The sequence below is a fragment of the Mercurialis annua genome, linkage group LG8 (genome assembly GCF_937616625.2).
Source record: "Mercurialis annua linkage group LG8, ddMerAnnu1.2, whole genome shotgun sequence".
Classification (NCBI taxonomy): domain Eukaryota; kingdom Viridiplantae; phylum Streptophyta; class Magnoliopsida; order Malpighiales; family Euphorbiaceae; genus Mercurialis; species Mercurialis annua.
The window spans coordinates 28,303,186-28,375,274 of NC_065577.1; the positions used below are offsets into that span (position 1 = coordinate 28,303,186).

General features: G+C 34.7%; 2 protein-coding genes across 2 annotated transcripts; one reads left to right on the forward strand and one right to left on the reverse strand.

Annotated features, from left to right (window-relative positions):
- Positions 1-20,217: 20,217 nt before the first annotated feature.
- LOC126661820 (uncharacterized) lies at positions 20,218-21,727 on the reverse strand. The gene is made up of 3 exons (XM_050355692.2): positions 21,633-21,727; positions 20,321-21,090; positions 20,218-20,235 (listed from the first exon to the last, which is right to left on the reverse strand). Exons 2-3 carry the CDS (start codon positions 21,086-21,088, stop codon positions 20,218-20,220), a joined length of 786 nt encoding a protein of 261 aa, XP_050211649.1. The 5' UTR covers positions 21,089-21,090; positions 21,633-21,727.
- Positions 21,728-44,835: 23,108 nt separating this feature from the next.
- Positions 44,836-47,904, forward strand: LOC126659939 (probable terpene synthase 6). The gene is made up of 6 exons (XM_050353269.2): positions 44,836-45,194; positions 45,270-45,543; positions 45,624-45,999; positions 46,074-46,292; positions 46,358-46,496; positions 47,240-47,904. The coding sequence occupies exons 1-6, from the start codon at positions 44,940-44,942 to the stop codon at positions 47,789-47,791; spliced, it is 1,815 nt and encodes a 604-aa protein (XP_050209226.1). The 5' UTR covers positions 44,836-44,939; the 3' UTR covers positions 47,792-47,904.
- Positions 47,905-72,089: the final 24,185 nt, after the last annotated feature.

A 72,089-nucleotide genomic window follows, 5' to 3' on the forward strand; every position in this document is an offset into this window, starting at 1 on the left:
AATAAAAATAGGAATATGCATTGCTTTAATGATAGTAATGTATTTATAATTTTCTATTAAATAAGATAAATTAAAAATATATGTCAAACTTATATTTATTATCTTGTGAAAGGACAAAGCACTACTAAAACATTAATGCATATTTATTACTCCATTTAAACTTATTTTACATCAAAAATAAATTACAACAGGACATATTAATTATAATAAAAAATCAAAAATACTTTACTTTTCTATTATTTATATGTTTTGTATTTTATCAAATTTGAAGAATATACTAAAAAATATGTATTATTGCAAAATAAAAGGGCCAATTAGTATGTATAATATATCAAACTTAATTTAAGGGGTATGTAGTATATTTTTTTTAACTAACGGTTGAATAGCAAAAAATTTAATGGAAGGGTATTTTACTATAATATTACAAAACTGAAGGGTGTTTTAGTATAATTTTTAAACATCAGGGTCTAATAATATAATATATCAAATCTCAGAGGTTGAAAGTAATTACCTCTTAAGAAAATGACATATTAATTAGAAAAAAACCAAAGTTTTAAGATTTACTAACTTGGATGAATATAGACCATCTGACAAAAAATCAGGTACCTAAAGTTGAGTTTTTCCTATAAATCAAATATTACGAAAATTATATCCCTAGCCCTCTGCTTGGGATGCGGGGGGATTCCACACCAATCTCCAGTCTCAACAATGCCATTTTTCTCTTCCCTAGTAAAAATATAGTACTATATCTTTTACATAGTTAAGTATATCTTCTGCACTACTACCAATCTCTAATCTCAAGAGTCCCATTTCTCCGTATAATTTTTTTTTTTCTAATAAAACAATTCAAAATAATTATTACCGGATTGTATTTTAATTTGATTATGTAGCTGTGTTTTCAGAGTTGTATTTTGAAGTGTGCGTGAACTTATTGAGTAATGGATTTTTTTTTAATCAATTTTTATAGCTTTTTGCATAATAGTAGATCCCAAACTTTATTCATTACTCTTTGCAAGGTATAAACTTTATGGGATATTGAACGTTCACTTAATTATAAATTAAGATAAATATTCATGTAGCGAATTTTACTTTAATGATTGATTTAAAACAAAATAAAAAGTCATGTTTTTAAATGCCAATTTTTAAAGGTCGTAATTAAAATAATATTTCGTATAAAAATCGTGATTTGTTTTATGAAATTAACCCTTAGTTTTAAGTATAAACTTAAAAAGATTATCGAGCAATAAATTTTATTTCAAAAAAATATTAGACTATTAAATTATATTTTAAAAAGAGTACTAAACTATTAAATTTATTTTAAAAAGGATACTCGCTTTTAAGTGACATGACATTTAACGTTAACAAAATTATAACTGCTCTTTCTTTTAAGGGTTAATTACATATAAAATCATGATATTTGCATCAAATTTTAAAAAATAATATGACCTTTAAAACGTGTCAATCACAGCCACCATGCCACGTTAGTAAAAATGCCACAAAAAATTGCCGCTGTTATTTTGGAAAAAAAATAAAAAATAGTGTCTGTGATTGACACGTTTTCAAAATCAAGTTATTTGAAACTTGATGTGTCATGATGTTATGTGTATTAACCCTTCTTTTAATTTGATAATCTGGATATTATAAGCATACGTTGTTTTGTATACTTACAACTTACGAGAACAATGACAATAGAAGAAGAAGCTCACACAATCCATGTGTGACAGCTGTATTACAACCATATGACAAGTGTATTAAAAGAAAATATCCTCTACAACTAACTCTACAATATCAACTATAGAAGACCTTGAAGTGCATTTAGACTTACACTCTAAGGGGCCGTTTGGTTCGCCATAAAAAAGGGAATGGGATTGGGTATGAGAATGATTCCCATTAATTGTATTTATTTTGTCAAATTGTACTAGGAAATGGGAATGTGATTGCCCTTCAATGGGAATTACCCATTCCCCCTTACCCCATGGGAATGGACTTTTGAGAATGACAATTAAATTTTACAAAATATTTTAATAATAAATATATAATTATTAAAAAACTATTTTCAAATATATATTATAAAAAATATACTAAAATAATAAAAAAAAAATTAATATTTTTTTTAAAATAATTTTTAATTTTTTTAAAATAACTTTTTATAATTTTTATTTTTTTATTTTTTTTTAAATAATTTATTAATTTTTTAAATAATTTTTTTAATAATTTTTTTAATTTTTTCGAAAATATTTTTTTAAAATACTTTTTAATTTTTTTAAATTTTTTAATTTTTTTTTAAATAATTCATTTTTTATATATAAAAGAATATTTAAAAATAATAATAAAAAAATATTTTTAATAAATAATAAATATTTTTTTATTAAATTTTATTCATTCCCATTCCTATACTAGTTTTGAGCCAAACAAAAAATAAAAACAATCATTCCCATTCCCATTCCTTCTCATTCTGATTCACATTTCGATTCCGATTCCCAACCTTGAACCAAACGGCCCCTAAGAAACTTTAGAAATAGTTGTTTGGTAGGTTTCGTTATCTTCCCGTAAGCTGAAGCATATATATTATGTAATCTTAGATTGAAAATTGTTGATTGAAAAGCATGTGGAGAAAGAGCCTTGGTAAAACAATCAGCAATCTGATTGACGGATGAAACTGGAAAAGATAAACAATACCAGCTTTAATCTTTTTTCAAATTAGATGATAATCAATGTCATTATGCTTTGTACGCTCATGGGATAATGGGTTATGTGCAAGTTGAATTAATGATTAATTATAACAGAAAATAACAGCAAGAGATTGATGATTCTTATGGGGATTTGGAAACAGATACAAAAGCCATTGTAACTCACAAGTGAGAGAGGTTAGAGCTCTATATTCTGCCTAATAGGTAATAGCTAGACCTAGAGATGGTGATTTCTAATATCCTGTGTATTTCCGGCAAGTTTCGTCGAGATTTTGGATAGTTTTTTATTTCTTTCATGTTTGATTTTTATTGGTGTTATGTTTAAAATATGGTTTGAATTAATTTTTGAGTATTTGCATGCACTGTTGCATATGAGTTTTAATCAGATTTTTAAACTGTGGTATTTTCGAGTTTCGTTCAAGTTTTAAAACTGTTTTTGAAGGCTTAAACGATTGTCAAGAATTTATGATGATCGTCAACTTTTAAGTTTTTGGATGATCGTTTGCAGTTTTGGATGGTTGCCAACTATCAACTGTCAACAAAATATAAACTCAAAATTCGTTTTAAATCTTATTTCCATGCAAATTTTAAACTCAAACCGGAGTTTTTTCTCTCTAGAACCCACACCATTGAACATAAGCTTGAACCTTGGTGTTTTAAATATTTTGAATTGATCCTTGGGAGTTTTTATTCAAGAAATTGAAAGATTTTCATACATGCATCAAGCTTGATTCTTGAATTTCAAAAGGAATCTTTGATCCATTATTTTCTCAATTGATTATCTGTTTCTTAGCTCCAAGAGGTTAGTGGTGATATCTACTCTTGAATTTTTAACGTAGATGTTAGTTTTTATGCCTTTTTCATGGTTAAAATGGGTTGGTTGTTGATGATAATTTTTATGACCTATTTTATGATTTTAAATTTGGATCATTAACATGCAAGATGTTTGATTGATGTTTTAATTTTTGAAAGTTGTTATGGCTGAATTAAATTGTTGATTACATGATCATTAGAGCTTGCATGTGGTTAATTAGAGTTTATTAAGAAAATAATAACATCGCATATTTTGATATATTTGGGTATGTGAAAATTGCTAGACTTCTGTGTAGGGGCTGGTATTAGGGCTCTGTAAAAATCGAACCAAACCGAATCGAAAATACAATTACGGTTCGGTTTTTTTGGTGCTTATGGTTTTGTTCGGTTTGTAATTAGGTAAAAGTTTGGTGTTCGATTTTCGATTCGGTTTGAGCATTTTAAAAATCGAAAAAACCGAAAAACCCGAACAATTAAATAAAAATAAAAATAATATATAAATATATGTATTTTTATATTTTTTGGTTTTAATATTTTAATTATAGTTGATATATAAGTTAATAAATTTCATACAACATATAATTAAGCTAATAAATATAGGCTTAATTGCTCTAAAAATCACCAACTTTCGCGTGTTTTTAGTATTTGACACGAACTTTTGATTTTGGCATATAAATACACGAACTATCAATTTTTTGCATATGTAACACGGGTACCTTTTTGACATAAAACGGCATCGTTTCTGACCTTAAACGGCAATGTTTTATACCTAAAATGACACCGTATTTCACCTAAAATGGAAACTTGGTCATATATGCAAAAAATTGAAAGTTCGTGTATTTATATGCCAAAATTAAAAGTTCGTGTCAAATACCAAAAACACGCGAAAGTTGGTGATTTTTTATGCATTTAAGCCATAAATATATAATAATATTTATTAAACACCTATTATTTAATATTAGAATTTATTTTATGATAAAAATTAAAAAATGGAGAAAGTAAAAAATTTTGGTTTTCACCGAAGCGAACCGAATCAAACCGGACTTTTTGGTTCGGTTTGGTGTATAGCCAAACTTAAAATTCGGTCCGGTTAGATTTGAGATTTTTATCAAATTTTGGTGTTCTGTTTGTTCGGTTCGGTGACCGAACCGACTGAACTAACCGAATGCACAACCCTAGCTGGTATGCATGTATTTATGGTTTTGTTTTATTTTGGTGCGATTTGGTAAAATTATAAGTTTAGCTACCAAATTTTCATTTTTGGCAATTTGAGGGACCAATTTGTATTTTTTTAAATCGGTCGGTTTTGACCCTCTGGGGCTGTTTTTATAAATATTTGATGAATGTATGTTTGATTTGATTTTATAAGTTTCTTTGAGTCGGTTATGCCCTGTATCGGTTTTAAAGACATTTTTTGGTATTTTTGTTGATTTCCGGATTTTTTTTTGGGATTCGAAAAGCTATTGATTTTAATCGTTTGGATAAAATGTGATTTTTGGAAAAATATATATTTGTATTTATTATATGCATGGTGCTGAGGTGACACTCATTCATTAGTGTAAAATGTCCTCCACCTCATCGAATTACACTAATGGAACCGTGACATCTCAGCACCATGCATGGATTTGAGAAAAAGTAGTAGTTCGTGCATGAAAATTAAAAAATTTAATCTGCGTGATTAAAATGAGAAAACGTGTAAAGTTGGTGAATTTTTATAACATTAACCCTTAATTTTATAACAACTTTATCTCCTAGTTAAGGAGGGGTTACAAGTATTTAGTATTATAACGGTTTTTTCTTCTATTTAAAGAGGGGTACGGTTCTGCCTCCTATTTTAGGAGGGGTTATGATTAATTAATATTCTAAGGCTTAATCAATCAAAACCCCCCCACCTTTATTTCCTTTTGCAAAAATACCCTGATGTAGAAATTTTTCCAATTATACCCAAATTTGCCTTTTTATGTTTCAATTGTACCCCACAAGCATTAAATTGACTTTTTTCACTTATAAAAAGTTTGAAATAATCTTTTATTTTTTAAATTATTAATAATATTAAAATCTAATTTAAATATAGGATAAAAATGGAGGATTATTTTAAACTTTTTTTAAGTGAAAAGAGATCAATTTAATGCTTTAGGGTACAATTGAAACATAAAAGGGCAAATTAGGATAAAATTGGAGAAATTTCTACGTCGGGGTATATTTGTAAAAGAGGCTAAAGGTGAGAGGGTTTTAAGTGATTAGGCCATATCCTAACAGTTCTGTCTCCTATTTATGGAGGGAGTTCAGTTCGTTGAGAATATCAGCAGATGTTATCATCTGAAGAAAGAATTTTCTTCAAGCTTCAGAGGTTACTTGATTCCTAAGGTAGCTGATGTGGCTTATGATGATTGGCTCGGTTGTAATGTCACACAGATAGTGTGTTAGTTTGTGATTAAGCAATTGTGTAATGCCAGCTGTGCTTTGTCAGTTAGCTTAGGATTCTGTTGTAACCTATATAAGCAAGCCTAGCTTGTTTATTTTCAGCTAATTGATTTTTCTGCCATTTGCAAAGTTAAATATGGTATCAGAGCTATAAGCTCTCGGCAATTATTTTTTCTTTCTCTCATTTTCTCGAGAAACAAATAGCTCATACCCAGCTGATTTTTCTTGATCAATCAAGAAACAAATTACTTTTTTAGATTCCTCACATCACTGTGATCTCGTTTATTGTATTTTTCTTGAAGAAATGACAACAAACAATACACAAAACGCTTGGAGACAAGAAGAGAATCCTTCGAATTTGTATTACATTCATCCAAATGAGAATCCTGCACTTGTTTTAGTAACTCCTGCATTGAATGGAGAGAATTATCATTCCTGGTCAAGGTCTATGAGAAGAGCTTTGCTTGCCAAGAACAAGATGAAATTTGTAGATGGATCAATCACAGTACCTTCAAAAGATAATCCGCTGTACTTTGTTTGGGAGAGAGTAATAATCTGGTAATGTCCTGGATCCAGAATTCTGTTTCTCCTCCTATTAGCATAAGTATTGAATGGATTGATTCAGCATTGGAAGCATGGATAGATCTTGAATCCAGGTTTGCTCAAGGAGATTTTTATAGAGTCTCTGATTTACAAGAGGAACTTAATAATTTCAAACAGAATAGCTTGTCTGTAGTTGATTACTTTACTCATTTGAAAGAAATTTGGGATGAACTCAATAACCTAAGGCCATTTCCTATCTGCAACTGTAGTCCACAGTGTAGTTGTTGTGTCTTTGATAAACTTCAGAAGTATAAGGATAATGATGCTGCAATCCAGTTCTTAAAAGGTTTAAATGAAAACTTTGGTACTTTGAGATCACAAGTGATGATAATGGATCCTTTGCCTGGTGTTAACAAGGTTTTTGCCTTAGCTAGCCAACATGAAAGACAGATTATAGGAGGCAGCTCAATGATGAAGATAGCTGAACCTAATGTTCTTTACCAATGTAAACAAAAGTAGTCCAGGATTTCACAATGCAGAATCCTCTACTGCTCAAAATGATGCTTTTTTTTTTCTGGAAACAATTACCAGAAGAAGGTAACACAGGCAACTTTACTGGATATAGATAATATAACAGTCAATTGAAGTGCACCCATTGTGGCTATAATGGTCATCAATAGACTGGTGCTATAAAAAGCATGGTTACCCTCTGGGTATAAGCCAAAATCAAAGCAGAATGTTAGCTATGCTAATCAGATTGAATGCACTGGAAATGATTCCACTGAACTCAATTCATCATTCTCCTCACCTCAAGGAGTTTTTCACAATGTTTTTTCAGATTGTAATGACATATCAAAACAGGATCCACCTATGAAGTTTACTGCAGAACAATATGCTCAAATTATGCAACTTCTGCATAATTCTCAGAATGGTCAACCTTCTATAAACTCAGTCTCCACATCTTTCACTCCAGCATGCAATAACTCAGGTATGACATCACTTTCTCATTCTGAAAACTCAAAATTACAAAAGGATATATGGATTGTAGATAGTGGGGCCACTGACCACATCATTTGCTCTTTAGATTATTTTACAAACTATAAACCCATTTCAAATTGTTTTGTGCATATGCCTAACAGTCAAAAAGCTAGAGTTACTCACATTGGAACCATTCACTTATCACCAACTTTTACTTTACAAAAAGCCCTTTTTGTTCCCAGTTTTACCTTTAATCTCATATCTGCAAGTCAACTAACTGACTCAGAACAATGCTACATCCTACTACATTCTAATCAGTGTTTCATTCAGGATGTTCAAACCTCGAAAAGGATTGGTTTAGCTAAGAAGTTTCAAGGTCTCTACTATTTGATTCGACCAGAATTCAGCAGACCAAAAGTTGCTGCAAATTCTGCTTTCAATATCAGCCAATTTTCTCCATCAATTGACACATCTCAATTGTGGCATTTTAGATTAGGACATCTTTCAAATCCCGGATTAGCCATCTTACAAAATCTTGATTCCAAGATCACAAAACCAAAAATAGATCACTGTAACATTTGTCATCTTGCTAAGCAAAATAAACTTTCTTTTCCTGTTAGTACTTCAATTGTGCAAAACAAATTTGATCTAATACATGTTGATATTTGGGGACCTTTCAAAGTTACTTCTATTTATGGTCACAAGTACTTTTTGTCCAAAGTTGATGACAAGACCAGATATACCTGGATTTACATGCTTAAACTCAAATCAGATGTTCAAACTCACCTTCAGAGTTTCATTACACTTATAGAAACACAGTTTGATTCCAAAGTTAAAAGTATTAGAAGTGATAATGGATTGGAATTCAATATGTCACGACCCATTTTCATGAATCGCGACCGGCGCTAGGGTATGGGTAATGTAGTACCAAAACCCGTAGCTAGCCTTTCATTTAACATATAAACACATAAACCTGCAGAAAACCAATGCTCGGGGGCAACCGAGACTTCAGCCTAAATCTAGCAGTTATAATATTCAACAGTTAATATAACATGCTTATCCAATTCTGAGTCTAAAATAGATTTATCATATACCAATGTAAATAATATAACATGCCAAAGCATTATAGCCAGTCGAACCAATCCGATAAAATATATAATAATAATAAAGACGTCTAGTTACTACTGCGGTCTAAGAATTAAACAGTTTTACAGTTTATTAAAAATAAAAGGAACCTCCGAGGAAAAGTAAATGCGGAGATCACCAGACTTTCTCAGATCATAACCCTGGGGAAAATTGGGAAAACAACGGGGTCAGATATACTGAGATGAATTTATACGACTATCTACATTTATTAAGTGGAAAACCTTTAAAACCGTTTAAAACATTTAATAACGATATTACAAATAATAGTTGGAACCCTAATCCAGAATTCTAAATAATAAACATAATCCAACATGTCTGGTCCCGAGAGCTGAGCTACACCGAGTTACCACTGACCACACTTATACCAGAGTCCTGAGAGCTGAGCTACACCGAGTTACTCTACTTGGTCCCGAGAGCTATGCTCACACCGAGTTACCACATTACCATAATTACCTTTCCCAGATCATTACCGGTGCGCACGCAGTCCTAATGATGCCCATTAGGTAGCCTGTTCCAACTAGAAGCCATAATATAAAAACAGTTCAAAATATACGTACAGTATATATATTTAATATTAAAATAAAAATTTACTTAATAAAGCGGTAAATAGTAAGTACAAACTCACTGCTTTCTAATCCATGTGACTACCGGCAAGCAACTAATCCTGGTTCGCCTCTGGAGCACGAACAATAGACGGGTCTAGACAAATAAAATAATTATTAAAAACAGACCCTAACTCTAGAGAGTACTAGACACCATATAGGACTAGCACAAATTAACACGTCCGAATAAAACAAGTCAGAACACACAAAAATACCCATTAGGTAATAAAGCCCAATTAATATAAGTCTATTGAGTTCTCGCTTAAAATCCAATTTATAAATATTATTTAATAATCTTTAAATAATAATTAATTTTCCAAATAGTGGGTTAGCCGAGTTATCATTAACTACCAAGCTAACCTCACTTGTCGGGTGACCCAAGTCTAACCCGACTCAAAACGTTTATCAAATATAAACCCGAGTTTATATTTGTAAAATAATTCCATAAAATAATAAACCATTTTAAAAAAAGCGGAACTCAATAACTTCAATTTCAAGTAACCCAAGTTACACTCCAAAAATCTAACCATTTTAAGTTTATAAAAGTTTAGAGACTAAATTGCACTTTAGCCATTTAGGGACTAAACTGTACTTTTGCCAATTGGGGGACTAAATTGCACTTTAGCCAATTTGATATCCAAAATCAATTTAATTGCTTTTGTTTATAATTAAAACCAACTATAAAGTTATTAACCAAAAACCCACTTAATTAAGTTATAAAATAAGTTCAGGGGCTAAATAGTAATTTAGCCAATTTCATGCCAAAATAATATTCTTAAATAAATAGAATTACCCAAGTGATTATATTAGCTAAATTTATAAATAACTATCGTTTTAAATATTTAATTTATAAATTAAATAAAACCCAAGTTATTAATTAAACTTTAACATTAAGGATTTATTTGATTCAAACAAAACAATTAGATGATCAAAAGGGACATTTGACCACCATCTCCATTTCAAAAGAAACATACCCCGCCTAAGTCCCTTACTGCCATAACCAAAAACCAAACAAAAACTTATAAAGAGGACCTTCATCCAACGAGATTCAAACTAAAATATCATCGCTTTTGGGATGAAAACAATCACTCAAAAACAAGGCAAAAACCGTGGCATCAAGAACAGTGAAATCTCAATCAAAGAAAACGTTGAATACTCAATTCAAAGCTCAACCAAGACATCAATTTACGATAGAACAATCACAAACAGAAAGGTAAAATGATTTATAATTGACATACTAAGAGATTCATAATCATAGAATATCAAAATCATTGCCCACAAGAAGAGATTCAATCGGCAGTAACATTAAAATTTGAAACAGATAATACAAAGCTTTAAAACGGAAACCGTACGGCGATTGAAACAAGATCGATTACATACCGTTTAGCAAAACCGAGATAGGGAAACTGTCACGACCCAAATTATTGAGCCGCAACCGGCGCTAGGAAACGGGAGTGGTAGCTCCGGAACCCGTAGCAAGCCTAAAATCACTATTAATTTTTCGCAAATAATAAATGAATACATTAAATATTTAACATTAAACAACGGAAGCAACACATTTATATATATCATATAATCAAACATATACACTAACTGTTTCAAAACCTCGCGGGCTCTAGTTACCGTACCCTGTACGAACTGGCCTCGCGGTACTATATACATCAGGTAGTGTATCAAAACATCTCACCGGCACCAGGGGCGGTGAATCATATACCAAACACGTAGCCTACCAAAAAAGCATATAAAACAATGACAACAGTTAACATATACAATCAAAATGAGTTGCTGTCTAGGCTACTATTCTATCGACACAGGACCACTACTGCAGCATTCACAGAAGTCAGAAACTAACATATACAGCTGACTTCTGGACTTCCAAATTGGCTTCTAGCTAGGTCCACAAACTAAGCACCTGAAAGACATCAAAGGTGAGGGGTAAGTATTTGGGAAAATACTGAGTGAGTTGACATTTACTAACGGTATTGATATATAAAAATATAGCATCGCATTTCAAGAAAACAATAATATAAAACATATAAACATGTATTCGATCCATACGAAACTAATATCCTAGCATGCGACACATTTCTCGAATAATCATTATCATTCAACCCAATCGTAAATATCAATTGCGAGTCCAACTCGCTGGTGGCCTAGCCACTAGATACGGGGACTCCGGACTACACCGTAGCCGAGTACTCCCTCGTATCAAATCATATACCCAATCGTAAATATCAATTGCGAGTCCAACTCGCTGGTGGCCTAGCCACGTACAATTTCATAATCATTATCAGCTCCCAGCTGTGTCAAGTCATTCCTCAAATGCAAACATACTAGACTGACTCGATACTGGTGATCACACAGCCTATTGACACCCAATAGGTAGCTAGTTTCTTCGGATCGCATACTAGTTCTCGTATATAGAAATTAAATAAACATATAACATTTCAATCAATTGTATATATATTGCGATGTGTGTAAACAGTATATATATATATATATAATATCATTAACTATAATACACGAAAATAAAGTGCAACTCACAGTGACCGCAATCCAAGTAATGATGTGGTCGATCTGATAGTACGCTCTCGCTAGTCCACTTCTACTGACTCCGCTACTCGCTGACACGTCTGATAGATCGTTTAATAGTTAGACGTGAATCTCGTATAATACTTTTAAGTTTTAGTATTTAGTTTCGTTTTATGCTTATTTACGTATTCGATATCTCTAGTCGTAGAGATGACTTAGCGAATACCATTTCTCATAATCGAGAATCGCTTAACGTCCTTGACGTTTCTATTATTAGTAATTATCTAAAACGTCGAGCTAATCTCGAGATTAGTGATTCTCAAAGTCCAAAACCCGTCCTTTAGAGTCAAATTACTCAAAACGTCAAACACTTAGGTTAATTACAGTTTGCATACGCGTGGGGGCGAGTCAGGGTGCACGGGCGTGCCCTTCGGTGGGTACACGATCGTGCAACCAAGTGCACGTTCGTGCACCTCACTGTTGCACGTTCGTGTACTTCCAGTACACGTTCGTGCACCATGAAAAGTGCATGTTCGTGTACTTCAGGTACACGAGCGTGTACCTTGCTAGGTGCACGTTCGTGTACTTCTAGTACACGTTCGTGCACCACGTGCACAGCCCCGGAAATCAACTTTTCCGGGGTTTCGCCACAATCCCGACGTGCTAAACACTTCCCAAGTCAATACCCATATCTCGATTTCTTCAAAAACGCCATAATAACCTCAAAAACGTCAAATTTCAACCTAAACTCAATCCTAATCAAAACAGCCCGCTATATATCAATTTTCAACCAAATTTCTTGAAATTTACCTTGATTTGATGCTCGGACTTGATGGAGCTTCCAATTCTGAAGAGATCGCCGCTTGAATCTCTTGAATCGGACGTCGAACGGCGAAACGGCGGCGAAACGACGGTATCGATCGTTTTCTTCCTATTCTCTCGAACTCTCTCTCTGCTTCTAATTCATATTCTCATTTCTTATATAATTTGGCTAAAGTGCCACTTTGATCCTTGCTCTTTTTGTTTCTTATCATTTATCCTTTAAACTTTTCTTTCCTTCAATTTAGTCCATAGCTAAATCGATAAACTCTTTTATTACGACTTATACGTATTATTTATACCCGATAAATAATACAAAGCTTGATATTAACACTTTCCCGTCAAAATCCAATATTTCTATTCTCGACGCAAAGTGGCTAAATTACCACTTTGGTCCCTATACCTTATTTTAGACTTTTCTTAACATTTTTCCTTTTAATTCCAATTCTAGCTTTAGAATTGAAATATAACCTTAATTTCCGTTTAATTGTTTTCCTTAAAACCGACCTACTAAAATTCATTTATCGGAAAACTTTCCAATATCGTCACTTCTGCGACTCTAAACTGGACACGTGGTCCAATTAAACAATTAAATATTTTGGGTATTACATTCTTCCCCCTTATAAAAATTCGTCCTCGAATTTTCCTAAAACTTGTTGGGATCTTAAATTGTCCTTACAATTTCCTTGACGTCCTTTAATACGTTTTGATCGCAGCTTTTTTTTACTTAAACTACTATCTTTCTACGTATAGCTGTGATCTCATTAATCGATTTTATATTTTGCTCATTGTAGCTTCTTACTGCTGTTTAGTTGAGAATCTTCTCGTTGTCATCTTTGTTTCATCTGTCGTCTTTCCAGAATAATGTAGCTGTAGATGCATCCTTAACATCATAATCTTTGCGTCATTTCTACCTGGTTATAATTAATCATAACCTAATGCTTTCTCATCTCATTTCATTCTAAGTAGTTATAGGTTGCTACCAGTTTTCCTTGTACGTGAATAGTCACGACGTGTTAATTTCATTTTAATGATATACTTACCTTATGCATATTCCTACGAATATTCTCTTTTGTAATCATAACTTGCAGTTATGATCTTTACTGTCATCTGTAACTATCACTTTCCTTTCTTAGCTGGTTCTTGTCATATTTCACTCTTTTCTATCATTGTCTAACACCTCGTTCTTTATCATTCAATCTTCTTCAACTTGCTTCACGTCTAATACATTCACTATCTCTATTTCTCCTTCCTTTGCTCTTCTGAACCATTGTGTATTTCACGTCATTTGTTAACTATGATCCTTCATTCCTTTTTCCGTTACCTTAATCGTTCCACTTCACGTTACCCTTAATCGTGTAACTTATACAACCTTTTTCTTTGACCGATACTGTTAGTATCCTCATTTTCTTATCTTCTTCACCTTTCCTCTAATTATTCTTTTGAAGGTCATTTTGAATTTTTTATTGATTTTTTTGGTAAAATTGTCTTCCCTTTACGTCACAATTCCTTATTTATGATAACCCCATAAGAATTTCATATGTTTCTTTAACGTCTAACTGTTTCGAGAATCCTTCTCGTTAATTAACCTTCACTTAACTTCTTTCTTATTCTATCTCTCGTCTTCTTTTGAAGGGTTTTCCGATTGTTTTTAACATTTATATTCCATTTACTTTGCAATTCCCAAAGTCAGGGAATAATTTCAATTCACTGTCATCCCATACACTTTATGCTTCCTTAACACTTATATCTTGATTCTAATTGTCTTTAAATAACTTGTTATATTCGTTACGTCTTTCCTTCGTTCATAGTAGTTATATTGCTGCTGTTCTATTCTGACAATCCTTATGACGTATTTCTGAAACTTTCACTTCTCTAATAACCTTACTAAGTTCTGAGGGTATTTGAATTTTACCCTTACACTTTTCTTCACATCATCCATCATTCTTACATTTACTGACACGTATGTCTATACGTGTGCCTTTCTCCTTTCTGTTAACGTAACTTACAATTCTTAATGCTGATATTAGAAACTTTACTTAATATCAGTTATATAGTATCATTACCTCTTTTGATCTATCTAATTTAAACTCTCCTGTCTCACAAAATCATCTTCTTTGTCACTTGTATCCCTTTTTCTTTTTTACTTCTGTATCTTTAAACACTGATATTGATAACGCTATATCTCCTTTAAATATCACTTGATGTTCGTCATTCGTATTACCATCTTTTCGCCCTTCATACTTTTAATCTCTCCTCCTCAATTATGACTTTCGATTGCTACTTCGTTTATCTCAACATAAGAATAATCATACATCATCCTTATGTATTTGTTACGTTTCTTTCGCCTTGCACGACTCCCTGTCGTTCCACCCTTTACTCTTGCATAAAGATAATTATTGTATCCTTAAATATTGCCAGTGCATCGCAGCTTATCTGCGTATGCTTCCCGACGATCACTCCTTTAGCTTCATTAGCCTTGTGGCAATGGTTATTAACATGGCTCTATTCTGTTATTGGGGTTTATTTTACAAATCTTATTCTTATTTAATAATCTTTTATTTTTCGTCGCAGGGCTTTATATCCGAGTTTACTTACTGAACAAAACAAATTTAAAACTTCTTTTGGCTGCGCAGCTCTTTCTAAACCACTTTTCATAATTCGTTTGAAATCGTTAGTACAATTGTAGCTCAGAGTGATGACATCTCTCATCACCAAGGAGTTGCTCGAAATCGCATTTTCTTTGTCATTTACAGACTGTTCTTCTGTCACATCCCTTCTCTCTTCATATCTCCAACATCTCAATTAAATTCAAAATTTCTCTATTGCTGTAATCACCATATCCACTTCTACAACATTCTATTCTACGTCATATACAGACGCAGATACCGTTGTTTCACATCGACTTCCTGTAAGTACTCCATCTCCTTCTTCAAATTCTAAAACGTAATACAGGAATTACGTTTGCGATAATAATATGATGTGATGCTTATTGTATTATTGTTTTTGTGAGTTATGTTTATATGTTCTTTTATTAGGCGCGTGTTTAACTACAACGCTTCCTATAGGTTCTCGCTTTCTGAGGCTTTATCCTATAGGCATAACCTATTACTGACATTCTATTATGCAATGCAACAATTATATAAACACAATAATGCAAACACATAAACACAATTACTTAAAGCATGTAAATCACTAATACGTGGAGGTGCCTGATGCGAAACGTTAGGTTCCCTAATAACTACGCCTGTATGTCGGCCCCTAACTGTTCTACCGGAGTTTCTTCCACCTCTTTGCACAAAATAGGGGTTAGTTGTAATTCTGGAGGACGTACTGACGTAATCTGGGTGGTACTCACGTCTAAAGTAATAGGGTCGTACCGGATCGCCCGCCCATTCATGCTCTGTTTCAATCCTACGGGCCACTGTAGTAAGTGTACTAAAATGTTCGTCCACGTGCTCATACAGCTCATCAAACTGAGGTCCTAAACCCCAAACATACCTACGATTGATGGTCCTATTGTCTTCGTTCAGATCAGGGACTCCTTCAGCCATCCGTAGAAGATCAGTAGAGTACGCTCCTACAGTTAACATCCCTCTAGAAAAAGAACGCATCTGCCTCCTAATCTGGTTTAGGGCTATCTGCGCCTGACTGTTAGCTATATCTGCATCTTCCCTCAAATTGCGGTATCTCCGCACACTAGACCAGAAATAGTCACCTCTGTACTCTTCGACATCTAATTCATCTAACTGTTCTTCTTCTTCATACTCTTCCTCCTGAGGATTTTCCTCCTCTGCTTCCTCTTCTAATTCTTCTTCTGGGTCCTCCTCAGGATCCTCCTCAGGATCTTCTTCAGGATCCTCTTCCGGATCTTCCTCCGGTTCCTCTTCCTCTTCTTTGCTGTATTCTATCTCCGGCGAACGCATTCTAACTCGGTTTCCAGAAGAACTACCTATCTCTGACACAGACATAAAACCATTTTGGTATATCTCTGGCGATGCTCTAGTATTTGCGTGGAATCCGTTCTGATGGATCCCAGATGGTTCGCCTACTTCATTATGAAACCCGTTTTGAAATATAGGAGGCGCTTCCTCCCGTTCTTCCTCAGCATGCGACTGAGCTCCGTTTTGCCCAGACATGCTGAAAAGAAACAATTTCAAACGTAAGCGACCATCTGAGCCCATTTCACACGCAATCCCAATATCAATTTATAAATGTTGTAAACGTTTAACACTTAATCCAGCCATACGTAATTTGCGATCAAATAATTACTTAACAACCTCAGTGCAAGTAATAAACATTTTACCATCTCAATCGTTCGTAATTTGCAAACATATCATCACTTTTTATCTCTTAGCGTAAGCAAAAAATACTTAGTAGCCTTAGTCGTCCGTAGAAGCAAATACTATTCACTTACTAACTTAATAGTCCTGGTTCGCGTGCGTTATACTACATATTACCAGTGCATATATCACATAATTACATACAACTAAGGTCCGACTCATTGCTGCAGTAGTTCCTAGGTATACTTACTGACTAATACTTCCAGTCAAACAGACAATCAGACAATTCTAGCAGTGGTAACTGGACCAAAATGCTCTCAAACAAACACTGAAACAACTTGCGGTGGTAACTGGACCAACTGCTCTGATACCAACATTGTCACGACCCAAAATATTGAGCCGCAACCGGCGCTAGGGAACGGGAGTGGTAGCTCCGAAACCCGTAGCAAGCCTAAAATCACTATTAATTTTTCGCAAATAATAAATGAATACATTAAACATTTAACATTAAACAACGGAAGCAACACATTTATTTATATCATATAATCAAACATATACACTAACTGTTTCAAAACCTCGCGGGCTCTAGTTACCGTACCCTGTACGAACTGGCCTCGCGGTACTATATACATCAGTTAGTGTCTCAAAACATCTCACCGGCACCAGGGGCCGTGAATCATATACCAAACACGTAGCCTACCAAAAAAAGCATATAAAACAATGACAGCAGTTAACATATACAATCAAAATGAGCTGCTGTCTAGGCTACTATTCTGTCGACACAGGACCACTACTGCAGCATTCACAGAAGTCAGAAATTAACATATACAACTGACTTTTGGACTTCAAAATTGGCTTCTAGCTAGGTCCACAAACTAAGCACCTGAAAGACATCAAAGGTGAGGGGTGAGTATTTGGGAAAATACTGAGTGAGTTGACATTTACTAACGGTATTGATATATAAAAATATAGCATCGCATTTCAAGAAAATAATAATATAAAACATATACACTACTAGAAAACAGGGCATTAGCGACGGATAAATCCGTCGCTAATGCCCCACATTCCGTCGCTAACTGCTGTTAGCGACGGAATTGCGACGGACTATGTCCGTCGCAACATTTTTGGTCGCAAAACAAATTAGCGACCAAAATTGTATTCCGTGGCAGATTTAGCGACGGATAACCCGTCGCTAAATTCACCAGAAACCGTCGCGAAATGGTCTCAAGCTGAGACCGAATCGCGACGGATTAGCGACGGATATATCCGTCGCTAAACTGTCCAATTTGGAGACAGACTGGGCACGTTTGGCGACGGATATATCCGTCGCCAACTCCAGAAATCTAGCGACGGATAAATCCGTCGCCAAAGTAGCCAAGTTTGTCTCTGATTTGGCAAGTTGGCGACGGATTTATCCGTCGCCAATATTTAAAATCCGTCGCCAATTTATGTTTTTTCGGCAGATTTATGCCATTTTTCGCAGTTGTTTTCCCTGTCGTTTCAAATCCGGTAAATACAGTAATTAAAATTCATTTACGGATAACAATTAATAGAAAGTTGACACTGAATATATAGATAAATATCAAAATACACATAACGTCGTCTAAAAGAAAAAAAATACATAATTAGTTCTGAATCCTAATCTAACAGGACACTACAAATCTGTAGTGTCATCACGGTCTGGTGGGGGAGCGGGAAACTGTGGCTGATACTCTGGAGGAAGATTAGGCATCATCCTTGCTATCTCCTCTCGGATAAGCTGGGCCATTGCCGCTTGGTGCTCACGCCGTTGCTCTGCCAACTGTTGACGATAAGCTGCAAATTTTGCGGTTTCTTCATTCAAGTATCCGCTACTGATGCTTCCTTCTACCCTCCCTTTATTGGACACTTTTTTTTTCAGTTTTCTCAAATATCTGATTCCACATGCCACAGTTAGCAAACATTACATGTTAATACACAGTATTGAGAAAATTCAGTAACATTACCTTTCAAATGGGTACATCCAGCGATACTGAACCGGCCCTGCCATCATAGCTTCGTACGGTAGATGTACGGGTAGATGTTCCATGGAGTCAAAAAAGCTGGGCGGAAAAATACGTTCTAGCTTGCACAGTATCTTTGGGATTTCCAGCCTCATACGTTCAAGATCTTTCTCTGTTAGAGACGTGGAGGTTAACTCACGGAAAAAGATACTCAGCTCTGTTAAAGGCTCCCACACTTCCTTCGGTAATAACTCACGGAGAGCGATTGGCAGAAGTCTTTGCATAAAAATGTGGCAGTCATGACTTTTCATTCCATGCATCTTCAAACTGATTGTATCGACACATCTGGACAAGTTAGACGCATAGCCATCTGGAAACTTTATTAACTTAATCCACTCGAGTAAAGCCTTTTTTCCGTCCCTGTCCAAAGCATACATCGCCTTAGGAAATCTCCCAGTTATCGGATCTTTTGCTAACTCAGGCCGATCACATATGTCATTCAACTCTTCCCTAGATTTTGCATGGTCTTTCGTTTTCCCGGGAACATTTAGTACCGTGTTGAAAATGTTGTCGAATACGTTTTTCTCAATGTGCATGACATCGAGATTGTGACGAATGAGATTTGTTTTCCAATACGGCAAATCCCAAAAAATGCTTTTTTTATTCCAACCATAATCTGTCGACTTTGCAGCATTATTTTTCTCAGCCCCAATTTCATATGCCTTCATAAAACCCAGATTGTCCACCTCTGCCAGCAATTCTTCTCCGGTTTTCGGCTGTCTGAATTCTTGATTTACGGTTTTCCCTTTACGGAAATGAGTTGTGTTACGACGGTACGGGTGACCACGAGGCAAGAACTTTCTGTGGCAATCAAACCACGACTGTTTTCTACTCCCTTTAAGCGTAAAAGCAGCGGTATCTTCCATGCAGTGTGGGCAAGCCAATCTCCCAGATGTGCTCCAGCCAGACAACATGGAATACGCGGGAAAATCATTAATTGTCCACATTAGTGCCGCTTTCAATTGAAAATTCTGTCGCCTATGAACGTCGAATGTTTGGACTCCAAATTCCCACAGTTGGTTCAGCTCAGCTATTAACGGCTGCAGGAATATATCCATTTGGTGTTTAGGATTTCGAGGCCCAGGGACAATAACAGTTAAAAACATGAACTCATCTTTCATACACATCCCTGGGGGGAGATTGTAGGGTGTCAAAATGACTGGCCATGATGAATAATTCTGCCCGAAGGCCCCAAATGGTTGAAACCCATCAGTACACAGGCCTAGTCTGACGTTTCGAATTTCTCCTGCAAACTCTGTATGCAATTCACTGAAATGTTTCCACGCCGGAGAGTCTGACGGGTGACACATTTTTCCATCAACCATCTCGTGTTCTGCATGCCACGTCATATGCTTGGCGGTGGCTATAGAAGCGTACAACCTCTGCAGTCTCGGAGTTATAGGAAAATAAAACATTTTCCTGTAAGGGACGTTAACTCGTCGTCTCACAGAATTTCCTTTAGGGGGCGGTTTCCAACGTTCGTGATCGCAAATTTTGCATCGTGTTAACTCCGCGTCTGGCCCCCAATAAATCATGCAGTTGCGAAAACAGCAATCGATAACTTCAACCGGCAATCCAAGACCTCTAACTATCTTTTTGATTTTAGCAAAGTTCTTTGGCATCTTGTTGTTCTCTGGGAGCAGCTCTTGTATAAATTCGGTCACATCATCTACTAAAGCTACTGACCCACTATGTCGACATTTGATGTCTAACATTTTAGCAGCTGCAGACAAGGGAGAGTGTTTGCTATTACCAGGGCATACAGGTTCTTCGGCCGCCCGCATCATATCATAAAAATGTTTCGCTTCATTATTCGGTTCCTCCTCCGTGAACACTACTTCTGGACCGGCAGCATCGATAACCATTCTCTGAACGGAGCTGAACTCGTCACCCCCCTCATATTCCATGTCAACGTCATACTCCGGTAGCTCTGCAACGGGACGGGGATTTAAAACATTTCCCTCACCATGAAAAACCCAGACTTGATAATCTTTGACAAACCCTTTCTGCAAAATGTGAAGCTTGACTGTTTCGACATCCCGATAACTCGTATTTTTACATCCTGTCCTAGGACAAGGACATTTAATCTCAGCCCCACTCATACACGCAGGATGACGTAAGGCGAAATTCACAAACTCTTGTACGCGCTCGTCAAAACCTGGGTACAACAACCCGCCCTGGAGCCGCCTATACATCCAACTTCGGTCTGATTCCATTTCTGTAGCACGGATAATTAGGAGGGGTTTTCGCTCGAAAATAGCAAAGTCAATGTAATTGACTGCTTTAAAGGTATGGACCTATCCCATTCGCAAAACTGGCGCCCCTTAACTCGGCCACGATATATGCCTAGCAACGGCGAAAATATTCGGCAGCCTTCCGGCGTCGTTCTCCTTCAGTGCGATATTTAGCATATGTGGTGTAACGCTAATTATATATTCCGCGAGGAATAAGCGTTACATAACATATACTATACATCCACCCGGAGAACAAACGCTGGAAAACAACCGAATATTTTTCTACCGCTACTAGACATATATATTTTTCGTGATCGAGTTACGGGAGGACCAGTTTTGCGAACTGTACAAACTGTACAATCCCGTGTCGTTCAATCGCTTGAACACACGGGACGGGAACTCTACGGCTAGGTTTACGATTTTATTCGGTGGGAATAAAATCGAGGTCATTTTAGGTTTAAACAGCTTATAAATTAACTAATTAATTATAAATGAAAATAAAAATAAAAATAATAACGGTACTTACTTGTTGTAGAGCAGAACCGCAACAGATATAAAAGAACAATAAAGAATGTCGAGCCGCTGCAACACACTAACGGATATCACACCTATCACGCAATAAATATATTAAATTTCTAGAAAAAATTGGGCAGCACGTCCCCTAAAAATGAGCATCACCCATTTTTCAGGGAAGTCCTGCAAGCAAATTACAATCCACAAACCGCAATCTACATCAAACAACTAATTGTCCTAAATAACAATTAATTAAATTACCGAAAATTAAAAATAATTATGTGACCTAATTAAACAATTATTTAACCTAATTAAACAAAAGAAATCAAATTAAACATTTGAATAACAAGTTAATCTAAACCAATATAAAAAAGCTTTGCTAAATATTATTATTAACTAGAAAAATTATATTTAAACTTAAACACATTAAATTAATTACAATAATTAATTCACCTAAATTACATTTGCAAAGTTATGGGTTTAATTAACCTAACAAATTGTAATTAACAATTTTAATCTAATTTAACCTAACAAATTATAAAATCCTATCTAACCTAACAAATAACCCTAAACCTAATATAACATAATTAATAATTAACATTTAATTAAATAACTAATTAATTAAAAAAAAATTAAACTTACAATATATAGCAGCAGCGGCGGCAGCGTGGGCAACGGCGGCAGTGGGGGAAGCAGCGGCGGCAGCGGGGGAAGCAGCGGCGGCAGCGGTGGCAGCGGTGGCTGCGGAAATGAGCTTTTTTAATTAATTTAATTAATTAAAAACAAATAAAAACCAAGGAATAATAAAAAAACAGCTTACCTTAGGCAGTGGCGGTGGCGGCAGCGCGGTGGTGCCGGCAGTACTGGAGGAAGGAGAGGCGGTGGTTGACGGGGAGGAGAAATGGAAGGAGAGGAAGAGAAGCGGACGGCGGGAGCAACGAACGGACGGCGGCAGCAACGAACGGACGGCGGGAGCAACGAACGGACGGCGGCAGCAATGGGAGAAAACGGACGGCGGCAGTAATGGGAGAAAAAGTGGTTAGCAGAAATGGGGAAGAGGAAGAGAAGTGTTTTAATTAGGTCGAAGATTAGCGACGGACATAATCCGTCGCTAATCTCTGACCCAATTGAAACGCGCCGTTTCAATTGGGGGGCAAAATTGGCGACGGATGTAAACATCCGTCGCCAAATTTGCCCCCCAATATAGGCGCCAAACGTTCCCGCCATGCTCCCGCCACTTTAGCGACGGATTGGCGACGCACGTGGCCGTCGCTAACGTGGCGGGAGCATTCCCGCCAGTCGTTTTGCCATATTTGCGACGGATTCAACGTCTGTCGCTGAATCCGTCGCTAATACAGCTAATTAGCGACGGAAATTGAATCCGTCGCTAATTTCCGTCGCTAATTAGCTGTTTTTTAGTAGTGATAAACATGTATTCGATCAATACGAAACTAATATCCTAGCATGCGACACATTTTTTGAATAATCATTATCATTCAACCCAATCGTAAATATCAATTGCGAGTCCAACTCGCTGGTGGCCTAGCCACTAGATAGTGGGACTCCTGACTACACCGTAGCCGAGTACTCCCTCGTATCAAATCATATACCCAATCGTAAATATCAATTGCGAGTCCAACTCGCTGGTGGCCTAGCCACGTACAATTTCATAATCATTATCAGCTCCCAGTTGTGTCAAGTCATTCCTCAAATGCAAAGACTGACTCGATACTGGTGATCATACAGCCTATTGACACCCAATAGGTAGCTAGTTTCTTCGGATCGCATACTAGTTCTCGTATATAGAAATTAAATAAACATATAACATTTCAATCAATTGTATATATATTGCGATGCGTGTAAACAGTATATATATATATATATATATATATATATATATATATATATATATATATATATATATATATATATATATATATATATAATATCATTAACTATAATACACGAAAATAAAGTGCAACTCACAGTGACCGCAATCCAAGTAATGATGTGGTCGATCTGATAGTACGCTCTCGCTAGTCCACTTCTACTGACTCCACTACTCGCTGACACGTATGATAGATCGTTTAATAGTTAGACGTGAATCTCGTATAATAATTTTAAGTTTTAGGATTTAGTTTTGTTTTATGCTTATTTACGTATTCGATATCTCTAGTCGTAGAGATGACTTAGCGAATACCATTTCTCATAATCGAGAATCGCTTAACGTCCTTGACGTTTCTATTATTAGTAATTATCTAAAACGTCGAGCTAATCTCGAGATTAGTGATTCTCAAAGTCCAAAACCCGTCCTTTAGAGTCAAATTACTCAAAACGTCAAACACTTAGGTTAATTAAAGTTTGCATACGCGTGGGGGCGAGTCAGGGTGCACGGGCGTGCCCTTCGGTGGGTACACGATCGTGCAACCAAGTGCACGTTCGTGCACTTCACAAGTGCACGTTCGTGTACTTCCAGTACACGTTCGTGCACCATGAAAAGTGCACGTTCGTGCACCATGAAAAGTGCACGTTCGTGTACTTCAGGTACACGATCGTGTACCTTGCTAGGTGCACGTTCGTGTACTTCTAGTACACGTTCGTGCACCCGTGGTGCACGGTCGTGCACCACGTGCACAGCCCTGGAAATCAACTTTTCCGGGGTTTCGCCACAATCCCAACGTGCTAAACACTTCCCTAGTCAATACCCATATCTCGGTTTCTTTAAAAACGCCATAATAACCTCAAAAACGTCAAATTTCAACCTAAACTCAATCCTAATCAAAACAGCCCGCTATATATCAATTTTCAACCAAATTTCTTGAAATTTACCTTGATTTGATGCTCGGACTTGATGGCGCTTCCAATTCTGAAGAGATCGCCGCTTGAATCGCTTGAATCGGACGTCGAACGTCGAAACGGCGGCGAAACGACTGTATCGATCGTTTTCTTCCAATTCTCTCGAACTCTCTCTCTGCTTCTAATTCATATTCTCATTTCTTATATAATTTGGCTAAAGTGCCACTTTGATCCTTGCTCTTTTTGTTTCTTATCATTTATCCTTTAAACTTTTCTTTCCTTCGATTTAGTCCATAGCTAAATCGATAAACTCTTTTATTACGACTTATACGTATTATTTATACCCGATAAATAATACAAAGCTTGATATTAACACTTTCCCGTCAAAGTCCAATATTTCTATTTTCGACGCAAAGTGGCTAAATTACCACTTTGGTCCCTATACCTTATTTTAGACTTTTCTTGACATTTTTCCTTTTAATTCCAATTCTACCTTTAGAATTGAAATATAACCTTAATTTCCGTTTAATTGTTTTCCTTAAAACCGACCTACTAAAATTCATTTATCGGAAAACTTTCCAATATCGTCACTTCTGCGACTCTAAACTGGACATGTGGTCCAATTAAACAATTAAATATTTTGGGGTATTATAGAAACGTAGGTACGTGAGTCTATAACGTCTGAGATCAAACGGTTTTGATTTCGACCTAGAAACGAATGAGAACGACTCAAAATACGTAATGCCGTTCAAAAGCAAAATCTGAAATTATGAAAAAAAAAGCTTACCGATGATTTTCAGACAACTTCGGAAGGGATTTCGGATAGCGATTTCTCAGCGAAAGAGAAAGGGAATAACGGCTACGGATAGTCTGCTGTGTGGAGAATAGATTAGGGTTGAAAGTTTTGGATTTAACTAGTTCGGAATAGGTTAGAACAAAGGACAAACATACCCCCTCGCAAAGAAGGAAGGTCTCGAACGAGAACAGCCCTTCAGGCATGTTTCTCGTTCGAGAATCATCAGATTCTCGAACGAGAATAGATCAAAAGCTGCATTTTTTTTTCTTTTTTTAAAATATTTAAAAAAAAAATGATTGAACCACAAATCAAATCATTCACGAACCAACACGAACCCGACCATTAACTTCAATTTACTTCGAAACGATCGGAAAGATTTGTCGGAAAACGCTGGAAATTTACGGGGTATTACATTCTCCCCAACTAATTAAAAATTCGTCCTCAAATTTAACACGATAAGTAATTCACATCAGAACAACACGTAACACGAGTAATAAACATAAAAATCACAGAAATTAAGATATCGTACCTCACGGAAAAAGAAAAGGATAGCGATTCCGCATATCCGACTCGGTCTTCCAAGTACACTCCGCTACAAAATGATTGCGCCAGAGAACTTTGACCATCAAAATCTCCTTGTTCCGTAATTTACGCACTTGCGTATCAACAATCTCAACTGGCTGTTCCTCATAGGACAGCTCCTGGTCAATCTCAACACTCTGAGGCACAAGCACGTGCGAAGGATCAGAAATGCACTTTCTAAACATAGAAACGTGAAACACAGGATGTACTAATGACATGTCTGGCGGCAGAACCAGACGATAAGCCATAGCTCCAATCCTCTCTGAAATCTCATAAGGACCAATATACCTCGGTGCCAACTTTCCATTGACACCAAAATGAACCACGCCTTTCATAGGCGAAACCTGAAGAAACACGAAATCACCAACATGAAACTCAATGTCTTTTCTCTTCGGATCAGCATAACTCTTATGCCGACTAAAAGCAGTCTCTAACCTCTGTTTGATCAACGGTACCTTCTCTGAGGTAATCTGAATAATCTCCGCTCCCGAGAGTTTACGCTCCCCGACCTCCTCCCAACAGATAGGAGATCTACACTTGCGCCCGTACAAAGCCTCATACGGCGCCATCTCGATACTCGCGTGGTAACTGTTGTTATTAGAAAACTCAATCAACGGCAAATGAGTATCCCAGCTACCCCGAAAATCGAGAACACACATCCTGAGCATATCCTCCAACGTCTGAATAGTTCTCTCAGACTGACCGTCAGTCTGAGGATGAAAAGCTGTACTGAAATCCAATAGAGAACCCAAGGATTCCTGTAACACTTTCCAGAACCTCGAAGTAAATACAGAACCTCTGTCTGAAACAATAGAAACCGGTACACCATGCAAACTGACAATCCTGTCGATGTACAATTGAGCCAACCTCAAAGCAGTATACGAAACCTCGATCGGAAGGAAATGAGCTGACTTGGTCATACGGTCAACTATCACCCAGATGGAATCGTACCCCTGTCGAGTACGTGGTAAACCGGCCACAAAATCCATAGCAATCCGCTCCCACTTCCACTCTGGAATAGGTAGTGGCTGTAGATAGCCAACAGGTCTCTGATGCTCCAGCTTCACCTGCTGGCAAGTCAGACACTTAGAAACATACTCAGCGACATCCTTCTTCATCCCGCTCCACCAGTAGGTACCCTTAAGATCATGGTACATCTTAGTAGAACCCGGATGAACACTATAAGCAGACTTGTGCGCTTCTTCCAGGATCTGGTCTCTCAAACCATCTGAATCCAGAACACACAATCTCGAACCATGTCTCAGAACACCATCCATAAAAGTAAACTCAGAATTTCCTTCCTGCTGAACCTCCTCAATAATCCGTTTCAACTGTGGATCCTCAGCTTGTAAAGCTTTGATCCGATCAATCAAAACGGGTTGCACTTGTAAATGTGCTAACAAACTACCAGTCTGAGTAACCTGAAAGCAATAGCCTGAAGCTATCAAACTGTGCCACTCTCTAACCATGGGTTTACGCCCAACCTCTGAAATATGAGCCAAACTGCCCGAAGACTTGCGACTCAACGCATCGGCTACCACATTAGCCTTACCACGATGGTACTGAATAGTACATTCGTAGTCTTTCAGCAATTCTAACCACCTCCTCTGTCTCAAGTTCAACTCCCTCTGATCAAAGATATACTTCAAACTCCTATGATCAGTGAAAATCTCACAAGTAGCACCATACAAATAATGTCTCCAAATTTTCAGCGCAAAAACCACAGCTGCCAACTCTAAGTCATGAGTAGGGTAATTCACCTCATGCTTCTTCAACTGTCTGGAAGCATAGGCAATCACCTGTCCATGTTGCATCAGAACGCAACCCAAACCGATCCGAGACGCATCACAATACACTGTGAAACCGTCAATGCCAGAAGGCAATGCCAAAACCGGAGCTGTAGTCAAAATCTCCTTGAGCTTCTCGAAGCTCGCCTCGCACTTGTCAGTCCACTCAAACTTAACACCCTTCTGTGTCAGTTTAGTCAACGGTGCAGATATTCTGGAGAAATCTTACACGAACCGACGATAGTAGCCAGCTAAACCCAGAAAACTTCTGATCTCAGTAACTGACCTTGGCCTCTGACAATCCATAACCGCCTCAATCTTCTTCGGATCAACCTTGATCCAATCTTTCGACACCACGTGTCCTAGAAAGGTAACCTGATCCAACCAGAACTCACATTTTGAGAACATAGCATACAACTGATGCTCACGCAACGTCTGTAGTATAGTCCTCAAATGATAAGCATGCTCCTCCTCACTCCGAGAATAGATCAAAATGTCATCAATGAAGACGATAACAAATTGATCCAAAAACGGCTTGAACACTCTGTTCATCATATCCATAAACGCTGCTGGTGCGTTTGTCAGACCAAAAGACATAACCATAAACTCAAAATGTCCATAACGAGTCCAAAAAGCAGTCTTAGGCACATCTACATCACGGATCCGTAGCTGATGATACCCAGACCTCAAATCAATCTTGGAAAAACACTTTGCACCCTGCAACTGGTCAAACAAATCATCGATGCGAGGAAGAGGATATCTGTTCTTGACAGTAACCTTGTTCAACTGTCTGTAGTCGATACACAGTCGAAAGGAACCGTCTTTCTTCTTCACAAACAGAACTGGAGCACCCCACGGAGAAGTACTCGGTCTGATGAACCCGCTATCCAACAACTCTTGTAACTGGTCCTTCAACTCCTTCAGCTCTGCAGGAGCCATCTGATACGGCGGTATCGAAATCGGAGCTGTACCAGGAACCACATCAATGCAAAACTCAATATCACGATCAGGTGGTAATCCAGGCAATTCCTCTGGAAATACATCAGTGAACTCATTCACTATCGGAACACTATGCATATCACCACTACTAGTCTCCAAATCACGAACCACAACAAGGAAACCCTGGCAACCCTTTCCTAACATCCGCTTTGCCTTGATGGCGGAAATCAGATTCTTAGGTGTCTCCGCCTTTTCTCCCTGAAAGGAAAAAGGTAGATCACCTGGAATCCTGAACTCGACTGACTTCCCTCGACAGTCAATAGAAGCATAATGGCGCGACAGCCAATCCATCCCCAAGATGACATCAAAAGAAAGAACGTCAAGCACAATCAAATCAGCACATAATTCTCTACCCTGAATAACCGCTGGACAAGAAGGATAAACGACGTCCACTACTACACCTTCAGACATAGGTGTAGACACAGCTAGAGGTTCACTCAAAACAGATGGTGCAATACCCAATTTCCCAGCAAAGCAAGTAGACACAAACGAATGGGTTGCACCCGCATCAAATAACACCAAAGCATCAGTAAAAAAGATCGGAATGGTGCCTTGCACCACGGCATTTGATGCACGCGCATCCTGAGGAGTAAGTGCGAACACTCTGGCCTGACCCTGCGGCTGCTGCTGCGAACTCTGCCCAGTACCATAACCGTTGGAACCTCTATCACCGTTACCACGGCCACCAAAACCTCTGCCACCAGAACCACGGCCCTGCTGGCCACCAAAAGATGCTGCAGGTTGAGAGTACCCTACAGACTGTGTAAACGCAGGTCTCTGCTGTTGATAAGATGACTGCGCCGCACTGGAGTTAGACATCTGCTGTCCAGATGTCGGACACTCCCTGGAAAAATGACCCGGCTGGCCACAAGAGAAACAACCTCCAGGAGCTAACTGACACTGACCATAGTGTCTGCAATTCTGGCAGAACGGAATGTTCGATCCACCACTGTACCCGCGTCCTGAACCACGGTTACTCCCACTGCTACTGGAGCTGTACGGAGCACTCCTAGCACTATGCCTCCCTTTGTTGTGAGTACGTCGACTCCCCTTATTAGCCTGAGAAGAGCCACTGTAGTAGTTCCCACTACCATGCTGCACTGGGGCCAGTTGCCCCCCACTAGGAACATCACTCTTTCCCTTCTAATTCTGGAAAGGGTCAGAGATCGTCCCAAACTGAATCAATGAATTCTCCATCCGTCGAGCACTATCCACTAACCGAGCAAACTCCATGTCTGTCCCTATCAGCAAAGGGAGAAACTCCGAGCCTAAACCCCTAACATAGCGGTCGTTCACTCGCCCTTAATCACCCTGTAGATCTGTAGCAAACCGCCCCAAACAGACAAACTCTGTAGTGTAGTCTGTCACTGATCTATCCCTCTTCTTCAAATTCAGCAGATTTTCTCTGAAATTCTCAATAACAGAGAAGGGTAGATAATAACCTCTGAACTTGAGCACAAAATCAGCCCAAGACAATGTAGCCATAACTGGCCTGATGTTATCGCGATACCAGTCCTTAGCTGCACCCTTCAGCGACATCTCCACAAGCATCACTGATTGACGATCAGTAGCTTGAATCCTCTGACTGTTGTACTCAAATTTCTCCAAAAAGTCAAGAGCATCCCCAGTACTATCAAAAGAAGTCGGATTCAACTTCATGTAGGTCTTCACCATCTCTCTGTCTGTCGGAATGTGACCGACACCAGCAAGTCCACCAATACCAGCTACAGCACCAGCCTGAGGTTGCTGTTGCTGCGCTATCTGACCCAATACAGTACACTGATTCTGCAGAAGAGCCTGGTTGTTCTGCATCTCGACGATCCCAACCAAGAAAGTAGTGAAGTCGAACGCCTGCATGTTCGGTGCCTGTTGCACCCCTGGTGCCTGCTGTACATTCGGTGCTTGCTGCACATTCGGTGCCTGAACACGTGCTGCACCACGTCCTCTAGCTCCACCTCTACCAGCACCAGCTCCTCTACCTCTACCTCTGCCAGCATCTCTACCTCTACCACGTCCAGCATTGGCCGGAACTGGTGGTACGTTCTGATCGACTTCCATAGAAATCGCATCATCAGCCTCAACTTCTTGCTCTGCCACAGCACGAGCACGAGTACGAACAACATTGTCCATATCCTAAGGATTGAACAAAAACAATTTAAATAACAGATATTTCATACCCAAGTATTAACAAAACAAGCAACATATAGGATTTCCCAAGAAATCAACAGCAATAAGATATTCACCCAAGTGAAATAAAATTAACATTTAAAAGCATCAAATCAACATAAAATGACTGACTCGACGCAATCCTATTGGTGTAGGCAGAATGTTTTAAAATCAAAAGATGACGTTTTTAAAGACATGACAGAAACCTATATCCGCAGTAGTTCCTAAGACACAACATTACTTGACAGAGTAAACACATAGCAAGCAATTGGCCTTGGTTTGAAACCAAAGCTCTGATACCAAGTTTGTCACGACCCATTTTCATGAATCGCGACCGGCGCTAGGGTATGGGTAATGTAGTACCAAAACCCGGAGCTTTCCTTTCATTTAACATATAAACACATAAACCTGCAGAAAACCAATGCTCGGGGGCAACCGAGACTTCAGCCTAAATCTAAGTTATAATATTTAACAGTTAATATAACATGCTTATCCAATTCCGAGTCTAATATAGATTTATCATATACCAATGTAAATAATATAACATGCCAAAGCGTTATAGCCAGTTGAACCAATCCGACAAAATATATAATAATAATAAAGACGTCTAGTTACTACTGCGGTCTAAGAATGAAAAAGTTTTACAGTTTATTAAAAATAAAAGGAATCTCCGAGGAAAAGTAAATGCGGAGATCACCAGACTTTCTCAGATCATAACCCTGGGGAAAATTGGGAAAACAACGGGGTCAGATATATTGAGATGAGTTTATACCACTATCTACATTTATTAAGTGGAAAACCTTTAAAACCGTTTAAAACATTTAATAACGATATTACGAATAATAGTTGGAACCCTAATCCAGAATTCTAAATAATAAACATAATCCAACAGGTCTGGTCCCGAGAGCTGAGCTACACCGAGTTACCACTGACCACACTTATACCAGAGTCCCGAGAGCTGAGCTACACCGAGTTACTCTACTTGGTCCCGAGAGCTATGCTCACACCAAGTTACCACATTACCATAATTACCTTTCCCAGATCATTACCGGTGCGCACGCAATCCTAATGATGCCCATTAGGTAGCATGTTCCAACTAGAAGCCATAATATAAAACAGTTCGAAATATACGTACAGTATATATATTTAATATTAAAATAACAATTTACTTAATAAAGCAGTAAATAGTAAGTACAAACTCACTGCTTTCTAATCCACGTGACTACCGGCAAGCAACTAATCCTGGTTCGCATCTGGAGCACGAACAATAGACGGGTCTAGACAAATAAAATAATTATTAAAAACAGACCCTAACTCTAGAGAGTACTAGACACCACATAGGACTAGCACAAATTAACACGTCGGAATAAAACAAGCCAGAACACACAAAAATACCCATTAGGTAATAAAGCCCAATTAATATAAGTCTATTGAGTTCTCGCTTAAAATCCAATTTATAAATATTATTTAATAATCTTTAAATAATAATTAATTTTCCAAATAGTGGGTTAGCCGAGTTATCATTAACTACCTAGCTAACCTCACTTGTCGGGTGACCCAAGTCTAACCCGACTCAAAAAGTTTATCAAATATAAACCCGAGTTTATATTTGTAAAATAATTCCATAAAATAATAAACCATTTTAAAAAAAACGGAACTCAATAACTTCAATTTCAAGTAACCCAAGTTACACCCCAAAAATCTAACTATTTTAAGTTTAGAAAAGTTTAGGGACTAAATTGCACTTTAGCCATTTAGGGACTAAACTGTACTTTTGCCAATTAGGGACTAATGCACTTTAGCCAATTTGATATCCAAAATCAATTTAATTGCTTTTGTTTATAATTAAAACCAACTATAAAGTTATTAACCAAAAACCCACTTAATTAAGTTATAAAATAAGTTCAGGGGCTAAATTATAATTTAGCCAATTTCATGCCAAAATAATATTTTTAAATAAATAGAATTACCCGAGTGACTATATTAGCTAAATTTATAAATAACTATCGTTTTAAATATTTAATTTATAAATTAAATAAAACCCAAGTTATTAGTTAAAGTTTAATATTAAGGATTTATTTTATTCAAACAAAACAATTAGATGATCAAAAGGGACATTTGACCACCATCTCCATTTCAAAAGAAACATACCCCGCCTAAGTCCCTTGCTGCCATAACCAAAAACCAAACAAAAACTTATAAAACAGGACCTTCATCCAACGAGATTCAAACTAAAATATCATCGATCTTGGGATGAAAACAATCACTCAAAAACAAGGCAAAAACCGTAGCATCAAGAACAGTGAACTCTCAATCAAAGACAACGTTGAATACTCAATTCAAAGCTCGACCGAGACATCAATTTACGATAGAACAATCACAAACAGAAAGGTAAAATGATTTATAACTGACATACTAAGAGATTCATAATCATAGAATATCAAAATCATTGCCCACAAGAAGAGATTCAATCGGCAGTAACATTAAAATTTGAAACAGATAATACAAAGCTTTAAAACGGAAACTGTACGGCGATTGAAATGAGATCAATTACGTACCGTTTAGCAAAACCGAGATAGGGAAACGTAGGTACGTGAGTCTAGAACGTCTGAGATCAAACGGTTTTAATTTCGACCTAGAAACGAATGAGAACGACTCAAAATACGTAATGCCGTTCAAAAGCAAAATCTGAAATTATGAAAAAAGCTTACCGATGATTTTCAGTCAACTTCGGAAGGGATTTCAGATAGCGATTTCTCAGCGAAAGAGAAAGGGAAAGACGGCTACGGATAGTCTGATGTGTGGAGAATAGATTAGGTTGAAAGTTTTGGATTTAACTAGGTCGGAATAGGTTAGAACAAAGGACAAACATGCCCCCTCGCAAAGAAGGAAGGTCTCGAACGAGAACAGCCCTTCAGGCCTGTTTCTCGTTCGAGACTGGCCTGGTCTCGAACGAGACCAGGCCCAAAACATGATTCTCGTTTGAAAATCATCAGATTCTCGAACGAGAATAGATCAAAAGCTGTATTTTTTTTCTTTTTTTAAAATATTAAAAAAACAAATGGTTGAACCACAAATCAAATCATTCACGAACCAACACGAACCTGACCATTAACTTCAATTTACTTCGAAACGATCAGAAAGATTTGTCGGAAAATGCTGAAAATTTACGGGGTATTACACAATATGCCTGTTTTTTTTACAGAAACAAAGGTATAATACATCAAACCACTTGTGTGTATACCCCCTAACAAAACAACATTGTTGAGAGAAAACATCAACACCTCCTGAATGTTGCTAGAGCCTTAAGATTTCAGGCCTCTTTACCCTTACATATCTGGTCTGATTGCATTCTTCATGCAGCTTACTTAATAAACAGAACTCCCTCACCCATAATTGATAATTTTACCCCTTTTCAACTTCTCTATAATAAAATCCCTCTTTTTAGTAATCTCAAAACTTTTGGCTGTCTTGCATATGCATCAACCATAGATCACATGAGAACAAAATTTGATGCTAGAGCATCTCAATGCATTTTTTTAAGATTTCCACCTTATACTAGAGGTTATAGGCTATATGATTTAACAACAAAAACCATTTTTCTTTCAAGAAATGTGATCTTTTATGAAACTATTTTTCCATTTTCAAAATCATCTAAAGCAACTAATTTGGAAAGTGTTACTACTATCTATGCTCCTAATCCTACTGTGACTGAATATTTTGATATTGAATTTGATGTTATACCTGACTCATTGCCTGTTACCACAAATGAACCACAACTACATATTTCACCTACTTTGCCTAATTCTCCTACTTCATCCAACATTCAACCTCCTGATCAACCAATAATTGAAACTAGAAAATCTTCTAGAATCAAACATGCTCCCAGTTTTCTTCAAGACAATCATTGTGCCTTGAAGACAAAACCTACTTTCAAACCCCCCAACACATCTACACCGCATTCTATTGATTCTGTTCTTTCTTACAATCATATTTTTGCTTCCCACAAAGCTTTCACTTTACAAATATCCACTTTTTCTGAACCAAAAAGTTACTCAGAGGCTGTCAAGCATTCTAGCTGGCAACAGGCTATGAATGCAGAACTCACTGCATTATAGAACAACAATACTTGGGATCTTTGTTCTCTACCTCCTAATAAGAAAGCAATAGGATGTAAGTGGGTATATAAAGTGAAGCACAATCCAGATGGATCCATTGAGAGGTACAAGGCTAGATTGGTAGATAAGGGTTATAACCAACAAGCTGGCATTGATTATTTAGACACATTCTCACCTGTGGCTAAAATGACTACTGTCAGACTTTTACTTGCTGTTGCAGCTTCCAAACAGTGGTATCTTCATCAACTGGACATTAATAGTGCCTTCCTTCATGGTGATCTTCATGAAGAAATTCATATGCAACCTCCTCCAGGCTTACAAGACTCTACTGATCAAGTTTGTCTTCTTAAAAAGTCTCTCTATGGTCTGAAACAGGCAAGTAGGGAATGGAACTGTAAACTCACATTTGCTCTCTCTCAACAAGGATACAACCAAGCAGCAGGTGACACCAGTCTCTTTATCAAGACTAAATCTGGCTCTTTCACAGCTCTCCTTGTGTATGTAGATGATGTAATTCTTGATGGTAATGACATGTCTAAAATTACAGCAGTTAAGAAATTTCTCCATGATTGTTTCAAGATAAAAGACTTGGGAATTTTGAAGTTTTTTCTTGGTCTTGAAGTAGCTCATTCCAAGAAAGGCATTAATCTCTCTCAAAGAAAGTACACTCTTGATCTCCTACAAGATACTGGTTTTCTGGGTTGCAAACCAGTTTCAACACCAATGCTTTCTACACACAAATTGTCTCATGATACTGGTGACCCTCTTCCTGATGCTTCTGTTTACAGGAGATTAATAGGTAAGCTAATCTATTTGTGTACCACCAGACCAGACATTTCCTTTACTGTTCAACAGCTTTCACAATACATGGACAAGCCAACTACAGTTCACTTGCAGTCTGTTCATCATCTTTTGAGATACTTGAAATCTGCTCCTGGTCAAGGGATTTTCTTTGCTGCAGACAATTCATTGCTTCTTAAAGCCTTCTCTGATTCTGATTGGGCAGCCTGCTCTGACACTAGAAGGTCAGTCACTGGTTTCTGTATGTTCCTTGGATCTTCTTTGATTTCATGGAAATCCAAAAGGCAAACAACTGTTTCCAGAAGTTCATCTGAAGCAGAATATAGGGCCTTAACTTCTGCAACATGTGAAGTTCAATGATTGTTATATCTTCTTCATGATCTTGGTATTCCACATTCTTCTCCTGTTTCACTCTACTGTGATAATCAGTCAGCTCTTCATATTGCCAAGAATCCAGTCTTTCATGAACGAAGCAAACACATAGAAATTGACTGTCATTTGGTTCGTATCAAGCTTCAAGAGAGAGTTATTCATCTTCTCCTTGTTAGTTCTTCTTATCAGCTAGCAGATTATTTCACAAAGGCTTTGGCTCCATCTTTATTCAAGCATTCCATTTCCAAGCTGCACTTACAAGACTTGTACAGTCCAGCTTGAGAGGGGCTATCAGCAGATGTTATCATCAGAAGAAAGTATTTTCTTCAAGCTTCAGAGGTTACTTGATTCCTAAGGTAGCTGATGTGGCTTATGATGATTGGCTCGGTTGTAATGTCACACAGATAGTGTGTTAGTTTGTGATTAAGCAATTGTGTAATGCCAGCTGTGCTTTGGCAGTTAGCTTAGGATTCTGTTGTAACCTATATAAGCAAGCCTAGCTTGTTTATTTTCAGCTAATTGATTTTTCTGCCATTTGCAAAGTTTAATAGAGAATAATACTACGGTTTTATCGTAGCTTGATTTATCCTGGGAAGCAGTTTCACTTCACAAACCGGTTACTGCAAACTTGTTTTATGAAGAGCTTGTGTATGTTTCTCGTTTCAAATTAATTTCAGATTATTCTTTTATTTGATTAGAATAGTTTTACTTATATTTGCATATTATTAATGTCTAACAAATAAATTTTAAATCTAAATAATTTTTTTTTGCCTAAATTATCTATAGAATAAGAATAGTAATTAACTATTCCAAAAATAATTGTCTAAGACTCCATTCAAAACGCAGTAATTATTTAATTTTGAATATTTTCGACACTGCAATCTTCACAAAATATAGAAACAAAATCTTTCATCCATAAAAAACCATTCACGTTATATAAAGGCTAATCCTCTAAAAATCCCCTCACCTTTCAACCCCCTTTCGTTTGCACCCTCACCTTTTAAAATCTCCAATTTTATCCTAATTACCACTTTTCACTTTCAATTGCACCCTCGAAATATTAAATTAACTTTTTTTCACTCAAAAAATTTCAAATCAATATCTTTTATTTTTACTCATTTTCTAAATAGTACTAAATGTCAAAATTTCAACAATAAAAGCATCTTCTCTAAAAAATATTTCAAAAATTACTAAATTTCACATTCACTTTTATTTAATTTTACCGTTTTAATTCCATAAAATTAATTAAATTAGATACCATTTATAATATTTGTTGAAATATAAAGTATTAATTTGAATTTTTTGCAGTAAAAATAGGTCAATTTAATATTTAAGGGTGTAACTGAAAGTGAAAGGTGAAAATTAGGGTAAAATTGGGGATTTTGAAAGGTGAGGGTGCAAATGAAAGGAAATTGAAAGGTGAAGGGTTTTTCAGGGGATTAGCCTTATATAAATGAATTGCGACAACCCCCAACTATTACTAGATATGCTAATATATAGTATCATTATGTTTGATCTGTTGCAACACTACAATAGATTTTTGATTTATTATGTAATAGTTTTATTAATTTTTTATTAATAATTTAATTCATTTTTTTTGCAGTGTAACTGTTTCGTTGTCTTTATTTAGTGTAATTGATTTTGAGGGTACTCAAACTACTATTTATATTTTGATGATCAAGTTTTAGTTTGTTTTCAATTATGAAACCTTAATTTGTTTAATACACTAGAAAGGTTTTTCAATAAAAATGAATGCATAGCAACTATATTTTATTTTTATTTTAAAATTTTAGTGTATGATTAATTTGATCTAATTTCACAATTAAATTATGCATATTTAATAAAGTTTTAAGGAAAAACTGGCAAACTCCAACTGCCTCCGGTTGCCAAATATACATTTTAGCCGAAAAATCTTTTTTGGAATAAAATTAAAGTTCAATCACCATAAAAAATAGAGAAAATAACAAAAAAAACCACAATATGAGCTTTTATTTCACACTCTACCATTTCTTTTTAAAAGTTTACATCAATGCCATAATTATCACTTTTCTTTCATTAGTATCATTCTCATAGAATAGGGACACGTATTATTAATGATTTCCTTTTCCTTCTCTACAATCTCTTACATTTGTCCTTTTTACCCTCACTTTCCTCTTTCTTCTTCTTACTGCACAACCCAAATTTCCACCATTAAAATCCTTTCTATCACTGCATTAAAGCGAATTTCATGATGGAAATGGCTAGAGTCGGCATTCAAATTAGAGTTAAAGCTTTAGCCGTCGCCTCCGCCGCCGCAACAAGAGGCGGAAAGAAAAAGTTATTATTGAATGCACAAGATGAAAACGATGAGTTTTAATTAGTAGTGCGCCAAAAAATTCAGTTTCAGCATTATAGGAGTTACTAAGTCAATTTTAAAATAAATAATGTAGAAAGTTATTTGATTACTTTTGTAGAACAAGAAGCTGAGAAACAGATCTAGCCTTTTTCTTTTTATCATTCATATATCCAGAAATTTTTAGATGTTTAGTGGGTTTGTTTTCATTGCCTATGAAACCATGTAGGAAATTTTTTGATTAATTCATATAACTAGAAGTTTTTTGACTTCTGTGTTCGATTTTTGAAAATGAGGGAAAGATTGTGCGGTTTTTAAAATTGGAAGAAAAAGATAGAGAAAATTAGTGATTGTTAGAAGAAGAGTTGAGGAAAAAGGTGGGCTTATTACGGTAATTAGAATTGGTATTTTAGTAGTAATTGAACTGTCAACTGTCACTGCAAGTTTAATTGAATTTTTTAATGAAAGTCCATTTATTACCTCTCAAGTACATTGATACATAGTTGATACGTACGTGATACATCTCTGATACATTATTTGATATATTATTCGATTGCTCAAAATATTTTTCTTATTTTTACATATTTTTTTATTTTATTACGTATTTGTTTTACATATATTTGATACATTTCCGATACATATTTGATTCATTTTTTATACATATTTGATTCATTTTCGATACATATTTGATTATTTTTTATACATATTTGATTCATTTTTGATACATATTTGATTATTTTTGATACATATTTGATTCATTTTTGATACATATTTGATTCATTTTTGATACAACCGATTAATTCGATAGGTTCATTTATATATTTATACTTTTTCCGATACATATTTTATACATGATAGATACATTTTTAAAATGTACTTTATAGATACATCATGGTATATATTTATACATGATAGATACATCTCTAATACATAATTATACATGATAAATAAATTATTTATACATCACACTCGTATTCGGTATATGTATCAATAATGTATCCGATAAATAATTTATAAAATTATCTTTACTTAAGTTGTATCATTTTGTGTTTTTGTATATTTTATATTTTATATTTTTAAATTTTTAAAATAAAAATTAAATTTTAAATAAATATATAAATAAATAAATTATTTTATTAAAAATAAAAAAAAAAAGAAAATTGTCATATCCAATTCAGTTTGTAAACTGAATGAGGAAATTAGACCCACCACCACCAAAAGCCTATTTATTCTCACAAACACGATGCGGCTTATCCTATTGCAAAATTATTGTAAAAAATTAGTGTGTTTTATATTTACACTTTTATTTTTGAATTTTACGACATCTTCTCAGATCTCTATTCTTGTTTCTCCAATTCAAGATCTAAAGTCTCGCCTAAAATAAATTGATCACACAACAACAACGAGATTACTGCTTCATCATCATTGAAATCAACTAAGATTACATTTCTTCGGATCTTGTGGTTTTATGAGCAGAGATTGCAGCTTCCCGCGAAGAGTCACGCCGTCGAGAGATGGAAATCAAACTATTTGGGACTGTTTGTCATCTTCCATTTTCACACAAGTCATAATCTCAAAACAACAACAGAAAGAAAAAATGGCAAAAAAAAAAGAGAAGGCTGACGAATCTTTCACTACAACCGCCGCCGAAACCATGTCAGGAAAAGCTACATTGATTCCACCAAATGTTCTCTTTTTAGATCACGGCAGCTTGAAGAATGTGATGAGAGTTTTTTTAGTACAAAACTCATTAATTTATTTTAATTGATGTTGTGGTGATGTTGTTAGGAAGGTGTTTGATGAAATGTCACAGAGAGATTTAATATTATGAAATTCAATTATTAATGCATGTTCATCTTAAAATTCAAGTAAAAGATGCAGGATATAAATATAAGAAATGACAACAGTTGGTGCTTTCGCTATTTTGATGCAGAGGAGTAAGTTAGATGATATATATTTGACAGGGACAATATCAAAATCACTTTTCTGTACATAAAAGTACTCCTAATGCATAATGGTCAAGAAATATGTAGGATGATATAAAGATGAAGTATGTTTCGAAAGAAAGGCGTTGCTAGTCACGTTTTGCAAGATATTGTAGCGGAAACAGATTTTGCAGGCTTTGTTTATTGCTGCAGCTGTCGTTAGTGAGCCACAGATTGGATGTTGTTGTTTGACGGTTGAGCCAAGTATTTTGGTGATGAAGGAAGTTTTTTGATTTGTAATTTTTATGACAAGGTTTCCCATTGGTTAACCAATGGTTAACTAATGGTTAACCAATAATTTTAGATTTTAATAAAGACGGTTTAGGTTTTGTTTGACAGTTGTTGTTGTGGTGGTGAAGGCGAAGGGGTTTATAATAAAATTTTGTAATTTTTTTTTGTTGGTTAACCAATGGTTTACTAATGGTACACCAATAGTTTTGTTTGTAATACACTGTTAGTAAACGTTAAGTTAACCATTGGAAACTTGTAATAATTTTTATTATGATTACATGGTTAATGAATTATTGATAAACTTGAATTGTGTATTTAAAACATAATGTTCTTTTAAAAAAATTAATAAATTTATTTTTAGTACACCGTTAGTTAACCATGAGTAAATCGTCGATAAATTTATAGTTAAATTTCCATCTTTTAATAAACTTTACAGTGTTAGTATTTGTAACCTACTAACAAACAATTACCAAAGGTACACCATTTTTTTAAACGAGTTACCATCTATTTTAAAGAGCATTTTATGTATTTTTTTTCACTTGTGTATCTGTAATGGTTTTGTTGTTGGTTAACTAATGTTTTACTAATGGTGCGCCAATTTTTTTAGTAAATTAATTAATAATTCAATTTAACATTTTATAATTTAAAATAAAAAATATTAATTCGATTTTTAAATAAACCGATAGTAGACCATTAGTAAATTGTTAGTGAAATTACAGGAAACAGATGTTTAGTAAACCGTTAGTAAACTGTTAATCAACTGAAATGACTATCCATGATGTTATTCAACCCGATAAATTATAATTTTAGATTTTGCTAGTCTAAATTTTAATTGAGAATTACATGTTTATGGCTTGCTAGAGCTTTATGATATAGAGCTCTTCTATAGGATCCCATAATTTTTTATTTTTAAATGCTTAAAAATGGGTAGCTTCCTAATAGTTATTCTTTTATTTCTGTTTTATACTATTATTGCACATTTACTATTAAGCTAACAAAAGTTTCCAAAATGTTTACTAATAGGTTTCCTAATGCTTACCGATAATAAAAGAATTTAAATCGAGATATTATTGTTTTACGTTTGTTAATAGATTACTAAAAGTTTACTAAATGGTTACCAAATACTTTTACTGTTTTGGATTATTACCTTTTGTAATTTATTTGTTTTGGTTTATCTATTTTTTAAGTAAACCGACAGTAAATTAAAGTAAATTTGTTTTTCAGAAAACTGATAGTAAACTAATAGAAAAATTGTTTTTTCTAATAAATCAATAATTGTGTTATATGTACAATAGAAACATTGTATAACAAGAAATTCACATGCTTTGGCTTCACCAATAATAATAGTAATTAAACAAAGGAAAAGCTTATTCTAATGAAGTCTTTACAGTATACTTTAATATTCTGTCTTCTAAGGTACAATCCACTTGCTCCCAGTGGCCTTGCACACTACATTTGCAACCTGACCACATAAAATGTTAGAAAATCGCATTATACAGGAGTCACATTGTTTCTGAATATTTATCCTTCATCAGATTCTCAAAGAAACAATTATTTATACAAACTTTTTTTGAATGAATAGCAAACCTTAGGTTTAATTTAGGCCAATCAAAGTGAGCAGATTCATTAAAAAGAGCAGAAATGAGAAAATCAAGAAGAAAAGGACAAAACAAAATTGTAAAGAATCTGAACATAATTGTAGAAGAACAAGCAAAAATATAGTTTACTAAAATAGAATTGACAAAAACCATGCAAAATTTCAGACACCACCAGCACTAAAACAGAATTGACGAAATCTAGAATTATAGAAAAAAATCGGAATACACAATATCAGAGAAAAATAGAGGAAATCTAAGCAGAACAACAGAAAATAAAAAAATAAAATATCAAAGCAAAATCAACAAAAACCAAGCAAAATTAATCGTCATCGCTACAATTAGATATCCACAAAATTTACCGCCATCATCCACCTTGTAAAATCGCAGAATCGGAATTATGTTTAAGAAAACCATAGAAATTGAAATATAAAGTGAAAGTGAATCAGATATCATGATGTAGAAATTGAAACAAAAAGTGAAAGGGAATAAGAAAATGACGATGTAAGAAATTGATTTTGAGCAGTGGCGATATAAACAATGGCAGGTAAAGCAGAGGCAAGTGAGATTAGCATTTGCCTGGGTAAAATGCATAAACCGTTTTTTTTATAAATTAGAAGTTCATTTTTGCAATTTAAAACAGTCAAATCGTAAATTTCAATTAATCTTAGTCAAAGGATACTCTTGAGAATATTTAGGTGTTTTATAGGTATTTGTCTAAAAATCCCAAACTGAATTGGATATGGAATTGGACCCAATTCCTTACTGAATTGGGTCCAATTCAGTAACTGACCCGCGCATCATGCGCGGGTCAGTTTTATCTGGTGCACCAGCTTTTGCTGGTGCACCAGATGACGCGTCAGCTGGCCTGACGCGTGCGTCAGGCCAGCTGGCACACTGACATTAGTTGTCAGAATGGTACTTTTTGAAATTTTTTTTACGAAAGTGGCATAGATGTTATTTTTCATGCTGATATGATAATGTGTGAAAATAGAAGCTATTTTTTGGCAATTTTGTTGTTTTCTCTAAAAAATATGAAAAAAAAGCAATAGTTTAGATTCCAACAGAACCAATTAGACATCGTTATTATAATTTTGAAGCTGCTCATTATGTGGTAGTGTAAGAATACGTCCAAATATATTTCACAAGCATGGCAATATTTTTCTTAAACAAGTGCGTTCTAAACTGAAAAGTAGTAATTCCTTTCTTCGTTATTATATGTCTTTTTTGTATTTTTTATACCAAAATATTTGTACATATTAAATTTCAGTAATAAATTTTTAAAAATTTCTATTACTACCTTTTATTTTAGTTAGTGAAATAGAGATGACATTTATTAACATATTGATTTTTATTTGGCCAAATTATTTTTAGACTCAAAAATTCACATCTTCTATCAAGTACAACCAATGTTTTTCATTTTTAAAATTATGTACAATTTGATTTATTCTTTTTTGTAATTGTGACCAAAATTTAGAGTTTTATTTTTTGAATTCAAATTTCTGCATCTTTTATCAGTTATGAACAGATTTTAATTTTTTTATCCAACTTGTAAAAAGATTTAATTAATAGAAACATTTGATCGCAATTGGAAAAAAAATACATAAGTTTGAATTCAAAAATAAAATTTAAACTTTTAGTTATAATTACAAAAAAAAACTCTCAAATTGAACATAATTGTAAAAATTGGAAGGTTTTATCGTAATTGACAATACACAAAAGTTTGGATTTAAAAAATAGTTAGATATTTTTATTATATTTAAGTAAGACTATTTTATCATTTTTTTTGAATTCATCGGATCTCAATAAATTGAATATGAAACAGTTACATTTGTAAGAAACTCGGGATAATTTGAGAACTAAACCCGATGACCTGACATGGAACAGGCAACATGCTGCCTGATTCGCAGACCTTACTTACGAAAATAAAAATAAATTACTAACTGTTTCGCGAATTAAGTGCAGTTTACAATCACTCTTCGTTCAAACTTATCCAAACACCCGCAATCTCACAGAATCCGACTCAACTACTCCTTCTAAAAAAGAGACAACAACTCCTTCTAAAAAGGAGACAACAAACCTTTCACAGAGAAAGGACAACAAACCGTTCATAAAAAAAGGACAAAGTAAAACATTCATAAAAAAGACAAACAATAAAAAATAAATAAAACTAATATAGCTCATAGACGAATCCATTTTGTTACTGAGAGATCGTCAATCTATCGCCGCTTCTTGATAATTGAATTCCACTTCGTGATAAATTTTACTCCGTCAGAAAAATGAAAAAGAATTAGCTATTTATTATATTATATGAAATTAAAATAATATAAACAAAAGGGGAGGCTACCGTCAATAAGAAAATTAAGCCATTGACGGCTACTAAAGAAAAAAAAAAGCTCTAGGCAGTTAGGGTTTGTTAGAGAGAAAAGAGAAGAGAAGGTGGCTAGAAATTAATGAATTTTCTTAGATTACAAAAGTTTAGCTATGACTATTTTATCATTTAAATGAACATTTGATGGTTTTCTTAATATGTACGTTTTGTTCAAAACAAAAGACATTTAAAAAAGAAGAGGGACTATATAACAATCGTTATAAAGTAGAAGAAATATTTTGTCATCTCATGCAAATTGAATTTAAATAAAAATAAATCTAGATTAAAGAAATTTGGTTTTCCTATAAATAACGCAGCAGTGTTGTTAGTGAGTTCAAGTTCTGATCTAATAGCAACTAGTCAAAGAAGTGCATTTTTGTTTCCAGAGAATGGCATTGCAAGCTTTTTGCTTCACAAACTTTAGTAACAAAATGTTCCCTCCATCAAAAACTATTCAATCTACAAAATTGGGTGTTTTGAGTTCACCATTTTTCGTCACGAAAACGAAATCATCCTCGTCTTCGATGACTAAGAAATCACCAATAAAGGCAGGGCAATTATCCGACGAACAAGATCGTCCACAAGTTAGCTATCCTCCTACCATTTGGGGTGACAGCTTTAGCTCCTTCTCTTTTAAGCAACCGGTAATCTCTGTTTTAGCAAGTTTCAGTTTCGATACGTAGGAAGAATTTTATTAATTACTCGTTGCATTTATATAGGAGTTCGAATCGTATACCAAGCAGACAGAAGTGCTAAAATCGGAAGTGAAGAGCAAGCTAACCTCTTCCGCAGATGATGCTTTGACAAAACTTAATTTCATCAACTTGTTAATCCGTCTGGGCTTGTCATATCATTTTGAGGATGATATAGAGCAGCAGCTAGATGAGCATTTTGATGCTCTCGTTGCTCAAGTTTCGGATGAAAAATGTGATTTGTACACTGTTTCACTTGTATTTCGAGTTCTCAGACAAAACGGTTATAGAATCACTTCTGGTAATAACTTTTAAATTTTTTCTTTAAACTCATTATATACAAAGATTGAAATTTGTTTGGGTTATGATGGATTTCAACAGACGTGTTTAACAAGTTTAAGGACAGCCATGGTAAGTTCAAGCAAAGCCTGGCGACGGACGTGAAGGGCATACTGAGTTTGTATGAAGCTGCGTTTGTGAGCATAACCGGAGAAGATATTCTAGATGAAGCTATCGCTTTCACAAAGCCCATTTTGGAATTCTACAGCTCCACCGTTAACGTTAATGGCTTCGAAAAACATATAAGCAATGCACTGAAACATCCATTCCATAGGGGCATGCCCAGAGTTGAAGCAAGACATTTTATCTCTCTGTATGAAATGGATGAGTCTAGAGATGAAATCTTACTTAATTTTGCTAAGTTGGATTTCAATAGACTACAACTGGTGCATCAACATGAACTCAGCCACGTTTCGAAGTAAAATATTAATGCTGTTGAAACTTTTGTTTTATATTTTATCAAAACACAAAAATAATTGTGATACTTTGCAGATGGTGGAGTGATTTGGACTTGGTGTCAAAATATCCGTTTGCAAGAGACAGAATTGTGGAGCTCTATTTCTGGATGATAGGAGTATCTGCTGAACCTCAATATGGTGATTCCAGAATACTTGTTACGCAGCTTCTGATGCTGCTATCGGTGGTGGATGATATATACGAAGCATATGGTACACTCGATGAACTCCAGCGTTTTACAGAAGCAATGGAGAGGTGAGATATGACTATTTGATACTCTTAAAAAAATTTCATAATCATTTTTTATTAATATGTGTTAGGTGGGGTACTAGTGGCCTTGATCTTTTACCTGAGTACATGAAACCTCTTTACAAAGCTTTAATAAATTTCGAGGAAGAACTTGAGAATGATATGAGAAGAGATGGAAAAACAATCACAGTCAGTTATGTAAAGAATGAGGTAACCTTCCTTTCTCTACATATTCTGTTTCTGTTGTCTAACCATAGGGGAGATTCAAGGGTTAAATTTCTTTGCCCTTACCAATTATGACATTTTTACAAAATAGTTTCGAATTATAAAAAGTTACAAAATTGTATGAGTCATGTTTTTTTATAAAACGGTTACCAAATTATAAAAAATTACAAAACAGTTACTGAATTTTAGTATTTTATAAAACGGTTACCAAATTATAACTTTTTTATCGAAATACTCCCTCCGTCCCAATAGAGTTGTCCACTTTGCCTTTATCACAAAGTTTAAGAAAAGTAATTATTGTTTGTGGGTTTTGTAAAATTTTACTTACTTTTCTTGTCATACCCTTATTTAATATAGGGCCCACTTGCTATTTACTTTCAATTTACTCATTAGTGAATTTTAAATAGGGGTAATATAGAAAAATTAAGTGTAAAAGTTAGTTACTTTTTGAAAGTGGACAAGTATTTTGGGACAAAAAAATTTCTCAAAATGGACAACTCTATTGGGACGGAGAGAGTATATTTTTTTAATAAAATGGTTATCGAACTATAATTTTTTTACATTCTTTATCTCATTAAGCATTTAATAAAAAGATTATAATTCGGTAACAGCAAAAGTATTAAATCCAGAGATTCTACATGAAAGCATATTTCTATTATAAAAATTTAAGCATATATGTTTTATATAAACAAAGTAGGGTAAAATTTAATTCGATGCTAAATTATTAGATGATTCAAATAACGAAAGCCTACTTGACGGAAATCCGATGGTTTCATGATGGCTATACACCGTCACCGAATGAGCACATGGAGACAACATATTATACGGCCGCTATTCCTTTTATAATTATAGTCTGGTACGGAGGAATGGCACAAGTTAAAGAAAATAAAGAGTTCGAATGGTTATTAAAAAGTCCCAAGATTCTGAAAGCCGGAGGAACAATTGCTCGTCTCATGGATGATTTAATAACTCATAAGGATGAACAAGAGAGACCATCGGGGCATAGTCCTTCCTCCGTTGAATGCTATATGTACCATACCGGAGTTTCCGAGGAGAAAGCCACCCAAGAGATTCAACAGATGATTGAAGTGTTATGGAAGGAAATGAACGAGGAATGTTTCAGGCCTACTCCTATACCAATGTCCTTACTAATGCCTATTGTTAACATTATACGAGTAGTTGAAGTTTGTTATCGACACTATGATAGCTACACAAATCCAGAGTACGTCAAGAATTACATCGAGGAAATGTTCATCCATCCGATACAAATTCAGCCATAGTTTACTTTTATGTTTTTAAACCAAGTCGATTTTCTTCTCTTGGAATGTTTGACTATATTATCTTGTTCGGTTTTGTTTTGTTGAATTGTTAATTTAAATTATGTTCGTTTTAATTTGATATCAAAAGAACTACATTTAACTAAGCAGGCAACTTCTTTTATTAATTTAATTATGTAATTGAGGTATAACTATGTGAAATAAAGAATGTTTTTTTGATAAATAATAGCTAGATTAGCTCATCCACGAAACAAAGGAAGGCAGAGAGGAATGGAAAAATCGAAACAAATTATGAATGTTTTAAAAAAATAATTTAAGGTACGAAATACATCATTCCTAGAGAAAGGAAAACTTTGGTGCTGAGATTTATAAAAATAAATTGTCGTACATATATTCAATTGTAAACAAAGGTTTCGAACTTCACCGAATTACTGTTTATTTCTCGCTTTCCACAAATGCCAAGACCAAAAGAACCAAAGAAATTTCCATAAATCCTGATATTTTCTCTCTGCAATACCACTCCACTGATAATAGAAAGTATCAATTGAGAGATGAATAACGCAATTGATATTACTCAAATGAAGAATGTGAGTCCACGTCTTCCAAACAAAACTATAAGTCTAAATTTAAATTAAATTAAATAATATAATCTTGAACTCCAAATTAATTTTGACAAGTGGATCGACTACAAATTTTCATGTGGCAATTACTCATTTAAAATTAATTTATTATTTTATTAAAAAATCTAATAATTGATATTTTTAAGTTATAAAATATGAAAAGTTAAAACTTGCAATAATTAACTTTGTTTCATAACTTATAAATATTAATAGTATAGAAAAACTCTTAAGATTTTATAACTTATAAACATGAAAAAAGAAACTCTTCAAATTTCATCGCCATCAAATTTATAAAATTCTATAAGTCTAAATTTAAATTAAATTAAATTAAATAATCTTGAACTCCAAATTAATTTTGACAAGTGGATCGACTACGAATTTCCATGTGGCAATTACTCATTTAAAATTAATTTATTATTTTATTAAAAAATCTAATAATTTATATTTTTAAGCTATAAAATATGAAAAGTTAAAACTTGCAATAATTAACTTTGTTTCATAACTTATAAATATTAATAGTATAGAAAAACTCTTAAGATTTTATAACTTATAAACATGAAAAAAGAAACTCTTCAAATTTCATCGCCATCAAATTTATAAAATTCTATAAGTCTAAATTTAAATTAAATTAAATTAAATTTTTTTATTTTTAATATATAATAATATAAAAAATATTTTATTTCTCATAATTTAAAAATACATCCTATTGATTATTACATATCTTAAAATAATATTATAAGAAATAAAAAATTAAATTATGAGAACTAAAATACTTTTATTTCATTATATGCTAAAAATATGAATAATTTTAAAACTAAATTTAGTTAATTAAAATTTAAAGTTATAGAATTTTATAAATGTGATGGCTATAAAATTTGAAGAGTTTCTATTTATGTTTATAAGTTATAAAATATTAAAAAAAATTAAATATTACTACCATTTATAGGTTATGAAACCAAATGTATTACTTTTTTTAACTTTTCATATTTTTAAAAATAAGTTTTGTATAACATCTAACTTTTAATATTTTTCAATTAATTACAACTTCTTTGTCATAAAATATATAAGTGTATATATATATAAATCCATGCACACATATTTAATTATAAACAAACATATTTTTTTAGAGTTTTTTATATCTATTTCTTTCTATTTTTTCATACTTGATATTGTCTCATGCAACTTTTTTCCGCAATAAAAGAGTTTTTAATCATTCATAATGAAGTACGCTTATAGTAAGTATCGTCTATCTTTTTGAAATTGTTTAGTTTATGTGTATGGTTGTTGTTGTTGCTGTATTTTAATTTATTTTAGTGACATGTGACCTAACTTGCTAAACAATTCAAAGAAACGAGGATTGAATGCCATTGGAATATATATATTTTAGACATGAACCATACAATCGTAATTATATGATTTCAATGATAATGTTGATCTTATGAGGTTCATCAAAACAATTTAACATAAAAGATTTTATGTTTTGCATTGAATTGATTTAAGGTTGACAATTATTTTCCATCAAATGTCTTTTTTATTTATTTATATGACATATCTCTTTTTTTTTTAATTATATTTAAAAAAACAGTACGTTAATAAAAAAATTGATTATGAATTTTAAATTTTTAATTATAATATCATTATTTATGTGTTATGAAATATGAAATATTTTTAAAATCAAATAAAAGTAATTAAAGTTTAATCTTATTAAATTTTTTTATTGTTTGGTTATGAAATTTAATGAATTTTAGTTAAAATTTAATGAAATTTCCTTAAAGTTTATGAATAGTTCTAATTTACGTTTAAAAGGTATGAAATATGACGAATTTTTATTAATGTACTAAATATATGAAATTTGAAGAATTTTTATTATATTTAAAAGTTATGAAATTTATCATGTTTATAAATTATGATATAGAGAATATTTTTTAAAACTATTAAAATCACCCGCGCAACGCGCGGGCATCGACCTAGTGTAGTAAAATATGAGAGTCGTCTTCTTCACTATTGCACAAAGGACAATTCGAATCGAAAATGACTCTTCTATTCAACAACACAACATTTGAAGGCAATCTATCACGAACAAGCAACCATGCAAAAATTGGCTATAAAGTGGCAATTTGAACTTCCAAATTTTGTTGATGAAGGCAAAATAAATTCTACACAAAACTAGAATTGATGCTTCCAGCATATGTTCCACCCACAGACTTGAAGTAAGTGCTGGCTACTACTTCCAACAGTAATTATCCGAGATTTGGGTGGGGGGGAAGATTGTTGCTTACTCGAGCTGCTGCTAAAGCCTCAAAAAAATCAGCTTGTTCTCCAATCTGGAGACGACGAAACCAGTTGAAGGAGGTGAGAAAACCGAGATGATTGTCTATAAAGTTAAAAATAGATCATCTTTATCACGACCCGATTTTTTGAATCGCGACCGGTGATAGGGAAAGGGAGTTGTATCTCTGAAACCCGTAGCAAACCTAAAATTCCTAAAACCTTTTCGCAAACAATCAAACATATAATGACCATTCAAACAGAATCAAGTATATATATATATATATATATATACACACTAGTTCGATCGATACAAAACATAAGGGCGTATCACTTCCGTACCACGTACATACTAACCCGACGATATACAAACATATATTAGTGCATCTAGGTCACATTACGGGAAACTAACAAAACGACGTCCGACGTAGCCTACAAAAACATATACACATATAAAAGCAAGTATAAATAACTATCACAATATATTATTGTCTCAAGCCAAGACTCTGTGAAAATAACTTACTGCTGCAGCACTACGGAAGTCAGGAACTATACATGCAAAAAGTCGACTTCCGGATCAAAAAGGTGGACACTAGTCAAGTCCAAACTCTAAGCACCTGGAAATGTTTAACAACAACGGGGTCAGACTATGATGAGTGAGATTATACATTACTAAAGGTATTATAAAAATAACATCGCAATTTAAATAAAGCATTTATACTAACATATAATATGAGCCAAGTATTTGATCCGATCGAAACCCTAATCCTTCAAATGATCCTGAACTAGCTAGGTATTTTCTGGTAGTAACGAGCGATTTTGATTTCTCAAATGCTTTTGGTAAGATCCCGAGATAATTCGACTAATTTTAAGCTATACCAAGAGATACAATCCTGGGATAGTTCGACCGAGTTAAACTAGTATCATTAATTAGATCTAAACGATTGAGGTGCAAGTTCCGAGATAGTTCAACCGATTTTAACCTCTTGTCTAACGCAAAGGAGTTAGTCTATTTCTATTTGCGGAGACTTACCCGACACTAGTGATCACACAGCCTATTGACACCCAATAGGTAGCTTGTTTCCTCATATCGTACACCGGTTTTCATACACAAAAACAATCAACAAACAATTGTAATACCTCGAAATTTGGATGTTTCAAAAGTAAGCGGTGCGTCTCATTTTGAATCGTCAAAATGACAAAAATAAGGAAATTAGCGGTAGAGTTAAATAAAAGAGGATCCGAGTAGATCAATATTGAAATTTTAAAAAGAAAATTTCAATGTTGAAATTCCATAAAGGAAATGGAAATGGATTTTAAAAGAGTTTATGGAAAAATGGACAAACGTGAATTTAAGCCTAAACTAGAAAATAATGATTTAATTCCCGAAAAATATAATTTAAAAAAATTGTATATGGGAATTAATATTTAAGAATGTAATATTGATTAACTGGATATCGATATTCATTAAGAAAAATTTGATGGAAAAACAAGCATTTTAGCTCAAATTGGAATTTGAGCGTTTTTAGCAAAACAAATCGCTAAAATAAATTATCAGAAATAAAATTTTGAGAAATTAGGGTGATATTATTTATTTGGATAATAAATAATATAAAATTTATCGAGGCGTAAAAATCGGGTATTTAATCGATGAAATTGGACATTTTATAAGCTAGAAATCGAATTGGTTTAAGTCGATTTTTGTAAGGACTAAGGTTGACTTTTTGCCAAGATTATAAATACAAGGGAATTAAATTTTAAGTCAGCCAACTCCTTAATACCAGCAGCCCTAAAAAAGTCAGAGAAAGAAAGAATCATCTTCTTCCTTAGAACCTTACATGCAAATCAAACTTCCCAAGCTCATAACTTCTTCGTTTCTCAACGACATTGGACGATTCTTGCGGCCATGGAACGAGGGGAACGAGAGCTACACATCAAGCCCATAAAATCAAGGTAAAAATCGCTGTTTCTCGGTTAGGGTTTATGAACTCAGTTTCAGTTTTAAATGAAAAAGATGAGGTTGATGATTCTAATGCTTGAAAATGAAGTTTATGGATTATAACTGATTGATTAAGATAATTTATATGGTTTGTGTGTGAGGTATGAGGGCGTTTCTTGTGTGTGTGCCATAGGGTTTAAATATAGAGGTGGCCGGAGGAGGCCATGGCGGCCGGACCTACTGGATCCAGCAGTCCAGTAGGCGCACCACCGTGCTGAATGCACAGTGGTGCCGAGCTGTAACAGCTCTGGTACAGCCCCTCCCCTTACCAAAACAGGGGAGGGAACGTCAATGGTAGGGGTGTAAATGAATCGAGCCGAGCCGAGCTTTGAGGTGTTCATGTTCGGCTCGTTTAGCGAAAAAGGTGTTCATATTCGGTTCATGTTCAATCGAGCTTTGAACAAAGTGTTCATGTTCGGTTCATTTAGATTTTATAGTGTTCATGTTCGGTTCATGTTCAGCTCGTGTTCGTTCGTTTAGCTGCTAAACGAACAAGTTCGCGAACGAGCTCACGAACAAGCTCGATAAGTACTAAACGAGCTCGTTCACGAACAAGCTCGCGAGCGAGCTCGATAAGTACAAAACGAGCTCGTTCGCGAACCCGCTTGTTTAGTGAATAAACAAACGAACACAAGCTATTAAACGAACAAACACAAATATGAGCGAATAAATTAAAAACAATCTAATCGAGCTCGTTGACGAATATGAGCTAAATAAATTAGAAACATAATTAAATAAATTAATTTAAATATTAATTATTTCGCGAACACCTAATAGAGTTTCTAAACGAGCTTGATCGTGAACTATATACGAGCTCTTAATCGAGCTCGTTCACGAGCTGGTTCACGAACATTTATTCGAGCTGGTCGTGAATGCAAACGAGCCGAACACCACTATGTTCATGTTCGGCTCGTTTATATTAACGAACATAAAATCAAGCTCGAGCTCGGTTCGTTTAAAATACGAACAAACATGAACCGAGCTCTTATCGAGCCGAGCACCGAGCTGCTCGCGAACGGCTCGGTTTGTTTACACCCCTAGTCAATGGGAAGGGGGCCAAGCCGCCCCTTCCCTGAGGTCCATTAACGCTCAGTTTTGCGTAAAACATTAAGTTATGCAAACTAGTATCTAATTTGACGTAAAATGAATTATAAAAACAAACTCGGAGTTAAGGCATTATCGATTTGAAAATTGTTTTATATGAAGTGTATGGGTTGTTTTTAAGTGTTAAAAAACGCTAAGGAAATGCGTTTAAGATTAAGCGTTTTAGGTTTGAAAATGTAAACTAAAAAGTCGGCGAAAAATGCTATAAGTCGAGTTTGAATGTTTAAATTGATTTTTGGTTATATTATAACCATCAAAGATATAAAAAGGACTTTGATATCAAGATTGAAAGTTTAACGTATTTAAGTTATTAAATACGTTATTAACTTCAAAAATACAAATATTGTATTTGAGAAGTGAAAACAGACATTTAAAGAATATCGAGTAAAGTCATAAGTCAAGGTTAAGAAGTTGATCTAAGCTAATAATTTAGGTTTATAGTTATTTGTTATATGTTTATAGTCTAAACGTATTCATATTGTATTTTATGACAGGCGCATCGATGGACTTTGAAAGTGACATGTTTGGCTTAGTGGGGTTCGGCCACTATTTTGATATCGTAATTTGGATAGCGACTTCGCTGAGTATACTTTACTCTCGCGTATTATTACACTATAATTATATTATTAAATATTTTATTTATAAGTTATAAAAACACATAAAAACACATCGCATTATATAATAATTTATTGTGATTTAAAACTGTATAGACTAAATGGTGTTAGTGATATGCACTAGGTCAATCATGTTTGACCATGTATTGACTTTATCGTTTTGTTATTTATTGATTGGTTGTTTTTATCATTTTATATTATGATTAAAATACTTGAATGGTTAATTCTTCTAAGGTCATCAAGTATGTCACTTTATAGTAGAACCCTTACCTTTAGTAAAGAATTATATTCCATCTATCCCTAGTCTTCATAGGACATTGAGACTAGTATGATGTTGGCTGATAATTATGTTTTACTAATCATGTATATGAGATATTAAGTCAAATCATATGTGCTATTTGAGAAATAGGGCACTGGATGACCCACTTTGAGAATACTACATAGATCACTGTCATAAGTAATTCTCATTTCAGTTCTATTAGTATAATCCTTTGACCTTGAAATCATCATGGATTTCTACATAGTTATTTCATATTTTGATACAGTCTTACATTATCTTTAACAGGATAATGGAATAGATTGTCATTGGATATGAAAGTAACTATGTGAGAAATGTGAGTGACTGAGAAGGAATTTGTCCCTCATTAATTTGTGTAAGATATCTATGGGCCCCTTGAAGAAGATAAACTGAAGGAAATGCATGGCCATGCTAAATGAATTGAAAAGTTATCATTTTCAGTCTACTTAGAATCAGGAAACTAATGATTGAATGTTATAAGGATGACATGACTATGCCTTATATTCAATCAGGATATCGAGTGACAAAGGGATTAAAATATTATTGTAAATGGTTAAATCGGATAATCGATATTCATATAACTTGGGTAGTCATAATGTCTTGCTAGAGGCCGCTTATGACTTGTGGGCCGAAATAGGGATTTCGGGCCTACTGCCAACGTTATATGAACCTACAAGGTCGCACACTAAGAACAGGCCGAAAACAGTTATGGGTTGTACAAGCCCAGTGGTCTTAAGTGATTAATAGTTTATTATATATATAATTCGTAATAATATATATATATATATATATATATATATATATATATATATATATTAATTACTATAGTTATTATCTTCAAAAAATAATAAATTAAGGAAAACACTTATCCTTACAATGAGATTGAAATACGAGTTTGTCTCAAACCCTAGTGTTGTTCTATGACTATAAATACACATTAAGGAATGAGTTTGAGAAGTACGAAATTCATTATTCACTAAATCACTAAATAATTCGAAATTGCTTGTGAAGCAATAGCGCTAGCACACAAGCACTAGTTTTGGCTAAGGTCTGTTCGTGTCGATACTCGTAGAGGACGCATTCTTTTGGAGGCGTTTCTGATCCGAGGCCACGTATCACCAAAGTAAACCACCTCCTTCCTTCCTACATTGTTGTTTGAATTCGACATACAAGTAAGTATTTATTATGTTATTAATCTATTAATTCGAATTACATGGATCTTGGTTTGGGTTTTAGATAAAATTTTAAATTCAGCTGCGTTATGAACCTAGAAAACCCAACAGTGGTATCAGAGCCGCTTGTAATTTGATTAATTAGATTCTAAGTATATATGTGATATATGCTTATTGTATGTTCTGTTTTGAAAAAGGGGTTGTTTTCCGAAACCATATTAAAGGAATTATAATTCGTTGTAATTATATATAAATCGTTTATGTGATTAAATTGTATGAAAAACAGTATGAAGAATTAATTTGATTTATCGTTTAATGTGATTAAAATTTTGAATATACTGTTCTAAATTAGTATTACGTTTTAATTTGATTAAAGGTTAGTAGTATTAATTTCCATACGAATTGATAAGAAAAGAGGAAACAGATTAATAAAACTATTTTTGAATAGGATTTGTAAACTGTTTATGAAACTGTTTTAATTCTATTAGGAAAACTGTTTTTGAATTGGATTAGTAAACTGTTTGTGAAACTGTTTTTAACTCTATTAGTAATTCTGTTTTGAATAGGATTAGTAAACAGTTTGTGAAACTGTTTTGATTCTATTAGTAATTTTGTGTTGAATAGGATTAAGTTAACTGTTTATGAAACTATTGTTAATTCTATTAATAAAACTGTGTTTAATTATGTTATGAACATAATTTATAAAACTGTCTTTAATTCAGTTATGAGCTGAATTAATGAAACTGTTATTATTTAAGTGTTAAATAAAATGTTTCTGATCAGTTTTTAAGATGCAGCAATTAGGGTTTTAGGGTTATTTTAATCTGTTTCGAACATATTAAAATAGACCGTAATCAATTAAGATTATTGATTTCGGATAAATAAATTTTAAGTCTGTAACATGTGATAAAAACCGTCTAGGGCTCTGCCCCCGGGCCCCGCTAGGGGCGCTGCCCCTTGGATCCCGCTGCAGGCGCTGCCCCCAGACCCCGCCAAGGGGCCGAGCCCCTTAGACCCTGCTGATATACCCCATTAAGGACCGTTATCCTTTTTAAGCCGGCGTATTTTTGCCATGTATTTTATTTTAATACTTTAAATGATAATTATTAAATATGATTTAAATTATCATGAATAACATATTTATGTGATTGTTGTTAAATATGATTTAAAATAGTGAAATAATATGTTTTTAATGTTTATCTTATTGGTTATATGCTTTGCATGATCATTTTATATGTGATAAGATAGGATAATTAAATAGGATAAATAACAAATTTTTATTTAATATTAAGTTTTCAATAAATCTCCCATTATAATAACACTTATCAAGACTAGATTGCTATGTATAGGATATGCCAAAGCATAATGTATAAAGTCATCTAAGTAAGATAAGTTGGATAAAAGTGATATCCATATGTTTGATTTGGTTAGACTTAACTAGGTTATCAAAATAGTTTTGAACCTAGGGTATAAGATAGAATATCAAGATGACATGTGATGTTAATATTCTATATTCAAGAATTGCATGAGATGTAATTGGTAAAGTGTTACCTACCTAAATAAACCACACTTAAAGTGATAAGCTAAAGCTTACTTGAAGTAGGGTGAAATATGGATCTTGTCCCACTATTATTTTTCAAATTGTTGAAATTGATGCCAAGGGTTTTTATATGGATATATGTTGTGGGAATTTTACTGTGCCTTTTATTAAATGCTATCTGTATATTTATTGTTGTAGAGGCTTCAAACACTACACATACTTTATCAGTGCGATCAATCCTTGAGAAGGATAAGCTAAATGGCACTAACTTTCTGGACTGGTACAAAATCTAAGAATTGTTCTTAGACAAGAAAGAAAGGAATATATCCTTGATCAACCCCTCCCTGAGGAACTAGCTCCCGCTGCTACTAGAGCTCAAAGGGATGCTTATATGAAGCATCTCAATGACTCTACTGATGTCACTTGCATTATGCTTGGATGCATGGAGAATGAACTCCAAAAGAAAATGATGGAATTGGATGCGAACACCATGATTGTTGATCTCATGGAAATGTTCAAAGAGAGAGCAAGAATTGAGAGGTTCAATACCATCAAGGATTTTCTTTCTTGCAAGTTGACTACTAGCGGCTCAGTTAGTCCTCATGTTTTGAAGATGAAAGGTCATCTTGAACATTTGGACAAGCTTGGTCTCCCAATTGCCCAAGACTTGGCTACAGACATTGTTCTCCAATCTTTGCCTGAGGCTTATGATGGTTTCATCATGAACTTTAATATGCATGATATGGAGAAGACCATCACAGAGTTGCATGGGATGCTTCAAACTGCTGAAAAGAGCATCAAGAATGAGATTAAGGATGTTTTTATGGTCAACAAGGGAAATGGTATGAAAAGGTCTGGTAAGGGCAAGGGAAAGGCTTCCAAGAAGTCTAAGCCCAAGTCCAAGCCCAAGACCAAGGATGAACCCAAAGCAAAACCGCCAAAGGAAGGAACTTGCTTTTTCTGCAAGGAACCTGGACATTGGAAAAGGAATTGCAAGAAATATCTGGATGATCTGAAGAATAACTAGGGTAGTGAGACTACCGCTTCAGGTATTCATGTTATAGAAATTAATCTTTCTACTTCTGATTCATGGGTATTAGATACTGGATCTGGATCTCACATTTGTACTAATGTGCAGGGTCTCAAAAGGAGTAGAAGTTTGATAAAAGCCGAAGTGGACATACGAGTTGGCAATGGAGCAAGAGTTGCTGCTTTAGCTGTAGGGACTTATGAGTTATCTTTGCCTAGTTGACTTATTTTATCTTTGAATAATTGTTATTATGTACCTACCATGTGTAGGAATATTATTTATGTTTCTTGTTTGGACAAGGATAGTTTTGAATTTATTATTAGGAATAATAAATGCAGTATTTCGCTTAATAACATTATTTATGGATATGCTCCACGCATTAGTGGTCTTTATATTTTGAATGTTGAAGACACTAATGAAAAATCAATCTATAACATCAATGCTAAGAAGTTTAAGTCAAATGATTTAAACGCTACTTATCTCTGGCATTGTCGTTTAGGCCATATAAATGAGAAACGCATTTCAAAGATTCAAGGAGATGGACTTTTGAATTCATTTGATTATGAATCATTTGAAACATGTGAATCTTGTCTAGTGGGAAAAATGACAAAAACACATTTTATTGGACAAGGTGAAAGAGCTAAAAGCTTATTGGGCCTTATACATACAGATGTATGTGGTCCGTTAAGTACAAATGCTAGAGGTGGATTTTAGTACTTCATTGCTTTTACTGATGATCTCAGTAGATATGGTTATGTTTATCTGATGAAACATAAATTTGAATCTTTTGAAAAGTTCAAAATATTTAAGAATGAAGTACAAAATCAACTTGGTAAAAATATTATAACACTAAGATCTGATCGAGGTGGTGAATGTTTAAGCCAAGAATTTGTAGATCATCTAAGAGATTGTGGAATCATTCCTCAATTGACTCCACCTGGAACGCCACAATGGAATGGTGTGTCTGAACGGAGAAATCAAACTCTATTGGATATGGTTCGATCAATGATGAGTCAAACTGATCTTCCAATCTCATTTTGGGGTTATGCTTTAGAAACCGCTGCATTCATTTTGAATAGAGTTCTATCAAAGGCAATTGAAAAGACACCATATGAGATATGGACTGTAAAAACTCCTAGTTTGTCTTTTCTTAAGATTTGGGGATGTCAAGCTTATGTGAAGCGCCTAATTTCAGATAAATTATCACCCAAATCTGACAAATGCCTTTTTGTAGGATATCCTAAAGAAACTAAAGGATATTACTTCTACAATGCTTATGAGAACAAACTGTTTGTTGCTCGAAATGGTATCTTTTTGGAAAGATAATTTATTTCCAAAGGAACCAGTGGGAGTATAGTACAACTTGAAGAAATTCAAGAACCACAAAAGTAGCATTGTACCAAGTATGGAACCTCAAAGGAATCAACAAGAAATTGCTGAACCAGTACAAGTACCACAAGGTCAAAGGAGGTCTGGTAGGACACGTCATAATCCTATGAGATATGGATTTCTCATTACTGAGAGCAATGATGTGATGATTGTGGATCAAGAAGAACCCACATCCTATCAAGAGGCCATAAATAGTCCTGACTCTGAAAAATGGCTCGAAGCCATGAGATCTGAAATGCAATCCATGTATGATAATCAAGTTTGGACCTTGATTGACCCAATGGATGATGTAAAAACCATTGGGTGCAAATGGGTCTTCAAAATGAAGACTAACATGGATGGCAATGTGCATACCTATAAAGCAAGACTAGTTGCAAAAGGTTTCAGACAAATACATGGTATAGACTATGATGAAACTTTTTCAACAGTTACTATGCTCAAATCCATTCAAATTCTTCTTGCCATAGCTGCATATTATGACTATGAGATATGGCAAATGGATGTCAAAACAACGTTTCTTAATGGAAACTTTCTTGAGTATGTGTACATGACACAACCTGAGGGTTTTTCCAGTCCAGAGAATTCTGGAAAGGTTTGCAAGCTTCAAAAACCCATTTATGGATTAAAGCAAGCTTCTCCGAGTTGGAATCTTCGTTTTGATGAAGCTATCAAAGAGTTTGGATTCATCAAGAATGAAGATGAACCTTGTGTATACAAGAAGGTTAGTGGGAGCGCGATTGTTTTCTTAGTGCTTTATGTTGATGACATACTACTCATTGGAAACGAAATTCCCATACTGCAAAATGGTAAATTATGGTTAGGGAAGTGTTTTTCAATGAAAGACTTGGGCGATGCTGCTTATATATTCGGCATCAAGATCTATAGAGATAGATCTAGAAGACTCACTGGCCTAAGTCAAAGCACTTAAGTTGATAAGGTATTAAACAAGTTTAGTATGCAAGACTCCAAGAGAGGATTCTTGCCAATGTCACATGGCATCAGTCTCGGCAAGACTCAGTTTCCTAAGACACATGATGAGCGAGACCGCATGAGTAAGATTCCATATGCTTCTGCTATTGGATCTATCATGTATGCAATGTTGTGCACTCGACCTGATGTCTCGTATGCTTTGAGTACAACGAGCAGATACCAGTCAAATCCAGGTGAAAGTCACTGGGCAGCAGTTAAGAACATCCTTATGTACTTGAGAAGAACCAAGGATGTATTCTTGCTATATGGTGGTCAGGAAGATGAGCTGATTATAAAGGGTTACACAAACGCTAGCTTCCAAACTGACATTGATGATTATAAATCACAGTCAGGATACGTGTTTTGTTTGAATGGAGGTGCTTTCAGCTGGAAGAGCTTGAAGCAGGACACCGTTGCTGATTCTACAACAGAAGCTGAGTATATAGCTGCTTCAGACGCAGCTAAGGAGGCTATTTGGATCAAGAAGTTCATAACTGGATTAGGAGTTGTTCCTAGTATATCCGATCCAGTGAACTTGTTATGTGATAACAATGGGGCAATAGCACAAGCAAAGGAGCCCAGATCACATCAGCGATCCAAACACATACTTAGGCGTTATCATCTCATTCGAGAAATCATTCAAAAAGAAGACGTGAAGATATGCAGAGTTTCGACAAATGATAATGTTGTTGATCCGCTAACTAAGGCTCTTCCATAGCCTAAGCATGAGAGTTATACTAGGTCCATGGGTATTAGATTTAATGTAGATTGGGCCTAGTGCAAGTGGGAGATTGTTAGTGATATGCACTAGGTCAATCATGTTTGACCATGTATTGACTTTATCGTTTTGTTATTTATTGAGTGGCTGTTTTTATCATTTTATATTATGATTAAAATACTTTAATGGTTAATTCTTTCTAAGGTCATCAAGTATTTGACTTGATAGTAGAACCCTTAGCTTTAATAAAGAATTATATTCCATCTATCCCTAGTCTTAATAGAACATTGAGACTAGTATGATGTTGACTGATAATCATGTTTTACTAATCATGTATATGAGATATTAAGTCAAATCATAGGTGATATTTGAGAAATAAGGCACTGGATGACCCACTTTGAGAATACTACAAAGATCACTGTCATAAGTAATTCTCATTACAGTTATATCAGTATAATCCTTTGACCTTGAAATCATCATGGATTTCTACATAGTTATTTCATATTTTGATATAGTCTTACATTATCTTTAACAGGATAATGGAATAGATTGTCATTGGATATGAAAGTAACTATGTGAGAAATGTGAGTGACTGAGATAGAATTTGTCTCTCATTTATTTGAGTAAGATATCTATGGGCCCCTTCAAGAAGATAGACTGAAGGAAATGCATGGCCATGCTAAATGAATTGATAAAGAGTTATCATTTTCAGTCTACTTGGAATCAGGAAACTAATGATTGAATGTGATAAGGATTACAGGACTATGCCTTATATTCAATCAGGATATCGAGTGACAAAGAGATTAAAATATTATTGTAAATGGTTAAATCGGATAATCGATATTCATATAACTTGGGTAGTCATAATGTCTTGCTAGAGGCCGCTTAACGTTATATGAACCTACAGGGTCGCACACTAAGAACATGCCCAAAACAGTTATGGGTTGTACAAGCCTAGTGGAATTAAGTGATTAATAGTTTATTATATATATAATTCATAAAAATAAATATATATATATATATATATATATATATATATATATTAATTATTATAATTATTATCTTCAAAAAATAATAAATTAAGAAAAACACTTATCCTTACAATGAGATTGAAATACGAGTTTGTCTCAAACCCTAGTGTTGTTGTATGACTATAAATATACATTAAGGAATGAGTTTGAGAAGTACGAAATTCATTATTCACTAAATCACTAAATAATTCTGTCACGACCCAAAATCGAAGGCCGCGACCGGCGCTAGGGAATGGGAATTGTAGTTCCGAAACCCGTAGCAAGCCTGAAATTCACTAAAACTTTTTCGCAATTATCATATAAACCTTGACCTTACAAACGGAAGCATTTAACAAAACAAAGATACATTCATATACACTAGTAAAGTCTTACAACTTGCTCGGGCTTATCGTTTCCGTATCAGGTACGTACTAGCCCGGCATAAACTACTAGTGTCAAAGTCACTTCACGGGTATCTACCTCCGTGGAACAAATACAATAATCGTAGCCAACAAAGCGTATATTTAATGACAACAACTATAGACATCATAAAAACATGTTAATATGCTAGGCCACGACACCGGTCAGACTCACACTACTGCAGCAACTACGAAAGTCGGGACTGTACATAGCCCAAAGGAACCTCTGGTCAAAGAAGGACTTCTAGCCACGTCTAGAATCTAGGTACCTGAAAAACACACTATTGGGGGGTCAGCTATTAAGCTGAGTGAGTTATACTTTACTTACCATATTATCAAAATAAGCATCGCATTTTAAAAACATTTTTAAAATATTTATACAATCATATTTTTAAACAATTCCAACATATACAATCACAGCAATTGCAAACAATTCACTAAATACAAGTATTTGATCCGATCGAAACCTTAATCTTAAACTCCTTATCCTCTCCTAATCCATATCATATTCGAATCACATCGTCCGAGTGGCCGGGTCCCGAGATAGTTCGACCGAGTTACCCGCTACCACGTGGCATAGTCCCGAGATAGTTCAACCGAGTTACATTATGCCACTACTTAATCCCAAGTTGTGGGTCCCGAGATAGTTCGACCGAGTTACCCACCAGATACGGGTCCCGAGATAGTTCGACCGAGTTACCTCGTATCTGCCACAATTATAATCCTTCTTTCCGATACCCAAACATATTCCATTTCATAATTATAAACATGATCAACCTTTAATGAGCTCATATCAACGTATCTATGTACGAATATCTAGACTTTCATAAACACCGGTGATCACACGGCCTATTGACGCCCAATAGGTAGCTCGTTTCTTCGGATCATATACAAACTCACATTGGCAAATAATTGACAAGTTATAAGCAAAGTAATACAATTCATATATCAAACAAGTCAATCCAATACAATGTAGTTCACTCCATAAACAAACAAATTGAATATAATTCAATCATATACCAACAATCCAAATCAAACAATTCAACTCAAATAATTAATGCGATGCATTTAATAATAATAATATATAGTATATATAAAATAGTTTGTAATACGATAATAAGAGTGAGTAAAATATACTCACTACTTGCTATCCATGATCTTCGATAACAGCTAGCGACGTCACGTTCTGTAAGTTTCGGGTTCTACTGGTAGTCGCCACGTCAAGTCTACACAATTTCGATAATAACTCGAATTAATTACAATCTAACTATAATTAATTAATCCAAAACTAGGTTTCTAGCCAATTTCGGCTATTGAAACCGTTCACTTAAAACAGTCCGACCCCTAAACAAAATTTACATTCTTAAAGTTAAGAACGTCGCCTACAACTTTCATTTAGGTCTCGGACTGAGATTAGCACCCGAAGCTGTCGGAATTTGGCTCCGAAGTTAAGACCTTGGGCTGTTATAAAATTATAGAACTGCTCTACGCGACTTAATGTTCTGCCTTATACGAGCAGTTTAGAGTCCGATTCGACAAAAAGTTAAACTTAGACATTCGTAGATAACATCATTAAGTTTCTGTACCAATAAACGGAACTCAATTTGGACGTATACAACTCGAGATATGACCCGCGCACTAAGGCTGTTTTGCACAGCAAATTCTTGCAAAATGTCCAATTATCGTTTATACATTCGGATTGAAACTATTACGTGACGGAACTAAACATATCGATAGCATATTTTTATATCCATTAAATTCAGTCCTTAAACATGCTATATCAAATCATTTTATCCAATGAAAACCTTAACTCATTATTTATTTTCAAACTATCTTTACGTCCAAATCGAATTAGCTCATAACGCTTAGCGTTTTCGTCAATTATGAGCGTAATTGGACTTCGGAGAAGGGGTGACTTCAGCCCCTTCCTCCTTTGCTTCCCTCCCCTATTTTGATAAGGGGAGGAGCTGATCATGGCCATCCCTCATCGCTCACAAACAAGTAACTAATAAACCTATCAAAACCAATCAATTACAACACGTAAACTTCATTTTTAAGCCTCAAATCATTATGGTCACCATTATTATTCAAAACAGAAAATTAAGCTCTAACCCTTAACATACATCACACATAATTCACAACTCTCAAGTCTCACCAATTCAATCATTAAACTTTGCATAAACCATCAATTTACTCATCATAAACATCATCTACACCATTAGAATCATCATCACCATTTAAGCTCATCAAACCAGAAAATTTAGAATTAAACCATAACTATAATTACTGATTCTTACCTTGATTAACATATATAGATCAATAGAGCTCCTCCTCCTCGTTCCGTGGCCGCAAGAATCGTCCAATTCCGAGCTAAAATGAATAAGTTATGCTAATTTGAAAATTTTCCATGGTTTAAGTTCAAAGGTTGAAGGTGATGAGTATTTGTTGCTGAACTCAAATGTAATTCTGAGTTTAAGACTCAAAGTAATTGCCTTATATACTTATGGAAAAAGTCTCACTTGATCCCTAACATTGCCACCTCCTTAAACTTTGATTCGTAACTTTTCTTTCGTCCAATTTAATCCGTTAATCGCTTAATCATTCAAACTCGATAAATTTCGTATTATTTATGTCCAAATAAATAATATCAACTTAATATCTCATAATTCCATCTCCGATAATTTATTTTTTGCAATTTTTGGCTAAACCGCTCAAATTCCAATTTGAGGTAAAATGCAATTTTTCTCACTTTTTCCTTTCAAATTTTGCTTTAACAAATATCGATATCCAATTATTCGATATTATTTTTTATAAGTCTAATTCCCGTCAATAATCTATTAAATTTCCATTTTCCGGAAATTAAATCCTTATTTTCCAATTTTCGAGGTTAAGTGCAATTTATCTACTTTTTCATATTTTTCTTTTTAAGTCTAATTCCATTTTCTTTATGGAATTCTTGGTATTGAAATTTTCTTATTAGAATCTCAATATCGACTTACTCGGCTCCTCTTTTATTTAATTATTTTCTGATAATTCCTTCTTTTGGCCGCTTTAACTATTTAAACTTAGACACGTTGCCTACTTTGGAAACGTCAAACATACGGGGTATTACATTCTTCCCCCCTTATAAAAATGCGTCCTCGAATTTTCCTATAATTCTTTTTCTGGTAAAGATCTTTCCATTTCTTTACATTATTTGCTTCATTATAACGATGGCGCGTAAACTTGTCATTTCAACTATTGCACATCTTCTGCGTCCTCCCGTATCTGTTTTATATTCGTTTTCCATTACAACTGAATCCTACTTGTTATACGTTGGGAATTTATTCACGCTATCGGTTAACTTCTCGTAACCTTCTGTTCCTTAGTGTTAATATTCTTTATCGTTCGTTCGTCGTTCCTTTTTCAATATCACCCAAGTCGTATTCCTATTGTATCATATTTGATACAACTTTAAGACGTCCTTTCAAATACCTTTAGTTATTAATCAAAATCTTAATTGATTAATTTAAAACAATTTAATTGAATAATTTAATATTTTAAGTTATTTTAAACTTTTCAAAAATTGCTCTTCTGGTCAACTTTGACCCTTAAGATCGCTTTTGTCGAGTAGCTCGTTTGTCAAACAAGGTTGGCAGTCTTATAGTCCTCAATTCCATCTTCAAATTTCATTTGAACATCGGGTTCAAAATAGTTCTCGCTGATGTCTGAAACTAGCGCCGAAGTCGCTTTCCTGATTTAACTTTGGGGATGCACTTAACATCTCTTATAGGCTGATGTTAAAGCCTATAAACCAAGCGTCTAAAAATGTCTTAATCTGAATTAATTTCAGTAATCTTATATTTTAATACCTCCTCTACAACTTTCGTGAAGAGTCAAATTCATTCCGACATCTCTTTGATTTCCGGATCTTCCTTAAAGTTGGCTGTTAGCCACACTTTTATCCTTTGATTAATTCATGCTTTTGGCTCGTCTTTGACCTTGAAAAATAACTAATCTAATTGAAAAAAGGCCATGATCAAATTATTCAAATTTGATCTATGCAATATCCTTTTCTTATATCCATTGATTTCTATAGAAAATAATCGGGTTTCGGGATCTGAATTTCGACCGAAACATAGCCTCGTGGCCAATTTAGAACCATGTTTTGTTGTTGCAAATTCCAACTTCATCTAGCTCACATATTCCTTTGTCGTTTACATTTAACGTTCACTTGGAATAAGTATAAGGTTGAATCCTTTACTTTATCTTAAAGCGTTACTCTCCATGTTCGGGTTACAGTGTTTATCTGATCCGACAACGCGTACCACTTGTCTTATACGCAACTAACATCGTTCTTTTGGTCCTCCTTCTTTATCTCAATCCATCTCTCGATATGTCATTATTAACATATATTTCTTATTTCCAAACTATGTCTTTTCTTGTCCTTTAGTCGTTTACGTTCTTCGCTATTTGTGATGAATTATTATTCCATAATAATTCTATCGGTTTCCTTTCGATCATTTCTCAAATCTTAATCTTAGCCCTAACATTTTCTTGTTAGGATGTACTATCCTTGATAGTTTCTATCCTTATTTCGCATCGTATAAACTTTTACAGTTTATCGGAATCTGACGTCATTTCTCTTGACGTTTCTCATCTATCTCGTATCCGATCACGTCTATACTTATCTTTTTATTTTACACTTCTGATGCGACACTCTAGTTAACCATTTACTTACTAATTTAGTCAACGGTTAGATTTATACGATCGTTCGTTTGATATCCTTGTCAAAGCTTGATGGTATATAGGAAATCTTGCCTTTTATACCAATAGCACACTTCATGGTCCTCTAGTTTTGAATCTCATGAAGTTAAATGCTCTTTATACATCCTTTAACATGTGTCGCGTCCATCCTTCATGGCGCAACTCTTATCTCTTGATCCTTTCACTTCAATCGCCCACATCTGACTGGTAATACCTTTACCATTGTTCGATGTAATCCTTTCCTTTTCTTATTATGTTTCTCGATTATTTCATCATTCCTATTATAATACTTTTCGATCACTTTATCCATCTCATTCCAATGTACATGTCGTACATGATACGTTTTGGTTCTTACAAACATATGACTATTGATTCCCTTATCATCGTCCGTTGAAGTTATTGTCTTCGTCTTATCGTATTTTTCAATTTTTTTGTACTTCTTGTTTCGATATCTCCAATATCGTCTATCGATATGAGGTAAACCTACTCCTTGTTCGCATTTGTCAACGTGTTGCATTTTTATTTGCGCGTATATCTTTATATTGGACTCTTTCTGTCACCTGATCTATAGTGAGGTCGATCCTAGACTTATGTCAAACTCATCCTCTTGGTTCCTTTCGCCTGCGGCTATATCGAATCCATCTCTCAAATTGTTACATTAGGCATCTTTCAGTTAGCCTACCTTATTACGGTCTACTTCTCTTCTCATTTATTCTCGTCGAGTATTTCAGTATTGTACGCGTATGTTTTTAATCGTTCTTACCCTTATATGGTCTTTTCCATGGTCAGTATCTTCCTCGGATCTATACCCTTTCTCTTCTCGCTTTAGATGTTGTAATTTCACCCCGTATCACACTTGGGTAAGCACAAATCTTAGGTACCTTACTGATATCTTACACGTCTCGCATCGATAAATTGCAATAATATTTATTATCATTAGGGCTTCATTCTTATATTGGGGTGTATTTTATCACATACATTCATTCTTGTTTATCAAGAATCTTTTATTATTGTTGTCGCAGGACTTTACATCTGAGTTTCTTACAAAACAAATATATTTCAAACATTGCTGGTGCACCAGTCTTTCAAACTCTTCTTTCGACTCAAATTCTTTTACTTTAACTCGTTTGAAAACATCGGTACAATTGTAGCTCAGAGTGATGACACCTCTCATCACCAAAGAGTTGCTGGATAAAACCACGTTCTTTTCGATGTTTATACAAATATGATGCATGATCTATATTTTTGAAAATCATTTTTTATGCATTGCTAACGTGATCATAATGTATCATATGCAAGGTCTGAGCACAATTTCACCATTTAAAATCACAAGATTTTCTTTCCTTGAAAACAGTCGTAAGTCCCTTCAGATTACACACCTTGCGACATTAATGACTTTCCATTATAATTTATTAGGGTTTATTATGATTTTGATATTGGAATTTTCGTCATCCTTTAACACTCATCTATGTGTTTTATATTCAATGCCATCCTCTTCTAGCATTGCTAAACAAATATTTCGTTTCCCCGTCTTCGATACTCACCCATATTTATACTTCACCACCTCGATCATATTCTTATCTCACATAGCCCTTAGACTCACGTGTCAATCTTTCATAGCATACTTTCTTTAATGTCGTTTACCATCCTTGTGGTAATGGAAACGTAATATAGGGGATTACGTTTCACGCCATGTAGATTACGTATGTTATGTATTTTATGCATTCTTAATTTCAAGTATTGTATAAGTAACTATGTTTAGGATAAAGCCTATATGCGCGGGTTTCTCAATCTATCTCTATAGGCATTAATCCAAACAATACACAATTATATCAATGTATGTCATATCAATCCATCATAAAATAAACAAAACAATACAAACATTTCAATCACGTAAACATGTTTGGCACATAAGCATAGAAAGCATTTCGTACTTGAGGGCGTCTCACTGGACTCACCCTTCTCGGGTCGCAATGCCATATCCGCGTCCTCTAGCGCGTCTAGCACTGCCTCTACCTCTGTGCAAAATTGCGGGGTTATGCCAAATACTAGGAACATTACTCCTATGAAAAGGGAATGTTGGTCTCTCACGTCAAAAGAAGAAAGGTGGAATGGAATCGTCATTCCACTCATGATTGCTTGCTGTCTGATGAGCTCTATCGGATAACATTCCTAAATACTTAGATGCATCGTTGTAAAGCTCAACAAAGTTGGGTCCTAAACCCCTAATTTACTAACGGTTCACCTCTTCGGACGGGTCTTACTCGCTTTCCTCACTAATTTCCATCTCCAGGACAATGGTCCTACCTTGAGTTTGAATATCTGATATGCACTCATTCTAACATATCTCCGATAGTCTGTCAGTATCTACATGAAATTCATTTGATAAATAGGAGGCGCTTCCTCCTCTCCTGATACAACATGCAGCTGAGCTCCATTTTTGCTCAGATATGCTGAACAAGAACAATACTTAATCATGAGATACTGTCCAAACCACCTTTCCACAATATCCAATAATTTAATATATGATATGCACTATCTAACTTAAAGTTTGACTAACTATCTAAGCATATCACATTCACTTAAACACTTAAGCAATCTCACACACACGCGTTCCACTCGGCAATAGACAAACTATAACATCAAGCAAATTCAATCAGACACATATAATCAATAAGGCTCGACTCTATACGCTGCAGTAGTTCCTAGGTACTTAGGGTCAAAGAGGCATTTTTAAAAGAGTGGCAGTGGTAACTGGACCAACTGCTCTGATACCACCTTTGTCACGACCCAAAATCGAAGGCCGCGACCGGCGCTAGGGAATGGGAATTGTAGTTCCGAAACCCGTAGCAAGCCTGAAATTCACTAAAACTTTTTCGCAATTATCATATAAACCTTGACCTTACAAACGGAAGCATTTAACAAAACAAAGATACATTTATATACACTAGTAAAGTCTTACAACTTGCTCGGGCTTATCGTTTCCGTATCAGGTACGTACTAGCCCGGCATAAACTACTAGTGTCAAAGTCACTTCACGGGTATCTACCTCCGTGGAACAAATACAATAATCGTAGCCAACAAAGCGTATATTTAATGACAACAACTATAGACATCATAAAAACATGTTAATATGCTAGGCCACGACACCGGTCAGACTCACACTACTGCAGCAACTACGAAAGTCGGGACTGTACATAGCCCAAAGGAACCTCTGGTCAAAGAAGGACTTCTAGCCACGTCTAGAATCTAGGTACCTGAAAAACACACTATTGGGGGGTCAGCTATTAAGCTGAGTGAGTTATACTTTACTTACCATATTATCAAAATAAGCATCGCATTTTAAAAACATTTTTAAAATATTTATACAATCATATTTTTAAACAATTCCAACATATACAATCACAGCAATTGCAAACAATTCACTAAATACAAGTATTTGATCCGATCGAAACCTTAATCTTAAACTCCTTGTGAAGCAATAGTGCTAGCACACAAGCACTGGTTTTGGCTAAGGTCTGTTCGTGGGGATACTCGTAGAGGACGCATTCTTTTTGAGGCGTTTCTGATCTGAGGACAGATATCACCAAAGTTAACCACCTCCTTCCTTCCTACATTGCTATTTGAATTCGACATACAAGTAAGTATTTATTATGTTATTAATCTATTAATTCGAATTACATGGATCTTGGTTTGGGTTTTAGATAAATGTTTAAAATTCCGCTGTGTTATGAACCTAAAAAACCCAACAAATGGTTATTCTACCGTGAGACACACGACATATGATTTATTATATCGTTATTGTTAGTAGTATGTGCCCTAGGTCCATTTTGTATTTATACTTGTATAAACAAATCCCATTGGCAATGATATATATGTTTTATTTGAACTAAGTGCCTCATCAACTAAGTGTTTATTTATTGCATATTGTCCTTATCACATTGTGATAGAATCTATTCTTAAGGTGTTGAGAATATGAGTGACAGATTCTATTATACAAGTGATCTAAATAACCATTCACGATCGATGGGGTCCTACGAATAAGGGCATCGTATTATCCCGGAAAGATCGTCACCTCTGTTTATTCTCCTAATTAGTAAAGAGTTACTAATTATAGGAAGCAGTGAGTCTTATACTACTTGATGGAGATCAGAATAAACATGTGGACACTCAAAGGGTTTGAGTGAGTCGAACAAGTGACGCTAGATGACTTATACATGGTATTTCATGAAAGTCAATTTAATGTCATCTATTTCATAATTGTACATATGTCCTTTGACTTGCGGTGACACTATCTTATATATAGGTGATTAGAGTTTGATACTCCTTATCCCTAGATCTTTCATGAGCTAGGGTCGCGGGATGTGTTGGCTCTAGTTAGTTGTATATGGAGATAGGGTTTAAC

Bases quoted from the DNA above. Each gene is read 5' to 3' on its own strand.
- LOC126661820 (XM_050355692.2), bottom strand. From the start codon at position 21,088: ATGGAATCAGACCGAAGTTGGATGTATAGGCGGCTCCAGGGCGGGTTG.
- LOC126659939 (XM_050353269.2), top strand. From the start codon at position 44,940: ATGGCATTGCAAGCTTTTTGCTTCACAAACTTTAGTAACAAAATGTTC. The intron at 45,195-45,269 runs GTAATCTCTGTT...GCATTTATATAG, and splicing joins CCTTCTCTTTTAAGCAACCG to GAGTTCGAATCGTATACCAA. The intron at 46,000-46,073 runs GTAAAATATTAA...GATACTTTGCAG, and splicing joins GAACTCAGCCACGTTTCGAA to ATGGTGGAGTGATTTGGACT.